We start from the raw sequence: 72089 nt of genomic DNA, 5'->3' as shown, positions 1-72089 counted from the left end.
CTGAAATTTTGCACACACGTCACAAATGTCACAACGGACCTACTCCAATTTCCTAAATTCCATTACGACCCATATATCAAAATCTCACCTATCAACCAAAAAATGCCAAAATTCCAATTTCGCCAATTCAAGCCTAAATCTACTCCGGACCTCCAAAACACATTCTGATCACGCTCTATATCCCAAATCACCTAACGGATCTAACCAAATCATAAAAGTTCCAGTCCGAGATCATAGCTAACAAATCAAAACTTGGTCAAACCTTTCAAATTTTTAAGCTTCAAACTTAGAATTGTTCTTCCAAATTCATTCTGATCATCCTGAAAACCAAAACCGACGATTTAAATAAGTCATAATACATCACACGGGGCTAGTCATGCCCAAGAACTGGCGAGCAAAGTGCAAAAGCTCAAAACGACCGGTTGGGTCGTTACATCCTCCCCCACTTAAACATACGTTCGTCCTCGAACGTGCCCAGAGTTGTTCTGAAAGCAAACCAATCGTTGAATAACTTTACCATGATCATACCCAGGGGTGATCCCATGTCACCCTATCTCATATAGGTCAGGTAACACATTGTAACTGAAATTTTTACAATCCAACCTAGCCCATAAACCTCAGAACCACATTTCCAATTCTGAAATCATCCACAAGATCTGAATCTCACATCTATACTCTGAATAAGCCTGAACGAGCTGTATTAACCCATAACTGCAACCTCAAGTGCAATTACATGATATACCACATACCTCAAACACATGTAGCGATAACTTCCATTCACAGCAGCTGCACCCAACAACCGAATACCGGTAGAAAACCCCTTATCAACTAAAGTCTCATTCAAACACTTTCATATACTGCCAATGATAAATAAACCACACAATAAGCTATAACCATTTCTCAGATCAACCATTCATGAAGTGTCACGACCCAATTCCCGAACCTGGTCGTGATGGCGCCTCTCATGAAGACAAGGCCAGTCATTCAACCCAATTCATCCTTTTAAGACAATTAATTAACACAATTATAGTAAGAACATGGTTTAATAATATCCAATAGCGGAAAGTATAGATAAAATACGGAAATCCAACCCAACTCAGCCCTAACCGGGGTGTCACAAGTCATGAGCTACTACAAAGTTTACTAAAATTCTACAAAGTATGGAATTAGGAACAAAGTCTGAAGATATCATAAATAACAGAAGATAAGAGAGAAAACGGGTCTGCAAACGCCATGCAGCTACCTCGATAACTCCGATGAAAACTGAACAGCAGAAAACTCGCTCTATGCCTCAGGAATACTTGTACCTGCACACATGGTGCATGGAGTAATGTGAGTACTCCGACCCAGTGACTAATAAATATAAATAATGACTGAAGGTAAGAAACCACGTTGAGGCACACAACATTCTATACAGAAGCAGTGAAATCATTTAAAATATTAATTCAGTGAAACATCATGTGAAATTTCTTTTAAACCAGTAAAACAGGTAATTTGGCAGTAAAATGATGAGTAGAAATCTGCCCCTCGAGCTCAATATCAAAACAACAAGTAGAAATCTGCCCCTCGGACTCAGTATCAAAATAATAACTAGAAATCTGCCCTCGAGCTCAGTGTCAAAATAATAAGTAGAAATCTGCCCCTCGGGCTCAATATCAAAATAATAACTAGAAATCTGCCCCTCGAGCTCAGTATCAAAATAATAAGTAGAAATCTGCCCCTCTGGCTCATTATCAAAATAATAATTAGAAATCTGCCTCTCGGGCTCAGTATCAAAATAATAAGTAGAAATCTGCCCCTTGGGCTCAGTATCTCAGAACAGTATCAGCCCATCAGGCTCAGAACAGTATAAAGCAACCAGTCAATGAAATAAGAGCACATAATTATTATGGCAGATAATGCAGATAAAGAATAAATGCATGAGTGCAATGCAATCATATGACGGTACCCTCTGGTACCCACTGCGGTGTGCAGCCCAAGCCATCCATATTTATTTATCGTCGACGGCGCTCATTGGGGGTGTGTACAGACTCCAGAGGGGCTCCTATAGCCCAAGCGCAATATCAAGCCATCTCGAGGCATCAATCAAATCCTGGTCAGTCATTGTTACCTGACCCATTTACATCATATAGTGCCATTGTTACCATTGTTTCGAGTTCCTGCTGTGGCGCGCAGCCCGAGCCACCCATAATGTTTCAAGTCACATCACACAGTGCCATTGTTACCACTGTTTTAAGTCATTGCTGCGGCGCGCAGCCCGAGCCACCCATAGTCAGTCCAGAAAACATCATAAGCCTCATGGGCATTTATAAAAACAGTAGTTCTCAGCCCGAAATATCATTTAGAAATATCATTTAAGTTTTCAAATCTTAGAAAGATGGCTAAGTTTGCAAAATAGTATTTAAAACCTTGGACTGAGGTCAAATGATATGCAAAATATGCGAAAGCAGTGATATCAATCCCTGAAGGATTCAAATAATTGGCAAGAAGACTACAATTGGAAACATGACTGAGGATATAAATTCTTTAATAAAATAAGTGAGAAAAACCAATCAAAAATGCCCTAAGGGTTCTACAGGTCGGCACAAGGCCCCAAGCATGGCAATAAGCCCAATTCACAATAATAAAGTATACGTCTCAACCAAATAAGTAGTAAAATATCTCTCGGGACGGAACAAGTCACAATCACCAACGGTGCTCTACCCCACGCCCGTTATCCGGCGTACAAGTCACCTCAATATAGCATTACGATGTGAAATTCCGGGGTTTCAAACCCTCAGGACATCATTTACATCTATTACTCACCTCTAGCCGGCGAAATACTACTCCGCGATGCCCTTGTCTTTCGTATTGACCTCCTCGCGTGTCGAATCTGGCCAAAACCACAACGAATACATCACAATAGGCTAAGGGAATATAACCCAATCGAAAAGACTCGAAAAATATCAAAAATCACGAAATTTGCAAAACCCAAGCCCCGAGACCACGTCTTGAAATCCAGAAATTTTTACATCAAAATGTTCCTTATCTCGCCACGAGTCTATACATACCAAATTCACAAGAAATGGAGTCCATTTGACCCCTGAAATCCCAAATTTATAATTTCAATCTCAAGCCCTAATTTCTTATAATTTGGCTATGTTTTCATGGATTTCTAGGATGATTCTTCAATAAAATCATGTATTTAACTCATAAAACTTACCTCCAATCGATCTTAGTTGAAACTCCCGTCAATCCCCGTCCAAAAGCTCTCAAAATGACTAAAAATGGTGGAGAAATGGGGTGTTTTTCGCGAATGTAATGTAAACATTCTGCCCAGAATTTTTCGGAATTACTGTTCACCCTGTGTTACTGTTCACGGGGTACTGTTCACGGAGTACTGTTCACGAATACTGTTATGGGGTACTGTTCATGGCACTATTCACGGATACTGTTATGGGGGCACTGTTCATGGGTACTGTTCATGGACACTGTTCATAACTACTGTTCACAGTTCTGTAAAAAAAATGCAACAACTTTATTTTTTTCGTGTCTAAATCGATCCGTTAACCTTCCAAAATACACCCGAGGCCCCCGAGACCTCAACTAAAAGCACCAACATGTCTTAAAACATCATCCAAACTTGCTCCAATCGTCAAAACACCTCAACTAACGCCAAAATCATCAAATTATATCGAATTCAAGTCTAAGTTCTTTTAAAACTTCTAAAACACACATTCGATCAAAAACCCCGACCAAACGATGTCTGAATGACCTGAAATTTTGCACACATATCCCAAATGACACAATGAAGCTACAGAAACTCTCGAAATTTCATTCCGACACCCGGATCAAAATCTCACCTATCAACCGGAATTCGCCCAAATACTAACTTCACCAATTCAAGCCTAATTCAACACCGGACCTCCAAAATTACTTTCGGTCCTGCTCCTAAGTCACAAATCACCTCCCAAAACTAACCGAACCATCGAAATTCACATCCGAGCCCTCTAACTTATAAGTCAATGTTTGGTTGACTTTTCCAACTTAAACCTTCTTAAAAGAGACTAAATGTCTCATTTCTTATCAAAATCGCTCCAAATAAATTCTAATGCACCCAATACCGATAATGAAACATGAGGAAGCAGAAAATGGGACGAACAAGACAGTAACTCATGAGACGACGGGTCGGGTCATCACATTCTCCCCAACTTAAACAAACGCTCGTCCTCGAGCGTATCCAGAGTTGTCCTAGAAGCCAACCAAAAGCTGAATGACCTTATCAAGCATAAACCCGGGGATGATCCCACGTCACCCTATCTCACATGGGTCCGATAACGCGTTGTAACTAAGATCACACAATCTAGTCTAGCCCATAAATCATAGAGCCACATTTCACCTTTTCGGAATCATACACAAGATCAGAACCTCACACCTACATTCAGAATAAGTTTGAACCAGCTGTAATAGACCATGCCTGCAACCTTAGGTGCAATTGTATGATATACCAATAACTCAAACAAATGCAGCAATAACTTCCATTCACAGCAGCTGCCCACAACAACCAAATACCGATAGAAATCTCTTATTAGCCAATGTCTCATTCCAACACTCTCATATACTGCCAATGATAATTGAAACACGCAATAAATCATAACCATTGCTCAGATCAACCATTCATGAGGCCATTTCTCCTCTAGCAATTATAGTAACAATTTTTTTTTAAAACCGAACCTCGATATTTACCCATCAAACATGCTGAAATCAAATTCGTTCGTATTCATCAATGACCCCAATGATCACCTCGAATCCAACACACCACTCTGGTGATATGACACCTCAATACAGGCCTAAGCCACAACTTTCATAATACGCGCACCAATAAGAAACGACCTGAACATACTCAAGTCATGAAAAATGACTCAAACGAAAGAGTCGTACCTCAAGCTCATCAGTACCATCAGCGAACCCAACAAGAACATGCCACAATACTACCGAAATATCATTAGTTTAATAACATTACCTTTTTATGAGACATGTACTCTCGTCAAGTCACTTTCAATTAGCAATACTATTTCCCCAATCATCCGAAGATCATTCGCCCTAATCATCTGAAGCTTTTATCTCTAATCACCTAGAAGAAAATTGCTACACATCTCATGTTCTGTATGATGTACATAGGTATTGTTCTAACTCTTACAATATTGACATGACGGATGAGGTACGCATAAATTCATGACCACTGTCAAGACAACGATTCGTTAGTTCTATACTCCTGGGAAGAACTATCACCTCATTTTGAGCAAAATCATGGTCTTAGCTCCTTAATTTATTTCATATACACAGATTGCACTAATCAAATTCAATGATCTCGTCTCACCCAGTACGAACTGCTCAGGCAATAAGCCACCCCAGACATAATCAAAAGTCGCATATGATGCCTCAATATGCTAATAAGCTACCAATTCTAACGCGGTACAAAAGGAAAACAAACTCTGGAAGGAATTACCAATCTCACATACTAATACAGAGTTTCCTTAGAAAACAGGAAGCAAGGCATACAAAATAGCATATAGAAAACTATACTCAATATCACACTGTTGCGGCGTGCAACCCGATCCAGATAACATACCCATGGCGGCGTGCCACCCGATCCACACATAGATCTCACATAAGGAGATGCACATCGAGCCAAATTTGCTCATTACAACAAAATACCGAGTATCGGTCGTAAGCATGCTAAGTGCATAATAATATCTCTGAGGGACATATAGCGTTATAAGCTACAAAACTCAAGCACAACTGAGGTGCGATGTACAATCTGAATTTCAAGAGCCAAGATGCTCATATAACGTCATTCCTACACAGATTCTCAACACATAGCAATTTCTCAAGTCGTCTCACAACTCACACGGCGCAATGTATCACTACGCGAAATATCTGACAATGAAACATCAACCTAACTACTCCTCCATGAGGACCGCGTTAGTAAAATGCACACATCTGGCCTGATATATAGCCATTATTCACATTAAATCTATCCATCGACTTCAAGCCGATTCTGATCACACTGAACTAGTCTGATAACCTTTCAAAGGTCCATAATAATGCCCATTTTTCTCATAACACACAAGAACAACCATCACAATCGGGGTAATCCTCCCTAGTTCACAACCCAATATGCCAAGTGCCCTCCAGGCATGAATCTTTAATTTAACGACACCATCACAAACTTCATACTTGGTTTACATATTTAATCAATCAAGTGATCACATGCCACACATATATAATCTTCCCGTGGGACACACTCCCACAACCTACCACAACAATATCTAGAGCGTACCTCCAAACCATCGATCGAACTAACGCTGAAGAGCGATCAAGAGTCATTAACCGGGACGCAAAACCCTTTCTACAAAACACCGATCTTAGGTGACGCTGAAGACAATTCCAACTTACCATAAACATCGAAACTTATCTCCTGCTCATCCGAGCTCATGACATCTTGTCAAAAAATTTCCTTACTCGTGTCATTCTCGGCCTAATTTCCACAACCAGAACTGATTCACCAGCATGCATCAAATCGGAACTAACATAGTACATAACTGTACAATCCGCTAACCAATAGCAAGCTCCCCAACTTGGCTCGAAGCCATAGATAACAACACATATACTCTATTGTTGCCGTAATACCATAATGAGACTAAACTCACTCCTTCATAAGCTTGTGGAAACACGAATCATCGGAAATTTTAACTCTTCTGCAGTTTTTGCATTCACTCACACAACAGTTAAGCCCACTCTTTAGGCGACAAATGTTTTTACTATGTCCCAAATTTTTCAAAAATTTCGGCAGAGTTTCCTTTGTAATTGGGCCTATCCACCTGCCAGAGAATCACCAAAACCATCCTAACAACACGTCCACAACTTGACAAAGCATCACAATGTATATCAACAACATTAATCTCAATATTACATGTATTATATTATCAAAATTGATACATGGACATGCGTTGCACCTATTTGAATCATAACACATAGAAAATACCTTTCAATCCTCCATTATTGGGTTATTCAACCGACTAAGAACATATTCTTTCTTTAATGTTTTCGACCCTCAAGGTGGTCTCCTTGACTCAACGATTTCGTCATAATACATTTACAGAAGCGATCTCAGCTCCCAGACTTATCTAACTAGTATGACAAATAGATTCCCCTCATAAGCCAATTACCCACTAGCTTTACCTTTAGTTAATATTTTTTGTATACCTTACACTGCCATACACATTACACAATCACTTAATCTTCCTGAGTCTAAACTCATACTGTAACATGAAATTTACTTCACTCCAAATAGGAGACATAAAAAGATTCTTCACGCACCCATAACTTGGGACTACACATCCTATCACAATGGAAATCATACACTCAATAGTTCATCTATCATCCAGTAGACCATCCTCGTCACTTCCAAGTCATATAGATACATCTCGCAGTACTATCATACTCCTCACGTAGCTATCCAGCCATGATTCCCACTAATAGGGACAATACCGAACATAAAGGTTCAAAACACTTGCTCGCACAATCAACACCTCAGTGCTCAAGCCATAAGCAAGATCGGGCCTCAAGTCCTCCAGACTGGCCTAACATCAAACTCACCGAGATCACGTCTCGCCCTTCTATCGAGGAATTACAAGCCATCAAGGTAAATTGAACACTGAGTGCTCGTTCGCGCATACGAACATGTGGAAGGAATCGTAAGAGTTACTTTTCAAGCTGAATCAAGGACGCATGATAAGAATTCAAGAATGTGAAGTTTTCCTAAAGGTTCTGCAGACTCTCGAGGATAAATACAGACGTCTCTGTACCGATCCGCGAGACTCTACTAAACCTGTACATGATTCGTGAGACCTAGTAACCTAGGCTCTGATACCAACTTGTCACGACCCAATTCTCGAACCTGGTCATGATGGCGCCTCTCATGAAGACAAGTCCAGCCATTCAACCCAATTCATCCTTTTAAGACAATTAATTAACACAATTATAGTATAAACATGGTTTAATAATATCCAATAGCGGAAAGTATAGATAAAATACGGAAATCCAACTCAACTCAGCCCTGGGGTGTCACAAGTCATAAGCTACTACAGAGTTTACTAAAATTCTACAAAGTATGGAATTAGGAACAAAGTCTGAAGATATCATAAATAACAGAAGATAAGGGAGAAAACGGGTCTGCGAACGCCATGCAGCTACCTCGATAACTCTGATGAAAACTGAACAGCAGAAAACTCGTTCTATGCCTCAGGAATACCTGTACCTACACACATGGTGTAGGGAGTAATGTGAGTACTCCGACCCAGTGAGTAATAAATATAAATAATGACTGAAGGTAAGAAAACACGTTAAGGCACACAACATTCTATACAGAAGCAGTGAAATCATTTAAAATAACAATTCAGTGAAACATCATGTGAAATTTCTTTTAAACCAGTAAAACAGGTAATTTGGCAGTAAAATGACGAGTATAAATCTGCCCCTCGGGCTCAATATCAAAACAACAAGTAGAAATTTTCCCCTCGGGCTCAGTATCAAAATAATAACTAGAAATCTGCCCCTCGAGCTCAGTATTAAAATAATAAGTAGAAATCTGCCCCTCGGGCTCAGTATCAAAATAATAATTAGAAATCTGCCCCCGGGCTCAGTATCAAAATAATAAGTAGAAATCTGTCCCTCGGGCTCAGTATCTCAGAACAATATCAGCCCCTCAGGCTCAGAACAGTATAAAGCAACCAGTTAATGAAATAAGAGCACATAATTATTATGACAGATAATGCAGATAAAGAATAAATGCATGAGTGCAATGCAATGCATATGATGGTACCCTATGGTACCCACTGCGGCGTGCAACCCGAGCTATCCATATTTATTTATCGTCGACGGCGCTCACTAGGGGTGTGTACAGACTCCGGAGGGGCTCCTACAGCCCAATCGCAATGTCAAGTCATCTCGTGGCATCAATCAAATCCTGGTCAGTTATTGTTACCTGACTCATTATATCATATAGTGCCATTGTTACCATTGTTTCAAGTTCCTGCTGCGGCGCGTAGCCCGAGCCACCCATAATGTTTCAAGTCACATCACACAGTGCCATTGTTACCACTGTTTTAAGTCACTGCTGCGGCGCGCAGCCTGAGCCACCCATAATCAGTCCAGAAAACATCATAAGCCCCATGGGCATTTATAAAAACAGTAGTTCTCAGCCCGAAATATCATTTAGAAATATCATTTAAGTTTTCAAATCTTAGAAAGATGGCTGAGTTTGCAAAACAATATTTAAAACCTTGGATTGAGGTCAAATGATATGCAAAATATGCGAAAGCAGTGATATCAATCCCTGAAGGATTCAAATAATTGGCAAGAAGCCTACAATTGGAAACATGACTGAGGATATAAATTCTTTAACAAAATAAGTGAGAAAAAACTGTCAAAAATCCCCTAAAGGTTCTACAGGTCGGCACAAGGCCCCAAGCATGGCAACAAGCCCAATTTACAATAATAAAGTATACGTCTCAACCAAAAATGTAGTAAAATATCTCTCGGGACGGACCAAGTCACAATCCCCAATGGTGCTCTACCCCACGCCCGTTATCTGGCGTGCAAGTGACCTCAATATAGCGTTACGATGTGAAATTCCGGGGTTTCAAACCCTCAGGACATCATTTACATCTATTACTCACCTCTAGCCGGCCAAATACTACTCCGCGATGCCCTTGCCTTTCGTATTGACCTCCTCGCGTGTCGAATCTGGCCAAAACCACAACGAATACATCACAATAGGCTAAGGGAATATAACCCAATCGAAAAAACTAGAAAAATATCAAAAATCACAAAATTTGCAAAACCCAAGCCCCGGGACCACGTCTTGAAATCCAGAAATTTTTACATCAAAATATTTCTTATCTCGCCACGAGTCTATACATACCAAATTCACAAGAATCGGAGTCCATTTGGCCCCTCAAATCCCAAATTTAGAATTTCAATCTCAAGCCCTAATTTCTTATAATTTGGCTATGTTTTCATGGATTTCTAGGATGATTCTTCAATAAAATCATGTATTTAACTCATAAAACTTACCTTCAATCGATCTTATTTGAAACTCCCGTCAATCCCCGTCCAAAAGCTCTCAAAATGACTAAAAATGGTGGAGAAATAGGGTGTTTTTCGCGAATGTAATGTAAACATTCTGCCCAGAATTTTTCGGAATTACTGTTCACTGGGTACTGTTCACGGGGTACTGTTCACGGATACTGTTATGGGGTACTGTTCATGGCACTATTCACGGATACTGTTACGGGGCACTGTTCATGGGTGCTGTTCATGGACACTGTTCATAACTACTGTTCACAGTTCTGTAAAAAAAAATGCAGCAACTTTATTGTTTTCGTGCCTAAATCGATCCGTTAACCTTCCGAAATACACCCGAGGCCCCCGATACCTCAACTAAAAGCACCAACATGTCTTAAAACATTATCCAAACTTGCTCCAATCGTCAAAACACCTCAACTAACGCCAAAATCATCAAATTATATCGAATTCAAGTCTAAGTTCTTTTAAAACTTCTAAAACACACATTCGATCAAAAACCCCGACCAAACGATGTTCGAATGACCTGAAATTTTGCACACATATCCCAAGTGACACAATGAAGCTAAAGCAACTCTCGGAATTTCATTCCGACACCCGGATCAAAATCTCACCTATCAACCGGAATTCGCCAAAATACTAACTTCGCCAATTCAAGCCTAATTCAACACCGGACCTCCAAAATTACTTCCGGTCCTGCTCCTAAGTCACAAATCACCTCCCGGAACTAACCGAACCGTCGAAATTCACATCCGAGCCCTCTAACTCATAAGTCAACGTCCGGTTGACTTTTCCAACTTAAACCTTCTTAAAAGAGACTAAATGTCTCATTTCTTATCAAAATCGCTCCAAATAAATTCTAATGCACCCAATACCAATAATGAAACATGAGGAAGCAAAAAATGGGACGAACGAGACAGTAACTCATGAGACGACGGGTCGGGTCGTCACATGAATCCACTTCTCCTTTGGCAAAGACCATAGCAAAGTTCCGAGCCGAACTTCGATATTATCCTTCCAACATGCTGAAATTGAATCCTTTTGTATTCATTAAAGATCCCAACGAGCTCATCTAATCCAACACCCTACTTTGGTGACATGACACATCAATACAGGTTGAAGCCGTAACTTGTGCAATCCGCGCACCAATAAGCAAAATCCGAACATACTCAAATCATGAAAATGACTCAAATGAAAGAGTTGTACCGCAATCTCACTAGTATCACCACACACAATGCTGAGAACCCGTCTCACATCATAGAAACAGAACACACGAATCTAACCCGCAGGATCATACCTCCCCATAGCTTCGCTCCAATGCGCGACCTCATCCAAACACTGGTCCACGTGAAAACACCTTAAGTCACTATGCTCAAAGTCGACAACCGTGCGCAATATGATGTCTAAAACCAAAGCAATCATCATAACCACCGCGAAGCAATTGATATCACATTACACATACCCAAAGGGACACAACCAATACTCTACCTGCCGAGCAATACCTGGTACTCTACCCGCTCGAATTCCACTGAGAGGCCCCAATAACACTGCACCACATGTGCCTATAACCAACAAACCCTAGTGTCTCGCATCACGGAAAGATAACTCATAGATCCCCCTGATTACTAATAGCTCAATAATAATCGAATCAACACATCCCTCACCAATGGCAATCGAAGTCAACAAAGTCGTCTCGATGCAAAACTCACATCCATATAGGTCTACCAATGAACCATACGTCAACTCTAGTCACACACAACAAATAAAAATCCTCCGAAGGTTCACAATGACTGAATCATAGAACTCACTATCATCTAACTAACTTACCCATATCTTTGCCGTTTACAACCACGAGCTAACCTGAATATGAGAACTTCTAGTCTCCAAGTCCATAAAGCACACGAATTACCATATCTTATCCCAATTCCGCCACTCGTATATATAACACACCTCTAGTACTCAATCATTTCATGAGAGGTACACCTATAATTCTTGTGAGCCACCAAGCAAACTCGAATATCATCCGTCGATCGGACAAGATAGTGCCGCAATACCAATAAAGCATTTGCAACTCAAACACATCGCCCTTTCTGAAATGTATACCCTCATCAAGCCACACCAATCAGTGATCTCATTTATCTAGTCACCTGATGCTACCCATGCTATCTAAAAATTTGTGACCTCCCTTTTTCGAATCTGAACCATGCCCTTACACCTGCAAATCTCAATCCTACACAACATACCGCATAACCCGTACCATCCTAGGATAACTATGAGAACTTCATATCCCTTCCAAACCACAAGCAACTATGTACTCCACTAGCCAAGAACTTCCCATTGATCCCATCTAGAGGTAATTCACTATACATCCCATGCTCCTCATGCCAATAGGAAAAATATGCCTCTCTAATTGTGGTGGAAACCATCTAGAGCTCTCCGAATTTCATTTGCACAAAACTAAACCGTCAGGGCTGAATCCTTCTAACTCAACCAAGCTACGCATGCCACTAAAATCCAAGGGTATTGTCACGAAACACCCGAATAAACTCATTAGCTCATAAGCATCCAAAGAACTAATCATATCCCTACCACATCGATCCGGCCTACTACTAAGTTATCCTATCTATCCGAGTTCCTTCTGATTTACCTTCACCAGATATTTCTTCTTGATATAACACCACCATTCCTCAACCCAAACTCGCCACACGAGACCCAAGCATAAAGCCACACCGTCTAAGGCTTATAAGTTGTTGAATACTTTCTCAGATATTCCCAAGAGCACCATGATCAAAATACTTTAATCGGAAGAGACTTCCTGCGAAATCTAAATCTGTACCTTTACCTACTTGATACTGATACACAGAATCCCATAATTGATATAGAAATGCCACAAATCTTGACATCTTCCAATGAAAACTCAGTTTCTATCCACACATACAACTTGAAAATACCCAATTGTTACATGTAAAATCTGGAACACATTAGAACCATTCTCAAGAGTCATCCACTCTACTCAAACCGCAATTAGCCTAATCAAACGAACAGAACCACCCGTGCCCCAATAGCATTCTAACACCGCAGAGTGAAATCTCGTCCTAGAACAACCAAGCCACTTCCTGCTCTATGCACCGAGCACCCATTACCAACAACAGCTCAAGACATTCTATGATTCTCATACACCTATGAAGCATGACATGACCTTTGGCAAAAATTTTCCTTTACTCGAGCCATCCTCTGTCTAAATCTTCGTAAGCCATAACTGATTCACCCGTATGCCTCAAACTGGAACCAACATAGTACATAACTGTGCAATCAACTAATCAATAGCAGACTCCCCCACTTAGCTCGAAGCCATAGATCAAACACACTCAATAACTCATAACGCATATACTCTATTGCTGCCATAATACCATAGTGAGATTAAACTCAACCTTTCATACACTCATGAACACAAACCACCTAGTACTTTAAATCTTATGCAAATCTCGCATTCACCCTCGTAACAGTTAAGCCCACTCTCTTAAGCAACCCAAATTTAAATTTCAACACATATAATTCACTTGTAAATGACACCTCCTAACAGACAACATAAGGATCACACAACCTCAGAACACTCCGCAGGAAATAACCCACCTGCTTTTCCCCAAACTAACATTTCTGTGTACCTTCCACCGTCATAAACATCACGCAGTCACGTAGTCTTCCTGAGTCTGAACTCACACCGCAACATAAAATTTACTTCACTTCCAATTAGAACACATGAAAAGATTCTTCACACACCCATAACTCGGGGCTATACTTCGAATTAAGATGGAAATCAAACACCAAATAGTCCTTGTTGCCCCAAAGCAGACACTTTTCGCCTCATTCGGTTTATATGAACACATCTCGTAGTCATAACATACTCATCATGCAACTATCCAGTCATTACTTCTACCAATAGGGCACTATCGAACGTGTAAGTTCAAAAACACTTGCTCACACAATCAGCAACTCAGTGCTCAAGCTATAGGCAAAAATCCGGCCTCAAGTCCTCCATACTGGACCAACATCAACACAAAGATCACATCTCGCCCCTCGATCAAGGAATCACAATCCATCGATGCACATTTGATACCGAGCACTCATGCGTGCATACGAACACGTGGAAGGAATTCAAAGAGTTACATTTCAAGCTAAATCAAGGACGCACGATAAGAATTCAAGAATGTGAAGTTTTTCCTAAAGGTTCTGCAGCCTCTCGAGGATAAATACAGACATCTCTATACCGATCCGCGAGACTCTACTAAATATGCTCATGACTCGTGAGACCTATGTAACCTAGGCTCTGATACCAACTTGTCACGATCCAAAACCGACCCGGTCGTGATGGCGCCTATCGTGAAACTAGGCCAGCCGACACAACTCCCAAATTAACTATTTTCCAATAAAAGTTGTTTTTATACCATTTATAAACCAATAATCTCATAATAAAAATTTAAAAGAAAAGTGCGGAATAATTACACAAACCCGACATCGGGGTGTCACTAGTCATGAGCATTTATTAGGGTCTGAATACAACAAGAGTCTAAAAATATACTAAATGTAGTAATGAAAATGAGAGGAAGGAAGTGGTGCTGCGAACGTCGTGTAGACACCTAGCTATCTCTGATGACTCCGCGTCTGAGCAATCAACACCTGCTATCGGGTTCTAAAATACCTGAATTTGCACACGAGATGTAGGGAGTAATGTGAGTACTCCAACCCAGTAAGTAATAAAAGTAAATAAAGACGGAGTAGTAGGAAACAATGAATCAACATTTATGATAAACTCAATAAGCACAACAGGCTTTCAAATCAGAATACGAGTCAAACGTCTTATTTAAAAAAAATCCAACTTTTGGTAAAAATCATTTAAAAATGCTTTCCAACAATTTCAGTAAGGGTTCGATACCATTTATAATAAAAGAGATAAAAACCATAATCGGCCCCTCAGGCAAAAAACTTAGTTCGTATATAGCCCCTCAGCATAACGGAAATTCACAACCATATTCATAACTTAAAAACTTCAGTTCAAATGAGAAATTATTTAAAACATTTGTTCAATATTTCCAATAGAGGTTCGGTCTAAAGATGAGTGAAAGTAGTAATTAAATCAACGTATTCAATAGAAACTCACTTTAAGGAGGAGTAAAAAAAATAGTAAGTTCATAAACATGCCCCTCAGGTAAAGCATCACTCATGTACATGTATATCTATAGCCCCTCGGGCAAGCCTCTCAGTCACTCATGACTCAACTCTTACCAATCAGCACTCACACTCAATAGGTACCATATATTAACCACTGCGGCGTGCAGCCCGATCCATATATATAGTCGACTGCACTCACTGGGGGTGTGCGGACTCCGGAGGGGCTCCTACAGCCCAATCGCTATATCGTTGCGGCGTGCAGCCCGATCCAACATATCGTTGCGGCGTGCAGCTCGATCCATAAATATATAATCCTCACAACCAGGCCCTCGACCTCTCTCACTCATTAACCTCATAATCAGACTCTCAGTCTATCTCAGTCATCAACCTTACAATCAGACCTTCGGTCTATCTCAGTCATCAATCTCACAATCACTCGGGCCATCAGTAAATCAGGGGACTCAGCCCAAAAAGTTTTTCATATTTTTAAGATGTAAAGTGATAAAAACTAGATTTAAACGATAATAGGTAAAAACATGACTGAGGATATGCTTTCAAAACAAATAGAGTGAGGAAAAGTAGTAAAAATGCTCCTAAGGGTCTCAACAGGTCGGCACAAGGCCCTAGACATGGCATACAACCCAAAATATAATATCAATCTCTAGAACATGGAATATCATAAGGTTTTAAATCAAATATGCGACATAACAGTCGTACGGGACGGACCAAGTCACAATCTCCAACAGCGCACAACTCCACGCTCGTCATCTAACGTGTGTGTCACCTTAAAATAATACAACGATGTGTAATCCGGGGTTTTAAACCCTCAGGACAGTATTTACAATCATTACTTACCTTGATCCGGTCAAAAATCTAGCCAGCGATGCCTCACCCATGCGAATCGACCTCCGGATACTCCAAATCTAGCTACAATCAGTGCATGATCATTAAAATATGCTAAGGAAACGAAACCCACTCGAAAACATCCAATTTACATAAAAAAATCTCGAAATTGCTCAAACCCGGACCCGGTACCATGTCCCGGAACTGGAAAAACTTTATACCAAAATGTTCTTCATCATCTCACGAGTCCGTACATATAAAGAACTCAAAAATCGGAGTTCGTTTGACCCCTCAAATCATTCCTAGAAGGTCTCATAATCTCAAGCCTTAACTCCACCTTTTTCTACTGATTTTCATGAATTTACACTGATATTTTCGTACCTTAATCACAACTAATCAAGTTTTAGGGTCCAAAATCCTTACCTCAATGAAGAACAATGATTTCCTTTCTTCAAAATCGCCTCCAAGCTCTTTTCCCGTTCAAAAATGGTGTGAAAAGGGTTCAAAGTCACGGAACAGGTCTTTAAAACATTCTGCCCAAGTATATACTCTTCGTGATCGCGGAAAATGCTTTGTGATCACGAAGCACAACTTTTCTCAGCCCAAAATTTGCCCTTCGCGATCGCGGACAACGCTTCGCGATCGCGAAGAACAAGTTCCCAGCTCTTCCGGACAGCCTCCAGTGTAATGGTCATAACTTTTTCACACAACTCCAAATGACAAATGATTTGATGTTCTGAAAACTAGACAACAAGAGCTATAATTTCATATGTTGCTCATTTCCTGACTCTTTATATATTGCGAGATATAAGCTTCCAAAGTCAGCCCTGTGCATTAGAGATTCCTAAACCCTTCTCGGATAGCCTATAGTGTAACCACCATAACTTATTTTACACAACTTAAAATTCTAATTAATTTACATTTCTGAAAACTATACACAAAGAGATACAACTTTCATTTTCGGATCATCTCCAAATTCCTTATAGATTGTGAGATATAAGCTTCCAAAGTTGGATCAATGCAGCAGAATATTTACTCTATGCGATTGCGAAGGTTCATCCGCGATCGCGAAGCACTGACATTTTTTTCGCATTTTACTCATCGCGATCGTGTCCAATTCCCCGCGATCGCGTAGAACACTACTGTAGCTAAAAACCAGCAACTAAAAATAGCTTAGAAATGGTCCGGAACCACCCCAAAACTCACCCGAGGCCCCCATGACCTCAACCAAACATGCCAACCAATCCTAAAACATCATTCAAACTTGTTCCACCCTTCGGAACGCTCAAAATAACATCAAAACATCGAATCACTCTCGGATTCAAGCCTAAGAATTCCAAAATTTTTGAATTCCGAATTCGATCAAAAAGTCTATCAAATCTTGTCCGAATGACCTGAAATTTTGCACACACGTCACAAATATAACAACGAACTTACTCCAATTTCCGGAATTCCATTCCGACCCATATATCAAAATCTCACCTATCAACCGGAAAATGCCAAAATTTCAATTTCGCCAATTCAAGCCTAAATCTACTCCGGACCTCCAAAACACATTCCGATCATGCTCCTAAGTCCCAAATCACATAACGGAGCTAACCAAATCATAAAAATTCTAATTCGAGATCATATGCTAACAAGTCAAAACTTGGTCAAACCTTTCAAATTTTTAAGCTTCAAACTAAGAACTGTTTTTTCAAATTCATTCTGATCATCCTGAAAACCAAAACTGACGATTTAAATAAGTCATAATATATCACACGGGGCTAGTCATGCCTAAGAACTGGCGAGCAAAGTGCAAAATCTCAAAACAACCACTCGGGTCGTTACAATTATGTTCTGCACGATTTATATTCTGCACGATATAAATGTTTAGCATTTTATTCACAATATAATCTACTGGTTTGAATCACAGATATTTCCAATATTATCTAATGGAAATATCTGACTTTTACATATTAAATTAAGAAAAGTGCAGTATTTATACTGTTTTTTTATACCATTTTTAGTAATTTTTTTATAGTATTTTGAATGAAAGATACTTCCAGTATAATACATTGGAGTTTTTTTGAGTTTTGCATATTAATACAAAAAGATCCGGCGTATTATACTTGTGTTTTGTCAATTTTTGGAATCAAGTACTGTAAAAACATTTTATGAGATATTTCCAGTATAATAAGCTGGAAGTATCTCAGCTTTAGATATTAATTTAGAAAGGTTCAGCAAATTATACTGGCGTTATGTTCTGCGGGATTTTATATTATTTTTTGTGGTTTTGAACAATGTAGATTTTGTTAGTTACGATCTAAATTACAGAAAAGAAGATATATAATACAATTAAGCACATATTAATGCATTGAGAAAATTAGACAATAACACAGATTAAAGCATAAAAAACAAACCAGAAAATTCGAAGAATCAAATTTTTTTACTGATACTTTGAATTTTCTGGTTTGAATTACAAAGAGAAGAATTGTAGGGTATTACAATTAAATCTGTGATCATAGAAGAAATTCAAACTAGTTAAATTCAAATAATCAGACAAATAATTGAGAGAATTTACTTCGATTTGCAGATTGACGCTGGAAGATTGTGCTAAAGAAGAATATGAGGTCAAGTCGCGTAAATTTAATAAACAGAGTAGGGGTATTTTAGTCAACAAATTGTTACCCTGCTAACTTCGCGGCTAAATATCGTTGACCTTTGATTATGTGGCTAAATTTGATTGACCAGGCGTAAAACTGGCCATTTATAAATTTGTGGAAGTTACATGATATACCCATTTGTAAAACTCACTTTCACGATATACCTAAGTTTTGAAATTACATCAAATATCCCATAAATATTACATGCTATACCTCCATATATTCTAAAAATATCACGATATTCTACTTTGGAATACAATCCAAACCTAACTTACCATATATTCTAATTTGGAATACAATATTCTAATAAACCAGACCATAATGTTTTAATTTGGAATATATTTTTCAAACTAAAGATACCACAATATTCTAATTTGAAAAATCCAAACCTAGCTTACCATAATATTCTAATGAAGAATACAATATCCAAACTAAACATACCATAATATTCTAACAAAACATACAACAATATCCAAACCAAATATACTTCTAACAAAACATACTATAGTATTCTAATTTGGAATACAGTATCCAAACCAAATATACTGCAACGTTTTAATTTGGACATTATCCAATGCAAATATACAATAATTTTTAATTTAGAATACAATATTCAAACTAAACATGCTATAATATTCTAATTTGGAATACAATATCCAAATTAAATATATCACAATATTCTAATTTGGAATATACAGTATTATATTTTAGAATACAGTAGGTATACATAGTAAAATAATTTTACAAAGTAGGTATACAGAGTAAAATAAATATTTTAATAGTATATAATGTTAACTGATGTTTTCAATGGGCATACCGCGTAGATTATCCTATAAATTTTTCTCAATTTCCACATGGGATTTTTACCTTCCTATATCACATAGGAAACCTTATTACCCTCAATGTTTAAAGTTTGATTTAATTACAAACCCGTATACCAAATTACCAATCTTATACCATACTTAATTAAGAGTCTAATTAATGGGCAATTTTTACTCCTTAATTAAAGGTATCCATATATCCCACGTTTCTCTCCCCCCTTAATTCCTAAGATCTGACCAGCGTCGTTTTCCCCCTCCCATTTCTTTCTCTTCTCCATTCCTTCTTCTTCTCAAAAAATACAGAGATGAGACCCATTGAGTATAATCAGATTTTTAGCCAAAGAGATTCAATATGAAACCCATTGTTTCGGTTATTGTAATTTCTGGTAATTGTCAGATATTGTTCTGAATTTTAACAACTACGAAATCGAGAGTAGATGTATGACACAAAAGACTTCCTCAATCGATCAATCAACTCAACAATTCTCAATTGTAAATTTGTGGGGTAGCCATATGAATCTTCTGTAACCTCGGCTCCATTTTGTCTATATTATTTTAATATTAAATAAATTGTCTTTTTAGGCAATTTAGAGGTTCTTTAAAGGTAGAGATTCTTCAAGTGTCACACTTATCCGGCATTGACACACAAGTTCTTGACCAAACCAGAAAAAACTTAGGTTAACAAACATCTGACTCAATATAAGTGTGACAGTGTGGGTGCAATTGTAGTTTATTTGTAGTTTTTTGTAGAAATTTTGTAGATGAAGAGCAAATTTTGTTGTCAACATTTTTTTTCCACATAAGATTGTAGTTTAATTGTAGTATAAATGTAGTAATTTTGTAGATACCCTTAAAAACAATACAACTTTATACAATACTTAAACTGATTTGTAGTTTATTTGTTGTAGATAAAGAGAAATTTTTGTAGTCAATATTTTTTTTCATCATAGATTGTAGTGTAATTGTAATATAACTGTAGTAATTTTGTAGATACCCTTCAAAACAATACTGCTTTATACATACGTAAACTGATTTGTAGTTTCTTTGTAGATTTTTTGTAGAAAATTTGTAGATTAGGAGAAAATTTTGTAGTCAACATTTTTTTCCAATATAGATTGCAGTTTAATTGTAGTATAAATATAGTAATTTGTAGATACCATTAAAACAATATTGCTTTATACATACTTAAACTGATTTGTAGTTTATTTGTAGACTTTTTGTAGAAAATTTGTTGACCCAAGCGCATCAGCTCACTCCCGTCAAGAACAAGAGCTCCTCCCTTCGAATAGTTGACGAAAACAAAGCCTTGCATATTTAAATATGCTCAGCCATTCCTAAAAGAAAAAAGAGGAGAACCAAATCAAAAAGATCCTGAGCTTTAGAAAAGAAAGACTGGTATATACTTAGAGAAACAGAAATACGTGAAAAATGAGGAAAGAGAAGCCTGCAGAAAAAAGGAGGAAATAAATCTGATGTAAATATGAAAAAATATTTAGTCCAAAATTTTTAGGCGCCTAATTTGGAAGGAATAAGCTATTCAAATATTTATCCCATATTTGTAGGCGCCTAATTTGGAAGGAATCAGCTCTTAATATTGGGTATTTAATGAATGGTATAAATTTTGTAGGAAAAATATAAACATGGCGGGTAATAATGAAAATATGCACATTTTTAGTAATAAGGTTTCATATATGGTATAGATAGGAAAAAATCCCTTCTTATATATATATATATATGGTATATAGGAGAAAAAAATCTCTTTCCACGTCACAAAGACAAACCATAGCCCAGCAGAAGAGGCCCAGCGTTGGCTCGATACTTAAATAAGAAATTACTGTACGGCTTACTCTAGCAAATCGACGTCGTTTAAGTTGGACTAATAAAAAACTGGCTCGCATAACTTTTGGCTAGATACCCTAATCCCTACAAACTTGCGCCTTTGGATCCCCACTGGTCCTGCCCCGCTGCCACGCAACTGCCGGTCGCCGTCGGTCGTAAGTCACCTTCCCTGAGTATTTGTGTTTCTGAATCTCCTTATCTCGCGGGAAGAGCTCTATTTCTTATCATGATGCAGTAATCAACTGACTTTCGTGACAAAACTCTTTTTTATCTAAGAGGAGATGCTTATCGACTGACTCTGTCTCTTTTGTGACTTAAAGTATTTATTAAATTTTGTTGCTTGCATACTTTTATGACAAAATGGATTGAGTTTCACTTAAACAGATACTCAGTATATTCATAGGCAGCTTCCATAAATTGGGGGAAATCATTTAAAATACCAACTTATAGATGCACATAGTGATTGGAAACTACATTACAAAATGCTTGAAAGTGGAAATCATATACATACACATGCATGTGAAAATTAAAAAAAAGTATGTGTGCCGGTGTGTGTGAAATGAAAAACGAATATATTATCCACTGATTAAGTCTGGGGAAGTTGAACTGAATAAAAGACGACGTGAAGAACATGCTAGTGCAGAATTGCTGGGCTTAGTTTAGCTTCGGTGGTTAAATACTCCACTTTACTTAAAGTTCCATTTCCAAATTTTAACAATCGCTCCTGTTATATCCCAATTCCGCACCTATCTTCTCTTTCTCCTGTCGTCAATCTGATATCTTTTTTTTGTTTTTTTGCCTTTTAATATTCATAGTTTGAACATAAGTGATTATATTTCATGCATGTAGGAAAAAGCTGCATAGCAAGAATGGAGGCAGAGTTTTCCAAGTACATGTAGATTTTTACTTATTGAAAAACACATTTCTTTGTACTTCTCATTCCACAACTTTATGAAACTAGCCTTTACCGTGCAGTACACCAAACGTTAGAATATTGAGTGTCAATCAGCACGGATCAGATCTCCCCACTATTGATTCCCAATCGTTGGCTTTGGTGGGATACCTGCAGTTTTATAAGTTGCTCCGTTTTTCTGAGCTCCAATTGGTCTTGGAGAAGGTTACCAACGGTAATATTTATCCCAATTTATTATCTTAGTTTATTGTATATACTTGCCCATGACATAAAACATGCAGTTTGTGTACACTTGTTTGCATTTGTCGTAGTTGAAGTTGCGCTTGCTTACATTCAGCTATATTAATTATCCGAGTCAATCTTTTTGGAGAAGACTTGGATATGCGATACTCCGTGGGCCTTGAAAGAGCATGATGTCTAGACTTTAATGGGTAGAAATTGTTAAAAAAATAAAACTCTTATCCTACATCAACTATATATAATTGTGGTCAACAAATTCCCAACGAATTACATAAGTAACATGAACCAAAGATGTTCCTTTTTTCCATAATGGTATATACAGATCATGCACATAATATGCCTGATGAATTTCACCATGAAGGCTTGAGAGAAAAACATCGTTAAATATTAAACTTATTTTATTTTCTCCATGCTTGGTTAAGAATCAACTGTATATCCTATTCTTCATAGAGGTAGCTTCAGTCTACATGATTTTGCTTACCCTACCTTACCCACTCTCTCCTGGCTCTTCCTTTTTTCTTTTTCTGGATATTGTTACCTTTTCTTCCTACTGCTATTTTTGTTTTACCGGTAATGAACTTCTCACTTGAAACTTTTACTACTGAAACAATATTTTCTTTTTTTCTTGTTCTCATTTTGACGGGTTAATTTCTAGGTGAATCACTTGTCTTCTTTCTAGGACTAACTCGTTAAACTTAAGTTGAAGTTTAGATGTTTTAAAGCATTGGAGTAATTCTTATCTAGTGTTTTAACAGTTTATAAATTTTTAAGCCTTTTAGCCTAGTTATACCTCAAAGGGACATTCGTGGAAGTTCGTCAGAGTCATTTTTCCTAGATGTACAATACGCGTTATTTGTTTTTTTCATAAGTTTTTTTTGTTTAACCATAGAAAATTAAGTGACAAAAAATATAAAAATATAAAGTTGTTTGTACTATTATGATAAAGAAAAAAAGCGGGCAATCTATTCCCATTTTCAGAACATCATATTCAAATTACAAAAGCAAACAACTAGTTTGGATGTCTGATATTTTCCAGATCGCTTCTGTTCTTTTTTGTTTTCCCAAAATAGAGCTAATGAGGGAAGCTCTGCCTATTTGAGTTCCACAAATCAGAGCTACTCTTACTCTCTTAGACCTTTTTAAAGGAGGAAGGTCGCCTTAGATTGATAGCTAAAGTAAAAATAGTCCAACTATGACGGATATTGATTTTGGAGAAGAGCAAAATGGATACATAGGATTTGTATAGTGGATTCCGACTAGTTTAGGATTGCAAAGTAGTTGATTGGTCGATTGATCAGTTGGCAGCGGAGATTGGAGATCGAATTTGTAGCATTCTGGCTACTAAGTTGTTGCACAGGACTTTTTGATCTCCAAGGGCAATGTTTCCCCTCTCCCCCGAAAGACAAGAAATGATATTAACACAAACAGATGCTACTCTGCTACCTTATGGCTTATGCTGCATTTCAAGATATCCGAATACGGAATGCCTATTCCTATTTATTTTTCTTATCCACTTTGATCAGGTTCAGCCTTACCTGTCTTCTTGTTTATTTGGATGGTATTAAATGATTTTGCATATCTATATGTTTGGTGATAGTTACTTGACACCCTCCCCGGCTTTCCTGACAAAGCTGAAGTGTTATTACACTAGGCCTCAAGTAGGGTTCCTTTTCTTTTCTTTCTCTTCACGCTTCTTGTCTATACCAACCATCTTGAGCACGTATATGTCTGTTACTGCTTACACAGTGAAATAATCTCCATTCAGTTTTAGGCTTTTAATCATTACCATTGTCACCATTTCTTTATGGTGTCAGACTTGGTATATATATGCTTTTGTTTGTGATGAATGTGATGCATATATGAGGTCTCTTTTACAAGTAGTGAGTACTGTCTTCTAGTTTCTCTTTACATCTAGTTTTGGCACTGGTATAAGCTATGATTTCGTAAAGTGAGGAAGATGAAGGGTAGCTCTATAGATTTGAGCTTTTTTAAAATTTACATCATTTTTAATTGTAATTTTCCTATTCTGCCTCAAATTAATCAAAAATATAGTTTTTAAAGAGTTTTGCATAGAAATAAGTAGATTAGGATACAAATTGTTAAGAAACATAGGATATGGTGCAAATTTCGAAAGACCACATACTTTAGGGGGTCAAAACGCAAAGAACCTGAGAACATTTGATGGAATAGAGAAAGATTTAGTACACATGAGGAGTAACCTCTTATCACTTACTTCCTTTTGGTGCACCCACGATGTTCCTATTTATATAGAAGAGAGTGTTGTTTGTAGGGAACAATTATATTTTTGTAAGGTTTTTACTTTTAGCGTACTTCTTGTATATAGGTGTTTTGATGCTCTTTATTAACAAAATTTTATCACTTTATAGAAAAATCATGAAAGTTTATGGACAACGTAATAGTAATGCATTAGTTTTCGGTGATTGGTTGGGTGATATTAACTATTTGGTATTGTGCATGTTAGAGATCCTAGTAAAACATAAATGTCAAAGTGGGCATTTCTAGTTTTCAACATTAAACATTAAATGATTAGGAATGTCAAATTTATAATTAAACCGGAGATAATTACCGTTGTATTATGTAGTATATTTCGCATATTTATGTTCCCGCCGCCTAATTTATGTGGTATAATTTTTTTTAGTCTGTCCCTATGAGAATGATAGCTTTTTATATTTAAATATAATTTATCTTTAAAATGCTCACTTTACTCTTCATGAGTTTTGTAGTCACACAAAGTCTGTATATTCTTTTAGATTACAATTTAAAAGTTTTCTTTCTTTCTCAAAATTCCACGCCCAATTAAACGAGGACATATAAAATGGGACAGATGGGTAATAATTTATCGTTATCTAATTTAATATACAAATGATTAATTTAATTCTATAAGAAATAAATATAAATAGACAAAAACTTGAATTTTAAAACTTTTCTAACTTGGAAAGATCAGATTTACTGAATTTTTAAAATCATCATACATGAAAATTTATCTTTAATTAATTAAAAAGATCATAAATTCCAGGAAATTTAAAGTATAAAAGTAGGATGAGCAGGTCTGTCAAGTTCATAATTACACAGGAGACTTTTAAATTAATTTGTTTTGTATGTGGTTCCATATATTTTTAACAAATTGCTTTCTAATTGAGTTTAAGAGATTAAAATAATTCTAACGAAATAGAAAAGGTCAAAGACTTTAAAATATAAACTTTCCTAACGATCTCGAGCATGTTTGAAACTTGGGAACTTGGAAGCATATTGATTTACTACTTTCTTAATGTCACTATATAGGAAATAAATTTAGGAAAGTTAACGTGATAAATTCGTTACTTCAAAATCCAACTGCAACAACATCATACCCAGTGAATCCCATAAGTGGGGTCTTAGAAGGGTCTGGGGTGTACGCAGACCTTATCCCTACCTAGCGAGGATTTTTTCGATAGACCATCGGCTCAAAAAAAGCGTTTTCAAAACTGGGTTGAAAAAGCAAAATATGAGTAAAAGGCTAGTTTACTTCAAAACCCAAAATATCAATTTATCTAAATTTTTAACAAATTAATCATAATTACTTTTTTATCCAACATAAAATCTTCCATAAGCTTTCTATATTGTTAGTGTCCTCTGATGCTATGTCAATTTCAATTTAGCCAAGAAGCATTTAACTTGCTTTAATTAAAGAATCAATCTCTGCTTTTTGTCTTAATGCTCCATCCATTGTTGTGGGATTTTGACCCATTTGTTTGATAAATTAGAACTTACACAACTTTGTCGTTTATCAACTCATCTTCTAAAGGGGAGTGATTTCATTTATTTGACCTCCTCTAATTGATATCAGATTGCGATATGAAGATTATTAAGATTCTTGCTAATCTAATTCAAAATTTAATGACGTTCCTGAGCAAGGAAAATATAATCAATTAAAGGTAGTCAACCCTGACACCAAGTTGAGAAATAGTTGGAAGAATCACAGATGAGCAACTTGTAGACGTATTTGTGCATCTCCTAAATTAATGATGATTGCAATACAAAAAAGGAAAAGGGATATTAAGATGGTTATTATGTGTATTATCATATCTATGAAATACTTCAATTTTTGTGTGTTTGTTTAAATAAAAAGGAATGTGCTGAAGTACTCAAAATTAACTGTAAACTGAAATAATATTTGTAAACTTGGAAAGGAGACTTAATGCGTTACTTGTGTCAACAAGAAAACGATGAAGTTTGTATTAATTAAAAAGGTCAAATAATGAAAACAAGGTAATTTTTTAAACTTAATCGTAGTAACAAATTTTTCCAGCATGGAATATTAGGAGTGCAAAAAAGGAAGGATATCTTAATTTTGTGACTTTTTTGAGTTACCTTTGTAACATTTCTTTAATACTTCCCTTTATTATTGAAGTAGATCTATTTTTGTTTGAATTCTATTCTTGTCGGGTGTTTGTTAATATTTTCAAGTTGATTGTTTTTTCACCTTTTCCATCTCAATAATAGGTAAGAACAAGAATACTTTTCTTATTAGTTGATGTCCTTTTAGCATTCGATTACAAGGATAGGAAATAAAATATATGAACTACATAACCATATAGCAAGAGAAAGATTCACTTCTAGAAGGCTGGGAGTAGTAGGATTAGTGGAGAACATGTATATTAAGAGGTTCTGTTTCCTCATCTGCGTGTGCATGTTTGTATGTTCATTTTTAATTAGTACTATTTTTTTTCCATCAGATCAAGAAATTTGTGTATACTTTGGAGATAAGACATTTCGATCAATTGAGGAGCTGAGACCCACATTGTACAACGTAGAATATGTATTGGGCACCCCCCTCTTACTTGTGTGGGAAAGATTGAGAAGTTGATTAAAGATGTTGAGAATGCAAGTATATGGGGACTCAAATACTTGCAACCGAATGAAGAGAAGATCATATCCATATCCTTTTCACTCGATGTTATACAAAGGGGTCCTAATAAAGCTGTAGAAGCACACTGAATGAAAATGATGTAAACTAGCCTATAATTACAATGAAAAGGACTTAGTTTATTACAAGGTAGAACTAAGTCCGATGGCGGCAACTTTGTCTTGCGGGTCAGGGTCTGCGCGCGCGTTGCTGTGGGCGCGTGCGACACTTGTTGTGTTGGCCTGAGGCTGGGCGCTGGTGCTTGGCATCAGGGTTTGTGCGCGAGGCGCTGCTGGAATGGGCCTGCAGCTGGGCGCTGGCGAGGCATCAGGATCTGCGCGCGCGGCATTGTCAGGGCGCGCGACGCTGTTGTCATTGGCCAGCCCTTGGGCGCTGGCAAGAGGCATCGGTGGGGCGACAGAGCCGCATGCGCGCTTGTCGCTTGGCGCATCCAAGACCACGGAGCCGACCATGGCGCTAGGCATTGTGAGGCTTGCTAGGCCGCCATGGGGTGTGACCAAGGGGTCATGGGGCGTGTCTGGAAAGCAGCCCATGACATTCTCCCCCACCTGAGTCGGCGCCGTCCTCGGAGCCTTATGATGATTATGATGATGATGCTTCTGGTGGTTGTTGGATGGGAGGTCTGCGCCCCTCTGTTCTGTGAGCTTGCTGTTGTAGCGACGCAATGATTTCATGCGGCTGACATGGAAGACTGGATGGATCTTCCACCAGGATGAAGTTTTCACCTGGTATGTGGACTTTCCAATGCGTTTTTCAATGGGCAGGGGCCCGATATATTTTTGTTGCAGGCGAGGGTCATGGGTCCTCTTTGCAAACAAGTACCGCTTTGGGATGCATAACATTACTTTGTCCCCTGTTTGATGTTGGGCAAAACAAAGATTTTGTTCGGTGAATCTTTTTGCCCGCTCTTGGGCTTTGACGAGATAGCTTTGCACTATCCCCATGTTGCGCTCCCATTCGCTCGAGAAGTTGGCAGCTCGAGGAGATTTCGGCATGGTTGATGCATTCACCGTTTGCGGGAGAAGCGGTTGCTGTCCGGTAACAATTTCAAAAGGGCTTTTGTTTGTATGATGGCTCTTTTGAGAATTGAAACACAATTGAGCAGCATCCAGGAGCTTCACCCAATGCTTCTGTGATCCGGTTGCAAAGTTGCGGAGATATTCCTCCAGCATGTCATCGAACCGGTCTGTTTGGCCATCCGATGGTGGATGGATGTCTGAGTTGTGACTCAATGTTGACCCAAAGCACCTGAAGAGATGGGTCCAAAAGTTGCTAGTGAAGCGTGAGTCGCGCCTACTAATAATGTCTTTGGGCAGGCCCCAATGTTTGACAATGTGCGAGAAGAAGAGTCGAGCTGTATCTTCTGCTGATGCATTTTGCGGGGCTGCTATGAAGGTTGCATAGTTTGAAAATTGATCTATGACAACCATGATGGATGCAAGATTACCGACTTGGGGCAATCCCGTGATGAATCTGAGGGAAACACTTTCCCATGGTCTCTGTGGGACATGTAATGGATGCGAGAGTCCCGTTTGTGATGAGTGATCCGACTTGTCCTTGTGGCATGGCTGACAAGTCTTCACACGCTGAGGAGCGTCACCAGTCTTTTGAGGATGATGACAATGATGGCTGATTGTTGCTGCGAAGGGTAGCCGGAACCAGGGGTTCATGTCTGTTGACTACCTTCTCCAACTGCATGGCTGAGATGTTTTTAGCGGCCATCTTTATGGGAAAGCATGGTATGGTGCAGGGCTTGGCCCCATTTCCTCCCATCATCAGGAGCATGTTGGCATATGGTACCGGTATGGTGTTGGTTTGCCTCATGAACTCCAAACCCACTATGATGTCGAAGTCATCTATGATTGCGATGCGCATGTCGATGCTTCCTTTGTATGGGCCAAGTTTCACTGGGACATTTGTAGCTGTTCCACCCAATATCTGGGGTGGTGAGTTGATAGCCTTGACGCGGCCTTTGCTCTTTTGCACAACAAGTAGTTGTGGGTGGCACCCGTGTTTATCAATGCGTGAAGGGGCTTGCCGTTCACTTTCAATTCGACGAACATTAGGGTCCTCGCTTGCTTAGGAGGTCTTTCGTCCATCTTTTCCTTCCCTTTCTTGGTGATTGAGACTGAGATTTTCTTAGGAGGACATGCACTGGTCCCCGCTAAGGCATGCGGGATAGAGCCAACAATTGCATTGAAGGCGCCTACCTGGTCTTCTTCTGATGGGTCTGATGCGTCTGACTCATCCTCGACAGTCTGATGAGCATTGACCTTTATGTTTGGGCATTCATTGTTCCAATGTGCCCCGCCGCAATGACGGCATTCTGAGGGAGGCTTTCTCTCTCCCCTGATTGTTGTTGATGGATGCAACACTGTTGCTGCTGGAGGGAGGAGTCTTAGTTTTGGATGCACTCCGATCTCCCCCACTTTTGCTTGGGCCACCATTGCTGGGATGGTTCCCGTTGAATCCCCCTCAGACAGACGGCTGGGGCCTGTCATTCTGAGTTCCCAAATGATAATCGCCAAGGCATTCTGCAGCTTGAATGGGTGTTTACCCGTTGTCTCTGTAGTTCCATACGGGCATGAGGTTTCAAACCTTCTATGAATGCGAAGAGTTTGTCTTTGTCCCCCATGTCGCGTATGTTTAGCATGAGTGCGGAGAATTCGCGCACGTACTCCCGCACTGATTTGGTGTGGCGAAGTTCCCGTAACTTTCTCCTTGCATTGTATTCCACATTTTCGGGGAAGAACTGCAGGCGTATGGCTACCTTCAATTCATCCCATGTCTGGAGAGTATCTTTACCGGCCTTGATGGCTTCGTATTTGACCCGCCACCAAAGTTTGGCATCGCCCTAAAGATACATGGCAGCAGTCGCTACCTTTTTGGATTCTTCCAAATGGCCCACGGCATCGAAGTATTGTTCGATGTCGAAGATGAAGTTTTCCACTTCTTTAGCATCCCGGGATCCATCGTATGGCTTTGGCTCCGGTATCTTAAGCTTTTGTGTAATGGGGGTGAGGTTTGCTGCACCCCTGATGTGGTTGTCGCCTCCTCGAAGTAGGCTCTGTAGGGCAGCATTAACAACATTGAGCTTGCCTGTCAAGTCGTTTATGCTTTGCTGCATGGCAGTTAGTCTGTCTGCCTCTTGTTGCCGATGGGCTAAATTGTCGGCACGCTCCTGTTGGAGGTCCTCAAATTTGCCATGAATATTGGCAGTTTCGATGGCTGCCGTTTGTCGGTCATCGTCAGAGTCACGACTGATGTTTGCAATGTCATTTTCTGCCTGCCGCATTCGGCGGTCCAGGTCGTCCAACCTTTGCACTAGGTTGTTGTTTTGATCAGGCACCGTATCCGTGATGGGTCGTAATCGGTCAACCGTCTCTTCTAGGGATGCTAGACGCTCCCCATGATTCACCATGGTCAGAAATGGTGATGACGGCAAATGTGTTCCCTCGTCCGATGTCGAGCCTAGGCTCTGATACCAACTGTTACGCAACACCTTCCTGATGTTCTTTGGAAAGACAACTTAAGGCTAAGCAACCGATGTCAGTGCGGTTGCTGTCCGCCAATGAGGTCCCCTCCGCACGCTAGACTAGATTGTCAGTGCCGTGCGTGAAAACCAATGTCACGAGCAATTGCGGAAGCTGAGAGAGAATTGGGTTTTGAATGATGATGATGATTTTATTGATGACTGAAATGCTGATTACAAAAGATGCGGTGTCGAGAGGGAGAGACACCAGAAAATTGCTTGCTTGAAAATGTTTGATTGTTTGGTAAAAAAATAAACCAACATTACATGACTAGTCCTAATAAAGCTGTAGAAGCACACTGAATGAAAATGATGTAAACTAGCCTATAATTACAATGAAAAGGACTTAGTTTATTACAAGGTAGAACTAAGTCCGATGACAACAACTTTGTCTTGCGGGTCAGGGTCTGCGCGCGCGTTGCTGTGGGCGCGCGTGACACTTGCTGTGTTGGCTTGAGGCTGGGCGCTGGTGCTTGGCATCAGGGTCTGTGCGCGAGGCGCTGCTGGAATGGGCCTGCAGCTGGGCGCTGGCGAGGCATCAGGATCTGCGCGCGCGGCATTGTCAGGGCGCGCGGCGCTGTTGTCATTGGCCAGCCCTTGGGCACTGGCGAGAGGCATCGGTGGGGCGACAGAGGCGCATGCGCGCTTGTCGCTTGGCGCAACCAAGACCACGGGGCCGACCATGGCGGTAGGCATTGTGAGGCTTGCTAGGCCGCCATGGGACGCGGCCAAGGGGTCATGGGGCGTGTCTGGAAAGCAGCCCATGACAATGCACACGCAGATGAGGAAACAGAACCTCTTAATATACATGTTCTCCACTAATCCTACTACTCCCAGCCTTCTAGAAGAGAATCTTTCTCTTGCTCCCACCTTGTGAAGGTAGAGAAGATGTTTTCAATAGACCCTTGGCTGTTTCTATAAACATAAAAGGGGTTAAAATTTAAGAGTCTTCGACCGATTTAATTAAGATCTAGACTGGTCGATTTATCTTTGAGGTTAAAACTACTAACTAAACATGAAAGCTGCATGCAAAATTTTAAGTAATTTTTTAGGTGATGAAGGTCATTTGTTAAGCAAGTGGTAAATTTTCTTTCTCAAAAGCATCCTCTTATAAAGAAGAGTTAAAAGTTTCTTCTGAATGTTTTATATGTTTTTCAAACTAAGGTTAAATTCTAAGCAATTGTATTTTTTTTTTTGCCAATGCCAGGTATCCAAAAGATCACTGCCCATCTCATTTGGATGCTAAACTTTTTGGAGTGGCGATTGTCATAGAGAAATGTTTTGTTAGTAGTTTTAACCTCAAAGATAAATCGACCAGTCTAGATCTTAATTAAATCGGTCGAAGACTCTTAAATTTTAACCCCTTTTATGTTTATAGAAATAGCCAAGGGTCGATTGAAAACATCTTCTCTACTTTCACAATGTGGGAGTAAGGCTGCCTACACACTACCCTCTCCATACCCCACTTGTGGGATTACACTGGGTTTGTTGTTATTGTTGTTTATGTTATAGAAATTGAAATCAGTTTTTTGTTATGTGTTGGCAGGGGTCTGTTGAGGACAATCAGTATTGCACTACTATATGTGAAGCTTTGAGGAGGCATTTGAATTTACGGGCTTATCTTGAGCGCTTGCATACCCTACTGATCCTACCATTGGAGTATCAGTGTGAGTAATTTTACATAGTATTTTGTCAATAGTATTAGTGGTTAATTAGTTTTTACTGTTGAAACATAAGGATTTTGAGCCAAAAGATGTGTATTCATTTGTTAGCTGGATGCTATAATAACTGACGTGTTTATAGCTCAAAACCATGAATAAGATGGATGGACATTTCAGTCATAGTTTTGGTGTCGAATTGAACAACTATTTGGGTAGATTTTCTGCAAATTCTTTCTTGTGAAAGATCTTTATTTAGTGCAAGCTACTATTATGAATATCACTTTGGAGAAATACTAGTTCTGCTTGATTTTCCACCTAGTGAGTTTTGTGCATGATAAATTTGATGCTCATGCTTTTCTCAAAAAAAATAAAAAAATATTTGATGCTCATGCAGGTCACAATTATGGTGCTGCGATTATGGATAATCCTAATTTCATCAATGATTGTCTTTCACCATCAAGACTCTGCAAAAAGCAGCGGTGATCTTTATCTGTATAGCAGTAAAAGCGGCCAAAATCCATTAGGCTTGGATGGCGAATATTTGTTGAAGGTCTCCACTGACTTTGAGGTAAATGTTTCTATTCGTCAAAAATCTTGAACTTTTTCTTATTCTTTTATAATAATTTTGAGTGAAAACATTCCTCTGAATATGAATAATTGATCACCAGAGGGAGCTCTCAATGGGGAAACAAAATCTATTCAAATCTGTCTTGAGGCTTGTGGGGTATGGCAGATTTTGGGGCGACGATGGGAGAGAAAGGGCATTCTTGGTTTTTCCGCTAAAGAAGAAGGGGGATCTACAGAGAAATATCAAAGGTATTTTTCATTCTGTGTCTATTATCTTTAATCAAATAGGATTACCTGATGCTCGTGTTCACCATCAAACTATAGTAGCTGGTAGCTGAAAAAAAAAAGGAACATTCATATCCTCACCACTTTTTGACATATTCTGTGTAATTTAATTTACAACAGTACCAATATGGTGCCAAAAACTTTCGGGCCATACATTATTTTGCTTGTTCTAGAGAACCTGTCATACTACTGGTATGTAAATATATTTTCCCTTTACATGAAAAGTACAGGGGACGCTTCCCAATTACTACATGAAAAATGGCTATTAGCAAGGAAAATGCAGTTCCTAAAAGCTTGATTCTGGTCCCTAATAGTCATACCGACAAGATAAATCTACTCTCCATTGGGGGCGTCCACTAGATCTTCTTCGATTTGATTTTGTATTATTTTGATTTTGTTTTTCAGATTTTCGTTATGAAAAATTTATCCAATCCACACAAAATAAATTTGGTTTGGTTCAGGTTTTTTTCTTTGTGGTATGACTCTCTTTTTGGTTTGGTATATTTAGCTTGGATCTTCGGTCTTTTAGATATACCTTATTTTTTCCTTTTAATTGCTCTCGTCATCGGTGAGTGTTAGCCTTAGTAAATAGATAAAGCAATGGAGATAGTAACTAAACCATGAACATATAGATATATTAGTTTAACTTCTGCAGAAAAGGATAATTTCATAAAACAACAAAATGTTGACTTGTTACCACAAAAGTTTTTAGGGAAGAGAGATTCTTAGAGTTTGCTATGTTCATTTATTGGGATTTTTACCTATCTATACCATATATCAAAACTTATTACCCTCAATGTTTAAGGTTTGTGTTTATTACATTTAAGCATACCAAATTACCATTTCTATACCATAATTCAAATTAGGGATATAATTAAGGGTTCATTTTTATTAGGCATAATTATAGGACTGTATCTTCCCACTTTCTTTTTCCTTTCATCTCAACTGTTCACAACACACACAAAACTCACGATGCTCCTATGCTTCCTCTCGTTGATCATCCCCAACTGCCCACCACCGTCGAAGAATATCATATTTTCAGATTCACAAGAAAATTTTAAATTCTTTGATCGAACCACTTGAATTCTCACTGGAAATAATAATGACAGAGGGTTCGAAATTCTTTGACCTCTTTTTTTTTTTTGGGCAGTGGTTGAAGGTTACTGGAAGAAGTAGAAGTAGGAGGAGCAGAAGGAGGAGGAGGAGGAGGAGGAGCAGAAGGAGGAGGAGGAGGAGGAGGAGGAGGGAGGGAGGAGGGAGGAGGAGGAGGAGGAGGAGGAGGAGGAGGAGGAGGAGGAAGAGGAAGAGGAAGAGGAAGGAAGAAGAAGAAGAAGAAGAAAAGGAAGAAGAAGGAAGGAGGAAGAAGAGGAGGAATAGGAAGAAGAAGAAGAAGATATTTTGTAGTCAAATTGTAGTCAAATTAGAAAAATAATAGATACATTGAATTTTAATATCCAAATTCTCATTTCAATTGTAGCATAATTGGCATTTCGACATAATTGTAGCAGATTTGTAGAAGTTTTAGTCTTCCCAATCTACAATTTATCTACAATTTATCTACAATATATCTACAATTCTACAATTTAACTACAATTTATCTACAATTTCTGGAAATACGTCTTCTTCTTCTTCTTGGAGTTTCAATCTAAAATTCAGTCAAAACCAAGTCTAATCTTCACCAAAACCCCTGAAAATTGAGATATAAACTCCTAAATATATTCCGAATTATTTACAACAACACCCAATCCAAACAAATAATGATTTTTGAAAACCCAAATTTGAATTCAAAGCTTTCAAGCTTTTTAATGGCTATCAATGGTGGAAAATATATGGAAGAACAGATGAAGATGAAGAACAGAAATCTCCTTTCCGTTTGATTGCTAGAGCTTCAGTAGCTTGCGTTTTTTGAGAATTGTAGTTGAGTGACAGAAGAGAGATCTCTTTCCGTTGAGGAAGGAGAGAATTACGCAGCAATTCGAATTTAATGTTGACAGAATCACACGCAGATCTGGTGCCTTCATTTTAGCGCGTTTTTATGGCAAAATCTATCTATTTTTGGATTGGTATATAATTTGTAGTAAAAGTGTGGACTACACAGGTAAATAACAAATTATGAACATTTTTGGTAATAAGGTTTGATATATGGTATAGATAGGTAAATCATTTAAATGACATTTAAAATATTTTCAGTATGATTAAGGAATATAGTGAAGCCCAGTTCAGTATGCTCATTTTATTTGCCAAAAAAAAAAAAAAAGAGAGGGTCAAACCAGAACTTATCTCCCATTACTCTATAGGAGTATAAATTTATAGGGACTTTTACCTAGTTATACTATATTAGAAACTTATTTATTAATGTTTTCTATATTTTGTAATTTTAATAACTATGTAGGTTTTTCTTACAAATTGTGTAGATTGCTCCTTAAAAGGCTCGTCCCATTATTAGTGCCTTCAATAAAGGATTCAATTATATACTTTCCTTTTTCCCCCTCTCCTCTTCTCTCTCCTTTTTTTTACAACAAAATTTCTTAATCTACGCCCAGAATCTCCATCTCCTTTCTTTCCATTGTTGCCGATAATTTTATATTATTAAATCATTAATTGCATCGTTCTTTTGCTGGAAGACCGGACAACACTGAAAATGAAGAAATATTCAGGAATTGTATGATAAATGTATCATAATTGTATTTAAATTGTATCAGATATATCAATATGTCAAACGTAATTGTATCATACTTGTATCACAATTGTATATAACTAGTAGTTTAAAAATGGAAATTCAATATGATGTCTGCCAAAACAGGCTATAAGTTTAAATAATTTTTTATGTTTTAAATAGGGTCACTAGAGACAGCTACCTGGCGCCATTGCTGCTCTTAAAAAGTTTTCAAGGACCAAAATCTGGTTGCTTTAGATAATTAATTAAGGATAATAGCACGGCTGATATGTATTGGACCCAAAATCTGGTTCCTAAGCAATGACTTCCTGGAAAACATTTCAAATCGCGATAATGTAATCTGAGCGCTAAAGTGTTTCATATACCATAAGCTGTGTCACTAAATGAATATATAATCTTCTCTCCCATTTTTTAATATTTTACAATTAAACTTTGAAAGTCAAATGTACATAGACGAAATTATTAATAATATCCCACTTTCATAAATAAATAAATAAATACTTGGCCTCTAACTTGTCTTGAAAGTGCGTCCCCTTACTCCTTTTCTTGTTCGACGTGAAAGCATTACTCCAATAAGAGATGATGTGGCAGGCGGACAGGGTCGATGAATGAATCCACATTCTTTTCATTTGGCTCAACTCATATGACAATTTCGAAAAAAGAAGCATTAACAACCACCAGAAAAACAATATAATTGAAGCAAAATAAACAATAAGTAGTAATAAAACTTTAAGAATAGGAAATGCGAGAATAACACTAGTACTATATATACAGGTTTGAAAATAGAATACGTTCGACTACTTACTAACTTACAATCCTAATCATCGATCTCCACAATGTCCTTGGTAAGTTGAAGATATGTCCTCTACCTCTCTCACCTCCTCACTGGCCATCTATGCATCTCCTCTTTATATACCTGAACTATCTCAGCTTTGCTTCCCGTTTTGTCCACCATAGCACCTAGTGTATTCCAGCAAATGGGGTTTGGGCAGTGTTGTGAAGAGCGTGAAGCGAGAAAAAGCGACAACCCCCATTTCGTTTAAAGAGAGAAGCGAAGCGCACGCTTTTTTGAAGTGAAGCGGAATCTTAAAAAAAAAATTGAAATAAATACTACATAGACAACTACATAACACATAAGAAAAGAAATAAGAACTAAGAATAAAAGATATAAAAATTAGAGGAAGGGCAATAATTCCCTGTTAAAAACTGGGCAGAGAAAGAAGAACCCAAGGATTGACATCAATTCTGAGAAAGAATCGAAGGTAAAAAAAAATTGGCTAGCATTTCGCTGCTATTTGGACGTTGAAACAGTGAAAGAAAAAGAAAAAAAGGAGGAAAATCAAAACCTACCTGTTGCTGTTGAAGACTTAAGAAGAAAAAGAACCCTAGTCGCCTCTAGTCGCTGTTGAAGATGCTCTTGCTGAAAACCCTAAATACACCGAAACTCGTTTTTAATAAAATAGGACCTGTCTTCTATTAAAACAAAGAAGCGGTTGCTTTCTTTGCATCGCTATGCTTGGTCGCTTCTCACTTTTTAGTGGGAAGCGGTTGCTTTGTTATATCTGAGTCGCTTCACATGGGGAAGTGGGAACTGTGGCGCTTTGCATCGGTTCTCGCTTAAAGCGAGGAAGCGAGCTCTTTCGCTAACACTGGGTTTGGGGAGGGTAACATATATGCAGACCTTACCCCTACCTTGTGAAGCTAGAGAGATTGTTTTCGATAGACCCCGGCTCAAGGAAAGCATAACCAAAGTAGTTATGACAAAAATACGGAAAGAGAAGTAGAAACAACAACCAATAAAATAATATAACTAAAGTAAAAGAAACAACAGGTAGTAACAAAAATCTAAAAATAGAAAATACGAGAATAATAATAGTACTATATAAAAAAAATACATGATAAAAACAAAATACATTCAACTATTAACTAACCTATTACCCTAATCCTCGACCTCCACAATGTCCTTGGTAAACTGAAAATGTGTCATGCCCTTTATCTTTTCTTGAACCAGTCATAGCCAATCTCTCACACCTCATTGGGGCATCTATGCATCTCCTCTTCACATGCTCGAACCATCTCAGCCTCACTTTCCGCATCTTGTCCATCACACAGACCACTCCTAACTTGTCGACAATATCTTCATTCCTAATCGTATCTCTCCTAGTATGTTCACACATCCATCTTAGCATCCTCATTTTTGCTACTTTCATCTTCAGAACATGCGATGCCTTGACAGGCCAACACTCCGCCCGTACAACATAGTTGGTTTAACAATTACGTTGTAAAACTTATCTTTTAAGTCTTTGTGGCACATTTTTTTTGATAAGATGCCGGAAACGAGCATCCATTTCATCAACTACTCCAATATGATGTGTGACACCATTGTCGATCTCCCATTACCTGGATAGGCCCAAAATACTTGAAACTTCCTCTCTAAGAATAGCTTGTGTATCCAACCTCCCTAAATATAATAATAGTAATAATAATAATAATATTAACAATTTTATTATTACAATAATGAAACTTCTCTACCAAGTCAATTAGTATGTATCACCTATTGTATTTTGTTCTTCCATTGTATCTTATTGTTAGCTAAGTCTGCATTGATTTTACGAATTTGTAGATCTTTCGATACAATTTTTTTCCATCTATTTTACGTCTACACCGTCCCCCTTTTTACACCTTCTCCCACCATAGTTTCACACTTATGGAGTAGTGCATATGTAAGTCGACACAGAACATGACCAAACCATCTCAAACGTCCTTCTCTCATTTTATCCTAAATGTGTGCTACTTGCACCTTCTGGCAAATGTGATAATTTTTAATCTTATTTAATCTTGTATGATCGTACATCCATCTTAGCATTCACATTTCTACAACACTCATCTTGTGGATACGCTTCAATACCATACAACATAATCGGTCTTATAGATGTTCTACAGAACTTACCTTTCACCTTAGTTGGCATTCTTCTATCACATAACTCCCAACTTTTACGCTGGCTACCATGTAAGCTGGCTTTGATAACACCGTTATAAACAATTAGCAAACGAATCCATTTCTTTCTATTATTTCAAAAACCAGTTCAACTAGATTGAGCCTGACTATATAGCGCTGAGGATTCCATTCCTATTAGTTAGCGTGCTCGCATACAAACATGTTCCACAGTAAGTTATCTACTGTTGCCGGAACTCATCAAGTAAGATGGTATGAGGCTAATAGTTCATTTACCACTACAAAGATCTTTCATAGAAATAGCTTCACATGGTCAAGAAGGAGAAGAATGAACAAGCCTCAAAGATTGATCTGGGTTCTTAATTACAATAGACTGGTGTGTTGATTACTTTTAAGACTTCGTCTTCCTTTCTGCGAGGTAGATGAATAACTCTTTTGAATTTTTAGTGTAGTTTAGCTTTTTTTCCCCTTAAACCTCGTTATTTTTAAGTCTCCACCTTCCAGTTCCTTCCCTTTCTTCATCGTGATGATGTCCATATACTCCCGTAAAGCTATCTGAATTTTTCAGCTGTGCTTAACAAACATGAGATAGTAAGGCCCCATTTGTTTTTATAAGATTAAGACGTCTGAATCTTAATGCATATCTGAATATCAAGATGTGTATTAAAATTAAGATATTTGAATATGAATATCAAGATGTGTTTTAAGATCTGAATACCAAATTATTAAGACTGTTTGCTTTTTAAACATCCGACTACATAGAATATATATATATATATATATATATATATATATATATATATATATATATATATATGTGCTTTGGTGCCGACTAGAGGCAGTGATTGGTGGTATTTTTTGTTGATGGTGGTATTTCTAGATAGTAGCTAGTGATTATATTAGTAGCGATAGCGATTATGTTTATTGTTTAAGGATGGTGGTGGTGGGTAGTGATAGTTAATAATGGTGGGTAGTGGTTGTGGTTGTGATTGAAGAAGGTTATGGTGGGTGGTCGTAATTTATAATGGTGGGCGATGCCGGCTACAGTTGTTGATGGTGGTAGTTGATAATGATTGACGATGTCGGCAGTTAGTAATGAATGTAGATGATAACATCTTAATGAAATTAAGTCTTTGTTATAGATCTTAATCTTACAGACCTATTCATACCCATTAAGTAGTTGTGAAGGAAAATAAACACATTTAATGAGTAAGATCTGAATGATTAAGATTCAGACTTTAAAAATAAACGCTCTTAATATCTGAGATATGAATGATCAAGATTCATATCTCCATTTAGTGCAAACAAATGGGGCCTTCCCATAGTATTAATTAGTGCAAACAAATGTGGCCTAAGAGCCCCGTTCTGTCATTCAAGCAAGACCATTCCTCTTAACCCATGGTATTACTCTTCCGCCTGATTACCTTAGGCTTTGAGTCAACGCAGTCAACCCATCTATTCCCCCAAATTTGCCGGATTATGCTGCTTGACCACTCTTCCAATTCTGTTTCTTGAAAACAAAGGATACCTGTTTTCCATCTCTGTATTAATGACCTACAGTTGTTGATGGTGGTAGTTGATAATGATTGACGATAACAACAGTTAGTAATGAATGTAGATGATAACATCTTAATGAAATTAAGTCTTTGTTATAGATCTTAATCATACAAACCTATTCAGACCCATTAAGTAGTTGTGAAGGAAAACAAACAAACACACTTAATGAGTAAGATATGAATGATTAAGATTTAGGCTTTAAAAACAAACGCTCTTAATATTTGAGATATGAATGATTAGGATTCAGATCTCCATTTAGTGCAAACAAATGGGGCCTAAGAACCCCGTTCTGTCATTCAAGCAAGACCATTCCTCTTAACCTATAGTATTACTCTTCCGCCTGATTACCTTAGGCTTTGAGACAACGCAATCAACCCATCTATTCCCCCAAATTTGCCGGATTATGCTGCCTGACCACTCTTCCAATTCTGTTTCTTGAAAACACAGGATACCTGTTTTCCATCTCTGTATTAATGACCTTAGCATCTTCCCTTCCTAGTATGTTTACACCCCTTAAGTTCTAACTTAGAATCTTAATCTTCTAAAATTACGTTGTTCCTGCGCCTGGTCCTCCCTTCACTTTCCCATACTCAACTTTGAATTCTATTTTTTTCACCTTGTTCTTTCTTTTCCTCTTTTCACTGTCTGGTGCTGGTAGCTTTATGATGATATTTTGATTTTTCTGCATCCTCATGTATTCTACTCGTAGCGGCAAACCCAATAGATCTTGTTCAAAACCTCCCACACCTACTCCCAGCTGTTAGCACACCTTTGGTTTCTGTTGTAGAGCTCATACCACCTTGCATACTGTTTGTTTCATCATACCATGGTAAAGACGGTGCCCCAATTGATGCATAGGATGTCCAGTTTTCCAAGGAGCATATATCCATATTTGGTTATGTTTCTGTTCTGTGTCTGTTGGTATCATCTCTCTTCCATGCAGAAACATTGATTGGTCTGCTCCTTCGTCCACTGTTTGTCCCTGGTATCCACTGTTGGGGTCACAAGCTGGTCTGGAAGGGATAAGAGCTCTTGACTGTTCTTTCTTTTGTGTTGGAGTATTTTTATTTGATAATTGGACTTCTATTTCCAGCGTTACAGGATGTATAATTGCATTAGGTTGAAAAAGAGGAGCCCATGTTAAAAATACAAGGGTCATAACAAGCACAGCCCATGTTTCTGAAGGAAGGGTGATTTCTCTCCAGTTTTCCTTCATTCCTTCAATTCTGGACCAGGTTTGTTCATTGATTGGAATCAAGTGCTTGAATGGTTCAGTTTCAAGTTTTGAAAATCAGCCAGCCACGTAATTCGCTGATCTCTCATCACCCTCTCGTTTCCCCTTGTTTTATCAGCTTGGATGACTGGTCTCCTCCTGGAAATTCGGATAGTCAGTCATCAGATTGTTGCCGACAATTTACTTTGCCATCTCTGTTAACTTCGACGATGATTCTGGCCAGATACTTAGGTCATATCTCCAGCCTTCTTCCCTTCCAAAACCATTCCCTGCTCTGAAGTGTTTGCTGTCAATGTACAATACGAAATCAAAAATGGTACATTCCGAAGCGCACCTCTGCGACTTTGAGACCTGTCGGTACTTTCCTGCACTGTTGAAAACAACTCTGTAGCACCACCGCTTCTGGGTTGGGACTAAATTGGTCGCTGAGATAGCCACTAAGCATTAGGCTAAATACTCTTCTCTGTCCACCAAAAGTTGCTTCATATACGCTAACTCTTCCTTCTGGTATCCCCTTTGTTTTCTTTCGAATCTCCTCTTCTGCCACAGTTGTGTTGCTGCAGCTTCTGAATAGGTTTTGTTCGTTTCTGCCCATCAACTCTTCCAATTATTTTAAAATCTTGTTGCCATATTCTGTCCAACCTGCATCTGTTTCAAATTTCTGGGACAATCACCACTACTCTGCTTCCACCTAGCCAAGATTCAAGTAGGACGTATCTTCCGAAGCTGTTGAAATTTAGCACCATCCTGCATGTATAACTTTGTACGTTTCTACCTCATTTTCTGCAAAGTTTGGGATTCATATCTCCATTTAGTGCAAACAAATGTGGCCTAAGAGCCCCGTTCTGTCATTCAAGCAAGACCATTCCTCTTAACCCATAGTATTACTCTTCCGCCTGATTACCTTAGGCTTTGAGTCAACGCAGTCAACGCAGTCAACCCATCTATTCCCCCAAATTTGCCGGATTATGCTGCTTGACCACTCTTCCAATTCTGTTTCTTGAAAACAAAAGATACCTGTTTTCCATCTCTGTATTAATGACCTACAATTGTTGATGGTGGTAGTTGATAATGATTGACGATGACGACAGTTAGTAATGAATGTAGATGATAACATCTTAATGAAATTAAGTCTTTGTTATAGATCTTAATCATACAGACCTATTCAGACCCATTAAGTAGTTGTGAAGGAAAACAAACAAACACACTTAATGAGTAAGATCTGAATGATTAAGATTCAGGCTTTAAAAACAAACGCTCTTAATATTTAAGATATGAATGATTAGGATTCAGATCTCCATTTAGTGCAAACAAATGGGGCCTAAGAACCCCGTTCTGTCATTCAAGCAAGACCATTCCTCTTAACCCATAGTATTACTCTTCCGCCTGATTACCTTTGGCTTTGAGACAACGCAATCAACCTATCTATTCCCCCAAATTTGCCGGATTATGCTGCCTGACCACTCTTCCAATTCTGTTTCTTGAAAACACAGGATACCTGTTTTCCATCTCTGTATTAATGACCTTAGCATCTTCCCTTCCTAGTATGTTTACACCCCTTAAGTTCTAACTTAGAATCTTAATCTTCTAAAATTACGTTGTTCCTGTGCCTGGTTCTCCCTTCACTTTCCCATACTCAACTTTGAATTCTATTTTTTTCACCTTGTTCTTTCTTTTCCTCTTTTCACTGTCTGGTGCTGGTGGCTTTATGATGATATTTTGATTTTTCTGCATCCTCATGTATTCTACTCGTAGCGGCAAGCCCAATAGATCTTGTTCAAAACCTCCCACACCTACTCCCAGCTGTTAGCACACCTTTGGTTTCTGTTGAAGAGCTCATACCACCTTGCATGTTGTTTGTTTCATCATACCATGGTAAAGACGGTGCCCCAATTGATGCATAGGATGTCCAGTTTTCCAAGGAGCATATATCTATATTTGATTCTGTTTCTGTTCTGTGTCTGTTGGCATCATCTCTCTTCCATGCAAAAACATTGATTGGTCTGCTCCTTCGTCCACTGTTTGTTTTCTTTCGAATCTCCTTCTGGTAAATACTCTTCTCTGTCCACCAAAAGTTGCTTCATATACACTAACTCTTCCTTCTGGTATCCCCTTTGTTTTCTTTCGAATCTCCTCTTCTGCCACAGTTGTGTTGCTGCAGCTTCTGAATAGGTTTTGTTCGTTTCTGCCCATCAACTCTTCCAATTATTTTAAAATCTTGTTGCCATATTCTGTCCAACCTGCATCTGTTTCAAATTTCTGGGACAATCACCACTACTCTGCTTCCACCTAGCCAAGATTCAAGTAGGACGTATCTTCCGAAGCTGTTGAAATTTAGCACCATCCTGCATGTATAAATTTGTACGTTTCTACCTCATTTTCTGCAAAGTTTGGTGCCATCAGATGCTTGTTTCAAGGCTTAGTAGGACCATCTCAGATTTTCACCGTCTATCAGATGCTTGTTTCAAGGCTTAGTAGGACCATCTCAGATTTTCACCGTCTACCTTGATTCTGCTGGTGATTCTTCTACCTTTTTTATTAGCATGTACCAGTTTGAGTAGTCATTGCTAATGTCGACTAACACCAAAGTTCTCTCCGGCTAGATAGAATCCGGATCTCTCCATTCTAGAGCTTTAGGCCCTGCAGTTTGTTGGCTACATGCAAAAAGTCTGTGAGATCGTTGTAACGACTAGGATTTAGCTTCTAGCAAAAACAAATTCTCTCTAAAAATAAACAAAATGAATACAGAATAATTTGAATACCAAATTGGTTCAGAAGCTAGCATTTTATTTCGAAAGCTGCTCTAAGCTCTGTTAATAGAAGTTAGACAAGTGCAAGTCGATTCGTCCTTTTTAGTCTTATCTTTGGTCCAAGCTCAGAGTGAGTCAATCTCTTAGATTGGTGGATAGATTTAGAACAATGAAGAGGAAACTGAAACTCTTTAAATGGGCTGCATGCTCTCAAAATCACGAAATTCCACTAGCAATATGTCAGTTAAAGGGAAAAAACTCTTCAATCGACCCCCAAATGGTAAATTGGAGCTTAACTAAAATGGACAAAAAGGGACTATATTAGAGTAGTCTTCTCCAGACACAGAACTAACACCTCTAACCCCTGAAGTTTTTCCATATTTTTCAGTTTGAAAGTGCCTTCGTCCTACTATAGTAAGATAGCTCATCACTTATACAGCTAACCACCAAAATCAGCTACTCTCAAACAAATGTTTCCAGCAGAACAAGTTTCACATCGTCGTAAAATGTTAGAAGATAACACTCAATTCATCCTTTTCACCATTAGAAACATGGAAATTAACTGCATTCCAATAGGGGCATCGCAAGAAGCTATTAAAAGCCTTGGTTCATACTTTCCTGCAGAATGATGGCATTGATTGAAATAAGTACAAGCTAAGAATCATCCATATACATAGAAATTGAAGTGACAGAAGATATGGGATAACCAGAGTAATAAGATGCATATGACATCTTTTCTAGGAAAATTTGGAAGGAAAGGAACAAAAGATGCTTTGATGGACTATCAACTACTTACCAATCTCTCAAAGCTATATGTTTCTTTTATTTATTCAGTGCAATTATTTATACCCAGATTCACCTGATGGTTTTTTGAACTTTGTTAGCTTCCTAGTCTTAATCTGAACATCTGTAATGGAGCTAACAACTGCCTTTTTTGCTTCTTCACTTTTGTGACTATTTTGCTCTTTCCTTGATGCCAATGAAACCAATTACTTCTTAAAAAAGAAAATCTTTTTAGAAAAGTTCATATACCTGAAATACGAGGGATGTTGCAAGGAGGCAGGAGCTGAGTGTTGAGTCGAAAGAAATGGAGGGTAATAGCCGTTATTGGTTCTAAGCCTGCAGAAGAAGAATTTCTCGAATAGTTCATGCATCTGATTATTATATTTTTTGATCATGCATCTCGAATAGACTAGCACATAATGCAGGCAGTTACAGGAGGCATGGCGTTATTGGAAGATCAACATAGCACAACGAGATCAAGGAAAGTTAACTGACATAACAAAAGGAAATTTAGGACATCAAATGACAACTACTATAAAATGCCTAAGAAAAGTCTCCCATCATTGAAATATCCTCCTCTTTTTCTTTGGACCTGAGTGATATGGTCAAGTTTACTCTCCTAACTATTCTCCATAATATTGACTGATTACAATGAATGGTTAACAACACATGAGAACTAATTGTTGTTTCACAAATCTTATTGACTACAAAACCACTTGCTAGCATAGAAGCTCTACAGGTTTGATCTTTGTACTCTTGTTATTTTTGGCACACCAGGTATTAAGGTGGTCACAAAGCTCATGCACAAACATTATCCCTTCTAACATGCATTTTTACACTTTGTGTAGCATTGGATTGGCCACAAGCACTGAAGTTACTACGGGATGTTGCATACGCCCTCCATCTATTGCACACAACTTTCCTGGTTCACTGCGATTTGAAACCACGCAATATACTGATTGATGATGTATGTTTATTTTATCATTAAAACATAATTTTGGTTTAGTTCAATTGGAAATAACAAAAAACAAATGACAAGACATGAGGTAAATCTGATTGATGTTAACTAAACTTGCAGGATGGCAGTGGACTAATCTGTGATCTTGGCTCAGTTCGAACAAAATTTGAGTCGTTGAAGTTTGCTCAAGGTATGACAGAAGCGTATCATGACAACCCCGCGGGTAAGAACCAACTACATTTATATTGTTGAAAATACGAATTTGGTATGCAAAATTGCTAAGACTTCACAAAATTAGATACTAAACAAGCTTAGTGTTACTCCACAAAAACAACCATGTAAAGTATTGTTAGCGGAAACGTAAAAGAAAGAACACAAGATTTAACGTGGTTCGGATCAAAATAATCCTACGTCCACCAGAGAACAGTTGCCTTTTTAATATTAACAAAGGAAGGGGAGAGTTCCCAATTACACTTAAGAGAATTTCTCTCTTAACTCTCTACTCACTACAATGTGTTGTATTATTTTTGGGATGATTTCTACAAATGAAGGAGTGCATCTATTTATAGAGGTAAAGACCTCCTCTTGATGTCATGGGTGACATCAAAGGAGGAAGCTTCCTCCTAGCATCCACACCAACTCTTTCCACCAACTCTTCCAATTGGCATGCCATTGTTGACTAAACATAAACCAACACCTTCAATCTCCACCTTGGTTTGCGTTTCGAGCGTGCATGTGAACAACTCTGGCCAAAACTTCTAAGCTTACTGGGCAACCCCGTTGTAAGAAACAAGAAGAATCAAACCATTGTTGAACATACCACCTCCACCTAACAACTGTTCTCTTCGGCGTTGTATCAGTTGATGCACACCCCCGCCAAGTCCTTGCAGTATGCAAACTTAGCGAGTGGGACTATCTTGGTCAACAACACCTTGATAGTTCCCTCTTCAACAACATCTCGAATAAAATGAAATCTGACATCAATGTGTTTAGTGCGCTCATGAAATCTCTGATTTTTCATTAGATGAATAGCACTCTGACTATCACATCTAAGAGTTGATTCCAGCTGAACCAAACTCAATTCCGCTACTAAACCTTTCAACCAGATAGCTTCCTTCACCGCCTCCGCTGCTGCCATGTATTCTGCTTCTGTCGTAGACAAAGCGGCAATCGACTGCAGAGTCGACTTCCAACTAACGGCACTGCCAACGAGGGTAAAGATGTATCCAGTTGTGGACCTTCTTCTGTCAAGATCTCCTGCATAGTCAGAATCTACATAACCGAGAATTGAAATACCTCCACCACTTTTTCGAAAGGTCAGACTAACAGCAGAAGCTCCTTTGAGATATCTCAATATCCACTTGACAGCTTCCCAATGCCTCTTTCCTGGGCTGGACATGTATGTACTTACCACACTTACAGATTGAGCAATATCTGGATGTGTGCATACCATAGCATACATAATGCTACCAACTGCACTGACATAAGGAATCTTTGACATATGCTCCACCTCATCCTCGGACTGAGGCATTTGTAACTTTGAATGTTTAAAATGAGGAGCTAATGGTGTACTTACAGGCTTGCACGTATGCATATTGAATCTGTCGAGAACCCTTTCAATGCACCTCTTCTGAGAAAGATGTACAATACCGTCTTCTCTTGAAATCTCCATACCAAGGATTTTCTTTGCAGCTCCTAAATCCTTCATGTCAAATTCCTTACTCAACAGTTTCTTCAAAGCATTTATCTCTGTAATATTGTTAGCAGCAATAAGCATATCATCAACATACAACAGTAAATAAACCATTGAGTTACCAGACATCTTCTTGTGATACACACAACTATCAAATGCACTCCTTGAGAATTCATGTGTAGTCATGAATGCATCAAACGTCTTGTACCACTGTCTAGGGGATTGCTTCAAACCATACAAAGACTTCTTTAGTTGGCATACGTGATCTTCTTTTCCCTCAGCTAGGAAACCTTCAGGCTGATCCATATAGATTGTCTCTTCTAGATCACCGTGTAAGAAAACAGTTTTGACATCAAGCTGTTGAAGCTCCAAGTCACATTGGGCAACCAATGCTAGTAGCACGCGAATTGAGCTATGCTTCACGACTGGAGAGAAAATCTCATTGTAGTCAATTCCCTCCTTCTGACTGAATCCTTTTGCAACCAATCTCGCCTTGAACCTAGCATCTTCCACTTCAGGAATTCCCTCTTTCTTTCGGTAGACCCACTTGCATCCAACTGTCCTCTTCCCCTTTTGTCTTTTCACTAAGACCCATGTCTGATTCTTGTGAAGAGACTCCATCTCTTCAGTCATGGCTAACCGCAATTGTACAGCATCCTTGCAAGAAGTTGCTTCAATATACAAGGAGGGCTCCAGATCCTTAATCTCTTCTTGTGCAGCTACGAACGCATATGCAATCAAGTTTGCTTGATTTATAAGGCGTTCCGGTTCTCGTGTTTGCCTCTTCTCTCTCCCCTTTGCAATTGTGTATGGTTTATTGACAGCAAGTTCTTCAAGGTCTACATCTTCTGACTCATCTTTAACCTGAGTCTCTTGATCCTTTTCCTTGGCAAGCTCCACCGGAAGCTCCACCTGCTCGTCGTTCTTGTTTCCTGAAAACTCCACGGAAACTTTACGGGGATCAAGTATAGAGGATTCATCAAAGGTAACATCTCTACTAACTATAAATTTGAGTAAAGACAAACACCAAAGTTTGTACCCTTTTACTCCATCCACATACCCTACGAATATGGCCTTCTTAGCCCTTGGTTCAAGCTTTCCTTCATTAACGTGATAATAAGCTGGACACCCAAATACTCGTAAGTATGAATAGTTAGAGGGTTCACCTGACCATACCTCATTCGGAGTCTTAAAGTCAATTGCCGATGCTGGAGATCGATTGACAATATGAGCAGCAGTGTGAACTGCTTCAGCCCAAAATACTTTGGACATTTTGGCTTGTAGGAGCATACACCGAGCCTTTTCAAGAAGAGTTCTGTTCATTCTCTCGACAACTCCATTCTGCTGTGGGGTATGCCTGACAGTCCTATGTCTTGAGATCCCATGAACCTTGCAGAATTCATTAAACTCTTCATTGCAAAACTCCAAGCCATTGTCTGTGCGAAGATACTTGATTTTCCGCTCCATTTGATTTTCAACCAAAATCTTCCACTCTTTAAATGCTTCAAAAGCATCACTTTTTGCCTTCAAAAAATGCACCCAAACCTTTCGTGAGAAATCATCAATAAAAGTGAGAAGATACCTCTTTTTGCCCTTCGATAGAAGTTTAGAGGGACCCCATAAATCTGAATGGATGTAGTCTAGCACTCCTCTTGTCTTGTGTTTGCCAGTGCTGAAGCTGACCTTCTTTTGCTTCCCTAGAACACAGTGCTCACAGAAGTCAAGTGTGCTGATTTTCTCACCTTCCAAAAGGTTACGATTGCTCAACATCTCCAGTCCACGTGCGCTCATATGACCCAGTCTCATGTGCCATAGTCTTGCCTTGTCATCATTAGATAACTGCACTGTAGATGCATTTGCAGAGCCAACAATGGTGCTTCCGGCCAATGTGTAAAGGCCGTTCTCCAGCTTGCCTTTCAGCATGACTAAAGAACCTTTAGTCACCTTTATAGTTCCTGCTTCGCTCATGTACCTGTAGCCTTGTTCATCCAGAGTACTCAGGGAGATCAAATTCTTCTTCAGATCAGGAACATGACGGACTTGTGTAATAGTCCTCACGACTCCATCATGGCAGTGAACCCGAACTGAGCCAATGCCAACTATTGCACAAGTTGCATTATTGCCCATTACTACGGTTCCTCCACTTTTCTCATAGCTGCTAAACCAGTCTTTTCGGAACGTCATATGCAGAGTGCAAGCAGAGTCTAACACCCATTTGTTTCCATAACTACTATTATTATTACACGATGTTGTTAGTACATAATCATTATCAAAATCATGTACCTGTTCAACTGTGGATGCACTCGCCTTTTCCTTGGACTTTGACATTGGGCAGTCTCGTTCAAAGTGCCCCTTCTTGCCACAACCCCAACACTCTGTATTCTTCTTGTTCACACGAGACTTTGATCTGTGCTTTGATTTTCTCTTTCCCTGTTGGCTAGTCCGGCCTCTCACAAAGAGCCCACTTGCCTGGTCATCTCTATCTCCTTCAATGTGCCTCCGCATATCACTAGAGTTAAGTGCCTGCCGCACTTGCTCAAGCTTGATAGGCTCCTTGCTATACATCATTGAATTCTCAATATCACGATATCCTGAAGTCAATGAAAATAGCAAAGCACATGCAAGCGTCTCCTCCTCCTTTTTAATTCCTGCAATCTATAAGTCCATGACAAGTTTATTGAACACTTCTAAATGATCTTGTAACGAAGTACCTGACCCCATCTTAAATGTGTGAAGACGCCGTTGTAACATCCTTGTTGTCACTGATCGGTCTTGGTATAGCCCTTCTAGCTTTTCCCATAACTGTTTGGCCGTCTCTTCGGTACCCGTATTCACTTCACAAAGCACGTTAGGTGCAAGGGATAGTTGGATTGCACTCAATGCATCCCCTTCAATCTTCTCCTTATCGGGAGTTGATATATCCTTAGGATACTTTCCGTCAATAGCATGGATTGAACCTTCCCTCCGCAGTAACGCCATCATCTGGGTCTTCCAGATATTGAAGTTGTTGCGTCCACTGAATCTATCAATTTCAAACTTCATGGAACTCATCTTTGCTTGTTCCTCCTCCTTGGATCGTTAAAGAATCATGTTGCTCTGATACCAATTGTTAGCGGAAACGTAAAAGAAAGAACACAAGATTTAACGTGGTTCGGATCAAAATAATCCTACGTCCACCAGAGAACAGTTGCCTTTTTAATATTAACAAAGGAATGGGAGAGTTCCCAATTACACTTAAGAGAATTTCTCTCTTAACTCTCTACTCACTACAATGTGTTGTATTATTTTTGGGATGATTTCTACAAATGAAGGAGTGCATCTATTTATAGAGGTAAAGACCTCCTCTTGACGTCATGGGTGACATCAAAGGAGGAAGCTTCCTCCTAGCATCCACACCAACTCTTTCCACCAACTCTTCCAATTGGCATGCCATTGTTGACTAAACATAAACCAACACCTTCAAGAACCCTGGTTCAGGCGGGAACTGTGTCTAATTGAAGCAAAGACTATAACAGAATAACTATTCATGTTTTTTAAACAAACAATATATATTAGCAGAGTCAAAGTTACTTCATTCATACTTGTGTTTGTATAAATTTAGAAGATATTTTCTTCCAAATTGTGCTATAAAAGGTTGAACCTATGAATATTACTTTGATTTAATTCTCACCGCTCGTAAGATATGGAAAATACTCCATGATATGCATATGGAATTGAAAGACGTAAAGACATGCCTATTACCTTTTCAAACTGAATGTTGTTAGCGAATACTAGGACCTTGGGAAAACTATGCCATTAATGTTAGATTGGTAAATCCATTTTGGTTGAATAAGGTGAAGAAGATTTTGCAGAAGTGACTTTGGAAGAGTTTATTGTGCTGAAGCTTAGAAGAAATTTTCACAATAACCACTGATACACAGTAAAAAGAGCTTATTGTACTTTGTTCTCTTATTATGAGTAATATATGTGGGCAGTATACAACAATTTTACTGATATAGATACTATTCTCAACTTCCATCAACTATATATGGAAACAACTTACCTCAAATATTCACACTAGCACGGGTAAAAACTTTAGCACTCACTATAGCAATAAAAAGAACAAAAGAAAAATATTCAACGGCAGTGACACGAAGATCTCTGTGACATCTTACCCTTAATTAACTAATTAATGGCATGGAAGTTAGCATACATATATATTTTAAAAAAAAGAACATATATAAATGTTCTATTTCTAAGTCTCTTATTTGCCCGTTCTGAAGAGAAAAAGATAATTCAAGCATCTAGGCTTAAATTACTATAGTTATCTTCCTTTTGTTATCTCCTATACCCTGTTCTCAAATTTGTGCAGCATCCATGTGACGCTTATGTTTTAAATAGTGAATTTCTCTTCACATAATTAAACTCATGTCGCGGCTAATGACACAAATATTTCAAGTGTTTTTGTGCTGAAAATTATCGTTAAACAACCTCAAAGATTGTTTCTCAAAATTTCTATTAACACTCTAGTTTTGAATATTTTATTCTACTTTATCTCAACCCTCGATTATACTTGACTTTTCGACCAAAAGACAAACGTTATAATGCTTCCACCAAACTATCCAATGTGTCATCCTTGCGCTCTCTTCACTTATGCAACTTTTACATGGAAACTTTTGCAAACACTGGAAATAAAAAGTCTACATCAAAAACCTTTTTCCTATCCGGTGGAATACAATCATATTGTGCATACTTTCATACAGTAACTTATATTTGTCATTACTACAAGTATAGAAGATTTTCTACTTTGAATAAAAGAATAGAAACTTAGGAAAACTAGTTTTGATTTATGTTGTTTCCTGGCTATCAATTCATAAATCATGTGTAAACCCCTCCTCCCGCCCCCGCACATAGAGAGAGAGAAAGACAGAGAAAACCATGTTCTTCAATTTGGCCACAATGGATAGCTTCATAGACTTTGTTACCTGGCAATCAATTCATAACACCCCCTTCTTCAATTTGGCTAGAATGGAGGACTTTGGTAAACTTGCTCGCCAGTTAATTTCCCTATACAATTAAACTTGAACAATACCCAAATGAAGTCTGATCTAATCCTAGCACTTTGAACAAGCTGCCAATGACTTCCAGAGAAGACATGTTAGTTAGTAAAAGAGCTATGTATTTTTTATCTTGAACCTTTTTGCTGAATATTGTGTTATTAACTTCTTTTTTCAATTAACAGTTACTTCTTCCTTACTTGCTTAATTCTTTATAATTATTTGTAATATAGAGGCAAGTCCAAGCGTTGATATATATAGCTATGGGGCGACGCTTTTTCAAATTCTGAATGATCCAGACGAGATCAACGGAAGTATGGTGGGCAAAATAAAAGATAAATTGGAAAAAAGGTGAAGATATTGTCACAGAAAAATTGAAGAACAGTGGATGCGACGACCAAATGAGAGCCAAGATAATTAATCTAGGTTTAGATTGCATCCGAAAGCCAGTGAGCGATCGGCCATCCGCCCTTGGCATAGTGAAAAGGTCGTATGCCATACTTGAAAATGTAAGACCACCATGCAAAGTAGATATCAACTATGAATTAGCTTTATCTAAAATCTAATCCCTATTTTTTTTTTTACAAGGAACAAAGTTGAAGGAGGTAAGGCAAGTATCCAAAGGTGCTTGAAGGACATTGATGAAGAATATTATCTTATACCACATCAGTTTCAACTGAATGAATATAGTTTGAGATGATATTTTGTTGGAGCTATAGATCTTTTGACCATATTTAGATTTCGTTTGCGCTTATTTAGATATGTTAGTGTTAGTGGAAGTTAAAATATAAACCCCTTCGCTATATCTCCGAGTGCAACTTTTAGAGCTAACAGTTAATTAACAATCATGATGTTTGGGGCAGCTTATGTGCACTTTGACTAACTCTATTAGGTATGTACTCCTTTGATATCTCTTCGAGGGCAACTTTTAGAACTAACACTTAATTAACAATCATGATGTTTGGGCAAGCTTATGCGCACTTGGATACTCTACTGGGTATATATTACTTCCTACCTATAAAGATATCATGTAACTCTATTCACCGTGCTTAAATAGAGGGATAGATGTCCCCTAATGTATTTTGTCATCATTGGAATTCGAACACCGATATCCCATGGTCTATTCCAACTTGGTTGACCACTAGCTACACTCTTAGGTGCTAAAAATTCAGCAAACTATAAAATACTAGATAATAAGAAAATCCCAAAAGGGTCAGTGGTGCACATTTCAAAACTCAGCGGATAATGGGCTCGCTCTTCTATTCTTCTATACTTAAATACCAAACTTTTGTCTGCGATAGCTTTACAACATATTATATGCACACATCATGTGCTATGCTTTTACCACTAGACTAAAGCCTCGGGGGCTACAAAATACCAGAACCTGATCACGTATATGATCTATCATGAGCTTGGATAACGGTCTCGCTCTTCTATCCTTCCTTACCTGCATACCAATTTTTTGTCCTGATCACGTATATGAGCTATCATGAGCTTGAATAACGATCTCGCTCTTCTACCCTTCCCTACTTACATACAAAATTTTTGTTTGCGATAGGGTTAGAACATACATGCACCTAATCCACACATCATGTGCTATGCTCTTACCACTAGACCAAAGCTCGGGGGCTACAAAATACTAGAACTTGATCACCTTTAGGATCTATTATGCTTTTACATGTTTCCCTCTAACTTGGCACCATATACATGGTGCAGTGCTAAACTGCTCGTAATCCTAATTATCCCCTTAAAACTTGGTTATTTAATAGCCTTTATCCCCCGGACACGGGCACGGCAAAGAGCGTGGACATGCTCTTTTTCACGTGCGTGAAAGCGATAAAAATTCGAAAAGCAAGTGTCTGGGTGGGGTATTTTCCAAATGTTAATCGTGACATATTTATAGATGATGATTTATTTGTCAATTGTGTATTTTTGCTTGCTACTACTTAATATACACTCCATATTTTACCCAAAATTTTCGTTTTTTATTTCTTTAAATGCAATCGCTATTTATTCCAACTATACATTTATATTTTTTTTCGCCAAATGATAGAAGTTTGAAAGTTCATTATTTTTAGCTAATTGAAGAAGTTTTAGTCAAAATAATCGAGTGCCATAGGTGTGAAATTATGATGAGGAAACGTGTTAAAGGGAAACGGGTAGACCTAAAATCACATGGAAAGATGTTGTCTTGAAAGACCTACGGATTCTTGGAATCAATGTAGACTTAGCTAAAGATAAGCCAACATGGAATAGAAAGATCCATATAGGTGATATCAACTAGTTGGGAATAGGTTTTATACTTGGTAGAGAACTTTCAATACTATAATTTATATAAACTTTTTTTACTTTCACCTTTAATTTATTTTTGTAATGATGAAGATGACAAAGACATAGTTGTTGTTGTTGAGTACTTTTTTTTCTTTTTGGGCCAAATAATTAACAAAACCTTGGCTAGAAGTCCGCTCTTTTAACTAAACAAAAATCTTGCTTGCAAACATATTTGGGCGAGATAAAATATATGACAGGGTTAACCGATATTGTAATCATCGTTGATCAGCATGAAGAATATACGGCCTTGTGGAAGTGTATTACTTTAGGAATTCCAACAATTTGTTTAACCGATACCTCAATCTCGCAGATATTTCAATTCCAGCGAACGATGACGCCATATCCTCAATCCAATTAATTCTTAACTAATAATAACATAATAAGATAAATAACTTACTTCAGAATAATAATGGGGTTCCAACTGTGTATATCTTTTTCTATTTCTTCTTTAGATGCAATGACTATTTATTCCAATTGTGTATTTTTTTATTATTTTTCGGACCAAATTATTATTTATTTTTTTAAAAAAACTTGGCTAGAGCTCCATAATTTTTAGCCAAATAAATTGTTCTAGCCACAACAATGGAGTTCCATATGTGTACCTTTTTAATCTCTGTACATGCAATAGCTATTTCTTACAACTATGTATTTCTTTAAGGTCGGATCTATAAAAACAACTTGGCTAGGACTCCATTACTCCATGCCAAACAAATTTTTTTAGCCATAATAATAGATCCCCAACGGCGTATATCTTTTTATTTCGTCTTTAGTTGCAAAGTCTATTTATTTAAATTGTATATTTCTTCTTTTTCGATCCAAATGAAAAGTTTGACTGGAATTCCATTTTTTTAGCAAAATAAAAAAACCGACCTTAATAACGGAGTTCCAACCAAGTATTTTACAAATTTGACCAAAACAAGATGATCTAAAAGACTAACAAAAGTCTAAAAGATAAAAATATATTTTATTAAAAGGAAACGTGCACAAAAAGTCCACGTGACAGCGCGTCTCTCACTTCCTTTAGATGAGACTGTCCCGGGTCCGGGCAGGGGGGGGAGGTTACTAGGACTTCTCATAGGTCAAGTGTGGATTGAGTAAGCGGTGCCAAGTTTAGGGAGTGTTAGGGCTGACTCCAACCTTATGTGGAGTAAGGTGTGTGCCTTAGGCCCCCAAATTTAGGGGGCCCATTTTTTTTTAAAATAATAGGTTCATAGGTATTTAAAAAATAATATTTAGTATTTTCAATACAAAATAGAGTTTTTAATATAAAGAAAAGAATACCTTTTAGATATATAAATAAAAGAATACTTTGACTTACTTAAAAATGTGTAGATGAATAGTTTTCATAACTTTTAATTTTTCATTTTTACACCATTAAAAAATTTGCTCTCTCTTCCTTAATTTGTCCAAGTCAATAGTTCTTTTTCTTTTTTTCCAATTCAGAAAAACCCTACATATTTTGTGTGTTTCTCTTTAATATTCTTACTCACTTCTTTCTCCAAGATTTCATTACTCACGTTCTTTTTCCATGATTTCACTAGTTCAGGTGTTCAACAATAACTTTAAGCTTCCAGTAGTTCCATACTTCTATTGCTTTGTAAAATCTTATCTAAGATCAATAATATCTCAAGAAAGATTAGATAGGTTGGCTATATTATCAATCGAGCAAGAATTATTAGAGAAAATCGATTATAAAAAGACTATTAACAACTTTATATCTCAAAAAGTTAAAAGAATAGACTTCAAATAAAAACATATCTTATAACTTTCTTTTAAAAGTGTAGGCCTCATATTAAATTTAACTTTGGCTTTAGGCCCCGTGTGTGCTTGAGCCGCCCCTGGGTGTAATTAGATATTTTGCAACAAATGAATATAACTTCATGACATTTCAGATCTGATAAGACACCTTCTCAATCAGGTCATGCTCTGCTCATTATTTTGAACATTTTATTGGAATGTGCAGTGAGTTGTGGCCTTACTCCCAAAATGTTAAGATGAGACACACGCATTCCTACCTTAGTTAGTTAAAATGACACACACCTTCATTTTCAAGTTATAATGAAATGCAAACAGACCTTCCTTGATAAGTTAAAATGGGACACAAACATACCTTCATTTTTCGTCTTTTTAGTAGACTACACGACCACAATACACTCTGATCTTTCGATAGAGTAGCCAAAGTTCTACCAACTTAGCCCTATGATAGCTCACCATTACTGCAAGGAAATGCATATTTATCACCACTTATTTAACTCTTTATTAAGTCTTGTATGCTTCTTAAAATTACCTTTAAATTCAACCAACTCTGAGCACGATGCTTAGAACTCGTGTCTGGAATTGTATGACCTTGATACTTGTCGAACCAGGCAACATGAACATTAAAGATTAGGTACCAAGGATGTCCGAAGCTGCAAACAAAAATGTGAGTGACTAGCAAAAGAAATATTTCATGCTATTATGGTTAAATAAGTTTCTACATATATGTTATTACAAAAGTTTCTATATGTATATGATTGATCCAATATGATATTATCTCTTCCGTCTTTTGGTTTGATATGGATGATGTTTCTAAAATTTTAACTCAGTTGTTCTTGTATGTTTCTAAATCTTAATTTTATTAGCTCTTGAATGTTTTTAAATCAGATAGAATATTACCTTTATTAGCTCTTGTACACTTCTAAACAAGACAAAATATTACCTTTATTAGCTCTTGTATGTTTTTAAATTAGAGCTTACAAGCATCATCCTTGTGTATATAAGTGTGTCTAGTCCCACACTGAAATACGAATTAATATATGCTACATAGAGTATATCTATAAATAGGACTTCTTGTATTATATTGTGAAATAACATCAATAATATTATTTTTCCGTGAAGAGCAGTGGTGGTCAAACACATTCAGGAACCAGAATACAGCCAGAAGTTCCCGTGCATCAATTTTCCTTCCGGCAACATACCTTCATTTTCAAGTTATAATGAAATGCAAACAGACCTTCCTTGATAAGTTAAAATGGGACACAAACATACCTTCATTTTTCGTCTTTTTAGTAGACTACACGATCACAATACACTCTGATCTTTCGATAGAGTAGCCAAAGTTCTACCAACTTAGCCCTATGATAGCTCACCATTACTGCAAGGAAATGCATATTTATCACCACTTATTTAACTCTTTATTAAGTCTTGTATGCTTCTTAAAATTACCTTTAAATTCAACCAACTCTGAGCACGAAAGTATGCCTTATATATTCTTGAGAGACATGAATGACGTGTTGTAGACCCATTGACCCTCCTATAGATCCAAATACCAAACTTCTGCCAGGACAAGGGGAGCCTCTTAGTGATCCTGCAACATCTAGGCAGCTGGTTGGTAAGTTGAATTACCTCACAATGATTAGACCTTATATTTCCTTCTTTGTGAGTGTGCTGAATTCTTCAGTATATAAAATCAGCCCTAGGCAAATAACTGTTGTTCGAGGATTGAGGCCATGAGCAGATCGTTGGATACATAGACGCTAATTAGGCAGAATCACCTTCTGATAGACGTTCTACTTTGGGATATTGTCTTTTAGTAGGAGGTAACTTGGTGTCTTGGAAGAGCAAGAAGCAAAATGCACCTGCTCGATCTAGTGGAAAAGTAGAATATCGAGTAATGGGTATGGCAACATGTGAGCTAGTTTAGATCAAACAACTACTCAAGGAATTAAAATTTGGAGAAATCAATGAGATAGAATTGAAGTGTGATAATCAAGCTTCTATTCATATTCCGTTAAATCCAGTGCTCCATGAGAGGACTAAACATATTGAGATTGACTGTCACTTCGTCAGAGAATAGATACTCTCAAGAGATATTATTAAAAAATTTATGAAGTCGAATTATCAGCTTGCAGATATTTTCACCAGTTCCTTTACTGGTCCTCGTATAGTTATATTTTTAACAAGCTGAATACATATGATTTATATGCACCGGCTTGACGGAGAATGTTAGATAATTATGTATATAAGTGTGTATAGTCCCATATTGGAATTGCAGTAGTATGTACTACGTAGAGTGTAGCTATAAATAGGACTTCTTGTATTATATTGTAAAAAGATATCAGTAATATTATTTTTCCATGTTCCTTTCCACAGTCTTGTAAAGCTCAAGAAATTATGCATGTTATTATGCTAACTTCATATCTTTCTATGCAAATAACCTGAATTTAGTCCACAAATAGAAAGAAAATAACATAAGATAAATGAGTATAAGACATACTCAAAGGGTCAAACAATTTGCAAGAACTTCGGTAGCCGGTTAGACTAACTTCAGACGATAGTTTTTTGAGCAATAGACCAGCTTTTGATAATCTATATATTAGATTTTGTTTGCTATTTGTAAGATATGTTTTTGTCAGTGGTAGTTTGTTTAAAGTAGGAACCCCTTTGCTATTTCTGTGAGGGACAACTTTTATAAATAAGCAAAATGATTTTTCAAAAGCTCTATTAAGAATAATTTTTCAGTACACATGGAGAATAACTAACCTATGCATGGACAAGGAACTTCGAGATTCATCTTTGCCTTCAATGGCATGGTAATTCTTGGAGTAGGATCTCTCTACACCCTTAAAAATCTGAGAAAGAATGATTTGTTGCTTATTTCACGAAGAGAATGATTAGGATTCAGTTCAAATCGATGACTATCGAAGACTAGAACTTGTCGATTCAACTTGTACCGAATGATAGGGGTCTTCTCGAGTGTATGCGCATGTGAATTTCACGCAATTTCATTGACCATACAAATTTATCCTCAAATCATAGCTATAAAATTCTTGATGAACTCAGACTTCATTCATGAATCCCCATACTGACATTGAATACCTCGAACATCAATCCCGACTCAAGATCTTGACTCATCACGGTACACTTTATATGACCAAAATAATGGCTTTCGTTGACCAAACCCTTTTCTCAAGTCCAAATCAAGTAAGTTTTGAGACAAAATACTCATCAATAGACATACTGCCTCGTAACTGTTGAAACTATTGTTCTCTCAAGGTGTTGCATTTCAATGGTGGGTTACCCTTCAGTCAGACTTTGGCACTTGATAGTACATTGGTTTAGAGAAGCCAATGGCTCGGTGTTTGAGGATCATAGCACATGGGTCTATCAATCATCTTGATTCCTCATTTCGGTGAAGGTATGTATATGTGTGTGTATATATATATCAAAAATAGATTATCAACCTTCTAATGAATAAAAATCATTCTTGTCGGAGAAACTCATTTCTCCTACCAATCTGACTTAAATGAATCTGAAACTGGTAATTGCTATGATATGTTCTCTACGATGGTCTAACAATATCAAAGTTCTGAATTCTATAATTTATAAATGGAAACGCTCATGCACACTTCTAAAAAAGTGTATGGTGTAATGATAAAAAAATCAGAAATAAAAAGTAATGCCAATCGTTTGGAGTCATCAGCAGATAGTTAAGAATCACACTGCAGAGAAGCTTTACCTGCAACAGGAAGTGCGTGTTTCAATCAAGCACCTCCAGCAGCCAAGAAAATGGGGAATAAGACACCTGGTACAACAAGAGGAAGGATCACCATGATGAGAAATGAAACTGAGAAATAACATATCCATCTATTGCTTTTACATAAGGTTGTCTCACCAATGGATATGTGTGGGCTACTGCATGCTATCAATTACCAAATTCAACTTCAAAAGAATTTCCTAAGACGAAAAACAACTAGCTGTAAATAACTACAATAAAGGAGAAAATAAGGCAACTTTATTTTCCCTATGGTGAATATTTCACTATAAGAAGAATATCCACCATGGATTCTTTCCTTCTGCATCGTAGTTGCGCGTCACAGGAGATTATGAGAAAGTTTTGAGATTCAGTTTCTTTGATTGAATTAATTAATTGCACTAGGTTTTAAGAATAAAAGAAATGGTAAGTATTGTAATACCATGCTTGTTTGTCAATTACTTTGCATGCCTGGAAAACAAAGGCAAGAATATTTTCAGCATAATTAATGTGTTTTTCCCCAAATTCAACATGGTGCGTTTAATGTGGGAAAAGGTGTATTTCAGCTATGGAATTTTTTTGCATATTATTCTTCTCTTCTGTTTCGGGGTGTGCGGGGGGAGGGAAAGCAATGCAACTGCAAGGCACTCTTAACATGATTTTCCAATTATTTCATTCTTGTGTACTTAGGGTTCTTAGTTCCAACAAAAGGACATACATACAATCCTCATCTATGTATTTCTAAACAGATTTTCCATTTTTATGACAATTATCGACATTTAGCTTGAATGGTTTGTAGAGGTATCCTATCAAGTCTTGTCGTCAAATGCCTGCCGAGTCAATTTGGAATTTTCCCATCATTTCTTGCAGTCCGCATGACAACAACAAACCCGGTGAAATCCCACCAAACGGGGTCTGGTTCTTGTAGATCGTATAAAGAGAAACAATTCTTGTCTAAAAACTAAACATATCACTTTCAGATTATTCTCTTCCCTTGCATGTTAGTGTGGAGTGAAACTAGGTCAAAGACCTACTAAGAAACTGATAGATAGAAAAGAAAAACACCACATCGTTGGCTTCCCTAAAGGCAACAAACCTTAATCACCCGTTTTAATGGTGAGTGAATATAGGAGGATCTACAATTTTTCCAATCTTTATAGCACATGAAGATGCTTCTCCTCTTTAGGACAATAAATTAAAGATTTAATTGGGTATAACTATTCATATGCACCTAGTTAAATTCCTTCTTGCAATACCTCCTTTATTAGCTTTGGTTCCTTTATTTACTTCATATGGAATTATATTTAGTTTAAAATATTTGTACTTATCGTTATCACTGTTACTACTACTACTAGAGCTGCAATTGTCATTCTCGTTTATGTTGTTGCTGGAATAAAATTTTGCATCTTGGCTTGTATCTTACTAGAAAGGCCTAGGCAAAAAGAGAGCTTGGAAAAGACTAAATTGTGTGAGCTGATTTATGGATGGAAAAACAGTGACGAGAATCAACAATGAAGAAGATAAAAGAAAGGAGGAAAAAGGAATGGTGAAGGAATCACTCCCGGAACAATAAGGGTAGCCCGGTGCACAAAGCATCCCGCGTTTACTTAGGGTTCGAGGAAGGACTGCATCCCAAGGGTGTCTATAATCCAAGAAGGAAAATATAAACCCGTGGGAGTCTAAACAATCCAAGAAAGAACTAGCTAGCATTGACCGTACGAGTTCCACCAAACCAAGTCAGTTTGGTCCAAATCTTGTATTTGTCTTAAGAAATCTATTTAATATACAAATTATTAATTTAGAATCCACTAGCTTAAAACCCCTAGAATTTCGAACCCATAGAATCCAAACCGGACTCCCCTTCTAAACTTAGCCTCATCTTTACTTTTAAAAAGTTTCACAACCCAACCAATATAAAGTCCATTACCTAATGTTACAAGCCTAAAATTCACGAAAAATTTAAGCTTAGTGAAACTCAGTGTAAAATCTTCTCTTCTCTATATGCTTATTTAGAGTGTGACTTCTAAGTAAAGCTTAACATCTGAAATTAGAGAACAAACACTTAAAAGACCAATCTTCCAAAATCTGCCCATCTCCTAAAGTTTTTCAATGCATGGTACTTCATGGCTTGCATCATTACTATTGTCATTACCACAAGGTAAAGTTCATTGTGTAACTGTTTGTACCTCCGTTACAAATGGAAGTTCCACAGACCACTTTTTTTTTTTTTGCATCAATTACATATATTGACTTGAGATTTGCTTATAGAATATAGATACAAGAGAAAGACAAGCCTTGATTCAAATTTCTGCGAGTAGATAACATTAAACACAAATATGGGAATTCCATCTCATTTGAAAGAATAAAGCATAAAATTGTTTGCTATCAAAGATCCATCTAAATCAATAGAAGAACACATACTTGACAAGGTGACGAATTGCCGACGAACTCTCCTTCTTCCGACACCGTTAGCTGTGTCGATCTGTCGCAGTTAGGATTACGTTGATTTTCCATCTGTCCGCAGGCAGAAATCACATCAAAATATTGTGATGAACGGAATTCTCTTGGATCGAGATGTCGGCGTATTAGATGATGACGGAGATAACAATTAACAAGATTGTGATGAGCGGAATTCTCTTGGATCGAGATGTCGGCGGATAAGACGATGATAGAGATAACAATTAATTAGATTGGCACCAGAAGAGACGGAAGTGACGTTTTTCTTCTTAATTTTCCTGATAAGAAAGGGGGAAGTGACGTCAAGACGTGTGAAATGAGAGGGCCGTATATTTCTACTTTGACGGAAAAAGTTCCAAAAAAAGAAAAGGAAAAAGTATAGTCTACTTCTTGAGGGCGGAACCAAAATGTAGTTTTTTTTACTCAAAATACGCAAATAAGTGTTAAAAAAAAGTTACCAAACTATATATAACGCCACAAAAAGTGGCGCTATACAGTAACGGTAACTGCACCGTTACTGTATAGCGCCACTTTTTGTGGCGTTATATATAGTAAAACTGACACATCTTACATAGCGCCACTATTAATGGCGTTATACCCCTTATTACCTGACCCCACCAATAATTTTTGGGTTCAATAATTCAAAAGCGTATAAAGCCACTTTTTGTGGCGCTATATACAACAAAAAAAAAACCTCCCCGGCTAGCCATTTCCTATATAAATATCGTAGAATCGACACAACTTCATTCAAAAATTTTTTTAACTCTTGTTGGTTTCTATTGTTGTTAAATTCTCCAGCATTTTTTCATTATGTCTGAAAAACGTAGAATAAGAGTATCATTATATTGGGGGGGGGGGGGTGAGGTTGTGATGGAGAATAACTCTGTGGGCTACAGTTTACCTGCTAAGTGTAATGTTAAATTGCCACTTTCAATGGAGTACGAAACATTGATATCGTTGTTATGCAAAAAATGAGTGTGAGAAAACGTTCAGTGATACTCAAAGTAACCGGAAGATATCTGTATTCCGTTACGCCGCAAGGGGTTGCTTTTTACTCAGAGTTTAACATCGACGATGATGACACTTTGAGTGATTTCCTGAGGACTCCGGACGAATGCCGGGAATTTCTTGTAATCACAATGTTGGAGATGTACGTGAAGGTCGAAGACGTTCCAAAAAACAAGGTTGTGCGTAGTAGAGATAACCCCCAGTCATCGGGTGGTTATTCTGGATCAGTTTTTGCCGGACATGTTCCGGATGAAAGATTTTTTCTTGATTTAAATTTATCACCGTCGGCGAATGAGCAGCGAGAAAATAATTTATACCCTGCTTTCCATAATTCACAAGAAGAGTGGTAAACTTCAATTTTCATTTGTGTTAATTATGTATATTTTTGGCGTATTGAATTAATTTTAACGCTCATTTATTTAATAGGGGTACCGGCCGGATATGAATTTTACAAGTGGCCCATCCGGTAGTCATCACCTAACTGAAAACGTCCATCATGGAATGTCATCACATTACGACTTGTAAGTGAAATGATATAGCCATATATAAAGCATTTATTAATTTAGTAGCTTATATTTTTGTTGAAATGTGCAGTGAAAACGAGCAAGTTGAACTACCCGTACTCACTCAATTGCCCGAAAATGACGTATTACATCAGGATCTGGCAGATGCACAGAGTGAGGAAGAGAACAGCGTTTACGATAACAATGCCGATGAATCGGGAGACGAGACACCATTTGCTCGTAAGGATGGTGATGAAGAGGACGAGGAGGAAGGACCCGATTTGAAGAGAACCCCCCATAGACGAAAAGTGTACGAGTCTGAAGTGCCGTTTCATTCAAGGGAGATTCCTTATATTGATAACTTGCCAGCCGTGCCGGATGTGGAAGCTCTCACAAGGGATTTTGATGAAATCCGGACATCAATGTGGGATGAGTCTAGACCAACGGTGCTTGCAAAGGGGATGTTTTTTTCCTGATAAAGCACGCGTAAGCAAACATATTTTTTAGACTAATTTACATATTTTTATACAACACTAAAATTAAATCCGGATAAAATTTAACATGCTAGTTTCGGAAAAAATAAACACAAACCGAAATAGAACACATACAAATCAAGTAATATGCATTGTTATAAAAGTTTCAACTTAAAATAAATCGAAATACCTCGATTTAGAATTTTCGGAATGTAAATAGATCGAAATTTTGACTCCGGAAGAGTGAATCCACAATAACACGAAGCTCTACTCGACTGTGGGACCACCAATCTTCAACTTTTATGTGCCGGGGGGACCCAAATTTTTTTTTATTTTTAAAATGGGGCAGAATCGGGGGGGACCAAAAGGGAGTAAAATAATGGAGATGAAACGAAGAAGAAGAAGATGGAAGGATTTTTAATAAGGGGTATAGCTCCATTAATAGTGGCGCTATGTAAGATGGGATTTTGGGGTATAGCGCCGTTAATAGTGGCGCTATGTAAGATGTGTCAGTTTTACTATATATAACGCCACAAAAAGTGGCGCTATAAAGTAATGGTGCAGTTACCGTTACTGTATAACGCCACTTTTTGGGCGTTATATATAGTTTGGTAACTTTTTTTAATACTTATTTGCGTATTTTGAGTAAAAAAAAATCACATTTTGGTTCCGGACTCCTACTTCTTCACCGCTCGATATGGTGACAGAGACTGACTAGATTTTTTCTGTTTGTGTACTTCTATTCTAATCAGATAGATATGTAAAGTAGGAGTTCGGAATCAAAGGTGTGGTTGTTTTGAACTCAAACAATCATAATGTACGGGAAAAAATTGGCCACCATAATATGTATAGCGCGGTATTTCACTGTGCAATACCGTAATGGTCGTTTGTCCGTTAAGGACTTAAGGTATAGCGCGGTGAAATACAACGCTCTATTTGAATTTAAATGGGCGAGAAGGTATAACGCCTATATACCGCGCTATAGCTATATAAATAAGCATGTCCTTTCACCTTCCCCACCACACGAACAGAACCTTCCCCCATTGAAAAAACGAAAAACAGTCGGTCCCCTTTTTTTAACCAAAAAAAACTTTGTTGGAGCCTATCGGTCGCATAAAAAGTGTATATTCTCGGTCCCACATCCTAGCTAAAGCGTTATCTCGTAGTGGGTTGCTTGTTTCGGCTCCAAATCATCAAATCTCAAGTTTCCAGGTATTCCGGCTTAGTTTTTGTTAAAACTCATGTATAAAAAATGCCTATTAGTTGTTTTTACTGTGCTCTGTGTTATTTCATGATTGTTTTGCGATTTAATTAGTTTCTTATTTTTTATCCGGATTATACTATTAGTGTGCTAAAAAAATTAGTAAAATAAAGCTATTGTTATTAGTTGTTAAAAAAATATTAGTTAGTTAATTTTTATTGTGGTATATATTTTTTCTTTATTATTTTGTGATTAAATTAATTTATTATTTTTATTCGGTTTAGATTATTTATTTGCTAAAAGACTAGTAAAATAGATAAATTATTAATTTTGGAATAATTAATCTTATTTAGATGTTATTGTTGTACATATATGAATATGTGACTTTAATTCCTGTAGTGGTATGTCGTGCCCGTAATTTTAATGCAGTGCTCGTATTTGTAATGTAGTGTCCTTTTAGCATAGTAAAATGTAATGCCCTTTAACGTAGTATCTTTGTAGTTATTGAAATTAATCATTTAATTATATGTTAAACCTAAAAATATTTGAAAAAAGCTGATAGTTAAAACAAAAACTCTCTCGAATTCTAATCAACAAATGTAAGAAAATAACATTAGAAAACAACAATATTTGTCAAACTAAGTATTGTTATATGAATATTTAATAATTAAATCCTATATAGTTATGAAAATTAATTATTTAATTTTATTATAGTAAAAAATAGGTGAGTAACAAACAAACCTATAAAATAATAAACTAACATTTTAAATAATAAAAATAATATATAAAATAATAAACTAACATATAAAATAATAAACAAACATATTAAATAATAAACAAACATATAAAAAAGTGAACTAACTTATAAATATTAAAGTAACATATAAAATAACAAACTAACATATATAATATAAAATTATAATATAGAAAATGTATCAACCTGATGAACAATTTAGTAAAAATATTGAATAAATTTTAATATTAAAAATATTACAATATATTTAAATATGTTAAGCAATGATAAAGAAAAATACTTTAATTACTATTGTTCAATTTACAGTAGTCGTCACGGAGGTTCCGCATGTGCATCCCGGACCTGTCTCGCTAGAGCTACTGTTGCTATAAGCCGAGCATATGTCTTCGTACATATGGGAGGGGCAGTGTTTGGCACAGACATTCCACGCTAAACGGGTAGACGATATATGGGACTTTCTTAGAGCCCACTCATATAGTCAGACCCCTTCAGGATACGGGTTTCTACAGGATTATTGAGATCGGGCGGTTGTAGTTGGACTGGTCATTTATCACGGCTTTGATAGAGCGGTGGTGACCGGAGACGCACACATTTCCTTTACCCATTGGCGAGGCTATTATCACGCTTCAAGACGTGGAGGTTCTATATAGGCTGCCGGTTGATGGACATCTTGTAGCTTACCCGCATGCTCTCAAAGATTTTACGGGATTGCAGTACCTGGAAATGTTGCAGCGACTCATCGGGTTCTAGCCAGCGGAGGAGGCAGCATTGAGTGGGGCCAATCATTTGCAGTTGCCGCCCGTTCGGCTGCATCTGGAAGCGATTGATGCGGACATTATGGATGATACACTGGATCTTCATATCAACCGGTATACGAGATTGGTGTTGCTGCTTATGTTTGGTGGGGTATTGTTCCCGAACACTTCGGGAAACCTAGTCAGCTTGAGATTTCTTCATCATCTTGAGCGGCTAGATGATTTACCTGGTTACAACTAAGGGGCAGCTGTTCTAGGTTACTTGTATAGGCATATGTGATGGGCGAGCATGGGCACCGAGCGAGATGTTGCCGGATTTTTGCCGTTGCTGTAGGTAAAAGCATAGTCAATTATTTTCATGATTATAACATATATAGTAAAAATATACCTTAAATTTTATGTCCACATTGTATATTAGGTTTGGGACTGGGAGCAGTTCCTACAGTTGCAGCCACCTCTACCACCCATCGCTCCGGATGCACTACCTCCACCGTTTCTCCCTTTAGCTAGGAGGTGGGTTTATAGGCAAGGCTACAGACGCGAAGTCGGGGCTCGACATAATCTCCCCTATTGCAGGGATTTGTTGGATTTCTGGAGGGCGCGCAAGTACATGTATACTTAAGTTTACTTGGCCTGACATTATCTTTATTGCGTTTACTCACGATTCCTGTTTTTACTTAATGGTTCATATGGAGGTCATATAATGACGAGCTAATAGCTGATTTGCCCGATTATTGCTCGAGCGACAGACTTATGTGGAGCTCTTCCGTCCCATTGATGTGTCTCGATATTGTCGAGCATCATGCCACCGAGTGAGTCTTTCGCCAGTTTGGTCGACCCCAACTTGTACCTACTCCGCCCGTTTGGCTTAGGACACATTACCAGCGGGATGATTATTCCAGGGTTGACCAGACATACGTAGCCTGACTAGAGGCACATATTGATATTTGGGACCGTCGGCATGACCTAATTCCGTCACCCCCTCCACCTGAGCGTACACATGGTGAGCATGAGTATATGGGCTGGAACCATATCATTACTCGACTTTTCTTTGGGAATCCTGTTTATCGCGCCAGTGGTCGGTACATTCCATATGCCGGGAGGCATGAGGCACTAGTATGTTATCTATAATTACTTATAACGTTAACCAAGCATTCCGTAATTAATATTTTACATGTTGTGTAGGCTATTGGCTTACATCTTTTCTACCAGTTGGGGCTGCAAATCCAACAGCATACCGGCGAGGGAGCGACAACTTTGCACGAGTATGACAGCCAGGTTATAATTCTGGCTTCTCGGACATTGAGGCGAGCCTGAGATAACGAGTGTTTAGGAAACGAGGATGATTATCTACCTCCAGAGCATTAACATTGTGGGCCAGTAGTAGATCCTGAACGTGGTCGACGTGGCATGCATTCCTAGAGAGGAAGAGGTATCCCGCGAGGTCGTGGGGGTCGGCGAGGATGTGGTCCCCAGCAAGGGGGTGTTGAGCCACCTGTTGAGGATTTTGGAGTTGATCATCCAGGTGACCACCTTGAGCCAGACGATGGTCCTCATGATATGTCGTCATTCAGCCTTCAGTTGATGCTAGGGACTTCGCAGGTGACCCAGTCAACTCCATTGTTGATCGCGGGCATGACCATTATGCGACAGAATGGGATCAGTATTTTCCTTGTCCCCTAGAGCCATCGACGGCTGTTGATGATCGTTCGACACGAGATGTGCATAGTGGGCGCCGACTGAGTTATGAGCCATCATCGAGGGATGTTGAGGATCTTTTATAGGTGCAGATTTGTTTGTGTTACTATTATTTATATTTGTTTTTATCTCATTGATTAGTCATCAATATCTAAAACGTTTTTATTTTTTTAAAGGCATCATCCTCGCCCGTCATGGAGGCCACTTTGTACGATACTAACAGGCCCAAGATGGATGATTATATTCAGGATCCCACTGAGTTCATGGTAAGACCATTAAATTTTTTTAGCTAACACGTACATTAGTAATATATATTTCATATACTAAAATATCTTATTATTCTGTAGGTTACTGCTGGACCGATGACCCCTTCTACCGAGCATGCCAGCCTTACCGATGATCATGCTGTAGCGCATCCTCTGATAAAGAGACGACGTAATGAGGATGATCCTGATAGTGTAGCCTGGCGGGATGGGATGTGCCTCATGCCAGCCAGTGCTTTAAAGCATACAGACTGTGGGACACATTGACATTTTTTTATTATCTATACATATGACATTCTTTATATAATAGCAACATTATTTATGTTTTACATTATTTGCGCATGTATTTTTATTTCTCGGGTTATTTATTACTCTAATACTATAACACAAAAACAAAAACGACAACTTAACATAATTTCATTTCGGTACAATTAATGAAAATACATGACACATAAAACATAAAGATAAAATACTACACTCAACATATCCATGTATTTTTTTAGTCACTATCGCCCATTATTCTGTGCTTCAACCACTTAAATGGCTCTTCCAACCTATTTTTTTCTTCTTCCGCCTCTTTTAATTTCTCCTGCATTGCCACAAGTTATTGTTGTAGTTTCAAGATCTGGAGTTCGTATTCACCAGTCATATTCCAAACATACCACAAACATGATTTGTAGTATTCCTGGTTAATGGGTTCATCATACCATTCTTCAAATCTACATTGATTTCTGTCCTACCAATGGGATTATACCACAACACTATTAGTTACCATGTTATATAAAAAATAGTAACAAATATTTTTTCCAAAACAATAACTTATAAGTTGTTGACATATCCAGCGCCTGTGCCCCACATTACTATGTGACCAACTTGGCTTCAAAATCGCACGTTTGCCACAATGACACATTGATACGTCATTGTGTCCAGACATTTCTTAAGGCAAGAAAAATGAATAATTTATGGAAAGTTTTTCTATTTGTTTTGGTTAAGCGCAAATAATAACTAAAACGTGCTAGGCTTTTATAGGCAAGATAAAACACATAACATGTATTGGTAGCGCGCTATGCTGCGCGTGATAATGATGCTTTAGGGTACGATACAGATTTTCCAGAACGACAACTTTTCCAGGTCAACAAGACTATACATAACGCATATTGGTGATGCGTTATGCTGCATGTGATAATGATTCTTTAGGGTACAATACAACTTTTTCAGAACGATAAGTTTTTAGGTCGACAAGACAATACACATAACGTATATTGGTGGCGCGCTATGCTGCGTGTGATAATGAGTCTATAGGGTACAATACATCTTTTCTAGAACGACAACTTTTTCCGTTCGACAAGACAATACACATAACGCATATTGGTGGTGCGCTATGTTGCGCGTGATAATGATTCTTTGGGGTATAAGACAACTTCTTAAACTAAACCAAGAAATCTGTATTCAAAGACCATTTGAAGAAATATTACAACAACCATTTAAAAAATGCCACTACCATTTAATAAGTGGTTCAAAAAGAGGCAGAAGGGTGAAGGTAGTTCAACAGATCCCCATGGAACGCGTCTTAACACTATCGATCCCTACCGTGAAAAAAACATGCTAGGTTGCTATACTGACTTGGTTGATGACAAGTGGTATGGTATTCTACATCCCTTGGAAAATAAGCCTATTAATATACACATTGATCTCAAGGTTGCAGGGCACATTATTGAGGGTGAAGTGCATTCTACAAAGCCTGAAGGTATGCGAATTTAGGGCGAAAAACTACAGTGGGTTCCCCTTTATTCAAAACGATGTTATTATAAAGTACTATGTCACTGTCATGGGCTTGTTGTTCCACAAGCACTGTCTTCAACCTTCCTACTAAACACATACAAAGATGAACCAGAAGTGATTCGACATTTGATGAAGGAT

The 72089-nt window shown here is 37.8% G+C and overlaps 1 protein-coding gene and 1 long non-coding RNA gene across 20 annotated transcripts; one reads left to right on the top strand and one right to left on the bottom strand.

Annotated features, from left to right (window-relative positions):
• Nucleotides 1-21453: 21453 nt before the first annotated feature.
• On the top strand, nucleotides 21454-57649 carry LOC107817872 (uncharacterized). Of its 7 annotated transcripts, none has more exons than XR_012707564.1 (10): nucleotides 21460-21600; nucleotides 22295-22334; nucleotides 22421-22572; nucleotides 32604-32724; nucleotides 33113-33286; nucleotides 33387-33534; nucleotides 46376-46494; nucleotides 46606-46708; nucleotides 53448-53723; nucleotides 53803-57649. XR_012707564.1 is itself a non-coding variant. In XM_075249466.1 (8 exons), the coding sequence occupies exons 4-8, from the start codon at nucleotides 33122-33124 to the stop codon at nucleotides 53567-53569; spliced, it is 657 nt and encodes a 218-aa protein (XP_075105567.1). In that variant the 5' UTR covers nucleotides 21460-21600; nucleotides 22295-22572; nucleotides 32604-32724; nucleotides 33113-33121; the 3' UTR covers nucleotides 53570-57649. The 7 variants fall into 7 exon arrangements, 3 of the variants coding, with proteins under 3 accessions (XP_075105567.1, XP_016499256.1, XP_075105568.1); XR_012707566.1 differs by having other exon boundaries at nucleotides 22295-22340; XR_012707567.1 differs by adding an exon at nucleotides 32265-32340 and having other exon boundaries at nucleotides 22295-22572.
• Nucleotides 40833-63828, bottom strand: LOC107784012 (uncharacterized). Of its 13 annotated transcripts, XR_012707580.1 has the most exons (9): nucleotides 63479-63827; nucleotides 61043-61108; nucleotides 58750-59171; nucleotides 58573-58678; nucleotides 57833-57953; nucleotides 57656-57761; nucleotides 45777-45863; nucleotides 44757-45362; nucleotides 40833-44648 (listed from the first exon to the last, which is right to left on the bottom strand). It is a non-coding gene; the product is annotated as an uncharacterized LOC107784012 (long non-coding RNA). The 13 variants fall into 13 exon arrangements; XR_012707575.1 differs by having other exon boundaries at nucleotides 57833-58678; nucleotides 63479-63828; XR_012707571.1 differs by lacking the exon at nucleotides 44757-45362 and having other exon boundaries at nucleotides 63479-63825.
• Between the last annotated feature and the right edge of the window lie 8261 nt (nucleotides 63829-72089).

Source organism: Nicotiana tabacum, chromosome 3 (assembly GCF_000715075.1).
Source record: "Nicotiana tabacum cultivar K326 chromosome 3, ASM71507v2, whole genome shotgun sequence".
NCBI classification, from domain to species: domain Eukaryota; kingdom Viridiplantae; phylum Streptophyta; class Magnoliopsida; order Solanales; family Solanaceae; genus Nicotiana; species Nicotiana tabacum.
Note: the sequence above shows the minus strand (reverse complement) of the source record. Positions and strands in the feature narration are given on the sequence as shown.

Bases quoted from the DNA above. Each gene is read 5' to 3' on its own strand.
- LOC107817872 (XM_075249466.1), top strand. From the start codon at position 33,122: ATGGTGCTGCGATTATGGATAATCCTAATTTCATCAATGATTGTCTTT. The intron at 33,535-46,375 runs GTATTTTTCATT...CACTTTGTGTAG, and splicing joins TCTACAGAGAAATATCAAAG to CATTGGATTGGCCACAAGCA. The intron at 46,495-46,605 runs GTATGTTTATTT...CTAAACTTGCAG, and splicing joins GCAATATACTGATTGATGAT to GATGGCAGTGGACTAATCTG.